Here is a 60,334-nt window from a genome sequence, read left to right on the forward strand (position 1 = left end):
TTCGGGTGGCAGCATGACCAGAACCTCCAGGCATTTGCAGAGACCATGACAATAAGGTAAGAGTAGAACTGTTAATCATTTTTGTTTTGTTTTACAGATATATATTCAGTTCCGCAAGTATTTGGACAGCATCCATCTACCTTTGTCTCAATAATTTGCTGTCCTGAAAAGTCAGAAAATGAAAAACGTGGCCATTGTTTAGTTATCGTCTTAAATAAAGTAAAAAAAAAAAGTCATTTTTATATTTCAAAAAAGAAAAGTGCTGTTTCCTTTACTACCAAATGCAAAACTGGGCTCATTTAAAAAAAAAAAAAAAATTAGGTGGACATGTGTATCAAACCTAGACGTACAAAAAAGTTCCAATGCACCATGACGTCAACTCGACAGGAAGTCCGCCATTTCGAATTTAGTCGCCATTTTTGGCGATTCACACATGTTGTGCTTTAATGAACTCCTACTTGAAATTTAATCTGTGCACTCTTTAACATGTTTGGAATTAAAAGTCATCAAAAGAATTTGTTTTCGTCGGATCCCCGACGTGCAGCGTGCGAGGGCCCGCATGTCACTGCTTGCAGTTTTAATTTGAGCTATAATCTTTAGCCAGTGTAGCAGCAGTAGTCTACAAGTACTATTACAGCGTGGCACCGACACACAACAGTGCTGTCCATGGTTCTGAAACAACTGATATATAGTCACATGTAGACCTATATCTTTTTTTTCTATAGGTACGAGGGGAAACTTACAAAAATATGTTTTTATCCGTTTTTCGACGGATTTCTTTTACAGTGTAGAGCAGATTGTTAGCAGTAAATTTATAAAGATGTGACCTGAGTTTGCCCTTCAGGACTTTTGATTTTTTTTTTTTCTTCAGAAAACCCCTTTACCTGTAAAACCTGTCTTTTTATTTAATCCCGGACGGACTACAGGACTCCCGTCCTTATTGTCGCTGAAAATATATAATCTAAACATTCACACACATCAGGTGATGCGTGAGTGTGTGTACATAAAGCAGGACTCTGCAAAATTAGAAAGAACACGTCTATCAATTTCAAAAGGTGTTTTTTTTTATTTTCTTTCAGTACACTTGCAAGATGGCAGACTGAAGACACACTGTTAATAACTTTAGGACTACATAGGGAAATATTTATATCATCTGAGGTTATTTCCCCCGCAACCTTTGAAAAACATTCACTTATGGAGCGTTTGCAGTTGTACTTTTCACAAATACAGTTTCCACAAAACAGTAGAAACATCATGAAACATGTTCAGATCTGTAGTTTTACGTGCGGTTGCTAGAAGATTACAACTGTTTAAAATTCCCATAGAAATAAATACATTTAAACCAATCACAGGATACAGGTGCATTGTCACTCATGTCCATATCCCTGGATGAAGATGCAGAAACTCAAACCCCATGTGAAGAATGCCGCGTGAAGTTCAGAAAGACAACACGTGTGCAGCTTGACACAATTAAAACAAATATTTGTATAATTCAAAATGCAATTTTTGACCAGGAATCATCTTCCCACCTCAGTCTTAAAAGTTACTGTGTTTGACAGGCCGGCTCAGCAGAAAATAGGACACACCAACGGCAACTTTTCTAACCGAGATCGAAACAGACGAGCTTGGTTTCCAAAAAAAAAAAAGGTGCACAACAGCATAAGTGAAAAGTCGGAGACATCCTCCTGTGTACTCATAGCTTTCCCTCAACTCTCACATTCAAATCCACCTCCTCATTATTTCATTTTAAAAAGCCACGGACACTTTTTGAGAAAGTACACATTTTCCATAAGTACACTGCTCACAAAAGGATCAAATATTAGTCTTGTTTTCTATAAGCACAATATTTTAGTTTGCACTCTCCACTGAATGCAAAGATACTTACACCACAGGCAGCAAACCTAATGGCTTCATGTTACAGGGAATATTCAACATCGATTGAAAGGTTTAACGTCATATAAAAACCAAAAAGATCATCTTACTGCACATTAGCAAATCAAAATATGTACAAATCTACATTAAGTAATTGAATTTTTGAAGAGGCACTTTAATCAAAACAGTTCAGCCAGCCCTCAGTTATCTTTGATGATGCAACATCACAAAGACGCGGCAGTTAAGTTTTTTTTTTTTTTTTTTTTTTCCCAGGAAGGAGATTCAACCAAATGGTGGCAGAAAACCCAGAAACAAACATTAGCCCTAATAACCACATCAGTAGATTTGGCCGGATCAGCCACACACACACAGGTATAAAATATACACAGAGTGGGGGAAGCTCTAGTTTCAAAGTATAAAGTAGAAGCATCTGCTACAGTATGGGAAGGACTTTTTTTTTTTTTTTTTTTTTTTTCCGTTTTAACATGCAAACAACCTCCTGGAATGAATATCCACCTCCGTCGTGACTTCTTGACTGTACAGTGTACCTGGTAAGAAACGTAGTAGTGCTTTTTTGATGACAAAAACAGCCTCTCACTGCCGAGCTGTCATGCATGTCGCACCACAAAACAATAAATAAATAATAAATAAACCAGACAAATCATTACATAAATAAATTCAAAAAAAAATTTTTTTTGTTTTTTTTTTGTTAAATAAATAAATCAATGAGTAAAACGACAGATCAAGAGGAGGCAGGCAGTGGTCAGATCTAAGACCGTGGAGAGTCGCCTGCACACCGTCGTGGAAGTAGTTTCAGTATTTAGTGTGTCGTTATTTTTGATTAGTATGTACCTAGAATCTTTTGGTAGAAAATATCTGCGCTGCTTCCATTACAGATGGTCAGTGTCTTTGTCCTTTGATAATCACCACCCCCGTGTTCCTGCTCTTTGAACCTTTCCCACCAATCAGCTTTGAGAGGGAGGCAAACATATGGGATCCAGAGAGAGAGATAACATGAGGTAAAGTCAAACAATCTGTGGATACGTTAGTGAGATTAGTTACCGAACTGTAGTGTGTGAGCTCTTTTAACAGCACTGACGGGTATAATTGTCAGCAGAGCAAAGTTTCGGGGGTGATTGTGATCTTCAATCAAACACTAGAAGGAAGCTGGACAAATACAGACACCGTTATCAGTAGGAACGTCACCACTGAGTATGAGGTCAGCAGCACATACAACTATTTCAGGGGTCGACCCACACGGCCAGAGAGAGGAGGGCTTTTTAGAGAGGCCTGGCATATCACCGCAGTAGTCGAAGCACATGCAAGCCCCCGGCCCCATTTCTGGCCTCCTTCGTGGTGGCTAAATGTGCATCTAGTGTATTTTTAGGTAACCTATGAACTTGAAATGCTCTCAATTTAAAAGTACCTTAATTTATATATAGTGCATTCACATTCAAGATTACAATAATCCACCTGGATGGTGAGTTAAAGTGAAGCAGGGCTTACGTTAGTGAAAGCTGAAACGATTTTCAAACTGCATGTACGACCGAGAGGCGGTCCCGTCAACACGAGGCTTTTGCAAGACTCGTACCGTAAAAGCAGTTTGTCGTTTCGATCAAAAATCCAAATAAATGAACTGATAGATTCTTTTTTTTTTTTTTTTTTTTTTTTGGGGGGGGGGGGGGGGGGGGGGGGGGGGGAAATAATTTGTGATTTTCGAAGCTAAAAACAAACTGCGTCCTGACAGCCTTCTTACAGTCTGTGCCTGCGAGGTTCGGCGCGTGGCGGGGGAGGGCGGCGGGGGCAGGGTGACGGTGGTCGGGGGCTCCACGGGGTCATCCATGGGCAGGACCAGGCGCGTGCCCCGGATTGCCACCTCGTGCTCCGCCGTTGCGAGCTCGTGATCCAGGCCTTCATCGAAGGGGCCGCCCCCAGCACCGGCCGCGGAGGAGCGCTTGGGGTTGAAGCTGTGGGAGCCGGATGCGTCGGTGCTCACCGTGACGTCGGCGTACATGGAGCTCACGCTGGCGTCGTTCAGGATGAAGTCGGAGTCGTCGTCGTGGAGCTGACCTTCGTTCTAATGAGCGGAAAGGGGAAAGAAGAGGAGCGAGTGGATTAAAAAAAAAAAAAAAAAGAAGAAGAAGACAGCTGTGATAGGAATAGAGAACTGCTCCTTGAAAGAAAAGCACAATCCAGAAACAGAATTGGAAAGGGAGCCCGTTGAAGTTTGGTGGCCAATGAGCGATGTTTTATGTCCAAACCTCGTAGGCCTGCGGGCTGGTGAGGCAGCGCGCCAGCGGTCCACAGCAAGCAGGCATAGTAGCAGTGAGAGGAGGACCACTGTGGGTCAGGAGGGGTTTCAGGTAGCTGGGAACAAGCTGCAGTCAAGGATTCAACAATTCAAACATTTCCTTCATTTTAAATAATCTGATTAGTCAGCTGTCAAATCAGACTGTAACAAATCGAAAAGAAAGAAAACTAAAGAAATATTGCATTTGTAAATGTTTAGATTAAAAAAAAAAAAAAAAAAAAATCCTTTTTTTTTTTTCAAATATAAAGCAATAAAATAAGAGATAGGTGTTTCAAAAGAAAGCGTTTGTGGCTCCATCTGTAAACCTAGAAATACCTAGTTGTATAATTTGTCAAGAGCACCCTCTGGTGTTCACAGCTGATCCCGGCAGCTACAGTTCCAAAGACTTGATTTCAGACGGTGACTTAAGGCTCAAAGGATACTTGTGGTCGAAGTTATACCAGATCCTGAAGGGCCAGGCGCTCTCGTGTTTGGTGTTCCTTCGCTGTGACCCATCCAACGCCGCTGAGCTCTGTCAATCAGGAGATTGTCACTTGTTACTCTACAGTTTTTTTCTGATTTCAAATTAATAAGGTACTCAAAACCTAAATAAACCAAAAGTCATCCGTTTGTATGAATCACTTACGAAGTTTTCTTGATCAGAGTCCACACCCACCCTAAAAAAAAATTTAAAAAAATTTTAAAAAAAAGGCAGCCACGGTTACTTTGACAAGAAAAGAGAAAAGTTCAATAGAGGCGATGAGGTCCAAAGAGAAAGACGAACAAATAGATACGCGGTCTTACGGTATGCTCATGAAAGTCAGCATGGCCGTGGTGCCGCCTCCGCAGATCCACACGGTGAAGAAAACAATCAAGAGGGTGGTTGAAAACATCATCTGGCGGGCGTAAGTCGCCGTGTCTCGAATAGAAAGAGCAAAGGTCATCGCCCCACGCAGACCTGAAGGAAACAGAGAATGAAACCGTGTGAGAAAGCAGAAGTGTGTATGTGCTCGTACCGCTCATGATGTGGCAACAAAAATCTGCATACGTGGTCATGTTTTAGGGGCCTCCTTCCTTGGAATCGCCAAAAAAAGCCCCATAACATAAATAACTCATCATTTAAGGGTTTAAAGTTATCTTTTAAGTCTCCAGGAAATTAATGCAATTCAATGTAATGTCCTCTGACGCAATGGAAACACAACTGTGTGGTTTATAAAAAAGAAAAAAAGAAACGAGAGAAAGGCCGAGAGTGAGACAGCGCGTTGTTGTGTTTTTCATTTATCATTCAAGAAAATCCTCTAAATATGTTGAACTTGATTTAATTAAGTCGAGGGGGGCTTCTATTACGGGCCTGATTGAACAGTAAATGTCAGCTGACATAAGAATGCTGAATCTAAACAGCGTTATTGGTCTACAAGGAGACTGTCTGCATATTATCTCGGCTGTTATTTTTAACTCCAGGCTGGGATCTGCTCAATTCTCCCGACAGTGTACGGTAATGGAAGCAGGTCCCGGCTGAGCAGCAGTTCAACTCGATTTAGGCCTGAGAAACTCGAAGGACTCGTCATCGTTGCTGCGTACCTGCAAACATCATCACATGCTGGAAGTTGGATCTGATCTTGTTCTTGCGGCCGAGGTTGAGGAGGAAGGACAGGGGGTAGATGTTTGCAGCCCTGCCCAGAAACACCGCCACCTGTGCCGCACGGAACGGTCAAGGACACAACGCAGTGACATGATAATTCAGTGCAGGCGGACCGGAATTGAAAATGATCCTGGGTAGATGGGAGTTTAGAAACGTTCTATTTGCTTGTACCATTATTTTTGTTAGGGTCAAAGCAGTGAATGAAGTTACGGCGCTGGCGGTGTCGGTAGTAGCAGTATCTGGTCGTGAATGTGTTGTTGTTTTTTTTTTTAACTGATGCAGGCACCTCTCAAGTGGAAACACGTGAGTAAACTGAAGATGCAACAGCAGCACACAGCTTTGTGACTGAAAACTATTCTTCTTCGCGTACCCTCCGTCGCCCTGGACGTGTTTGTGTTAACGGAGAAGAGTAAAGGATACGAAGGCTCCAACAATGAACATTGGGTTGAAGATGTGGGACTGGAAGGAGAAGAGAGTCAGACCCATGTAGGAGAAGATGAAGTTCTCTGCCAGGAAGTTCAGCACCTCAAACAACTGACGAGGAAAAGACAAGCAAAGACATGAGTCAGTTTATACTTTGTCTTCCCCTATTTTCACAATTCCTGCTTCTATTTTTTTTTTTTAGATGTTAATTTAAAAATGTAAAGGTTCTACAATATTCTTCCAACCCATAAAATGTCGATGGCGGTACTAAACACAGAGGAGGAAGCAGAATTCAGATAAATATATGTATTTAACATAAGTAATCAATAGTGTTTTGGCTCCTTATCTATTTTTAGACAACAAAAGAAACTTAAATTGCAGTTTGTAATATTGAATTTTTTTAACTTCTTAGAAGTAAGAATTCTCTTTTTTTTTTTCTTTTTTTTTTATTGTGTCTTTTTTCACTTCCGCAACTCCAGTGCTTTGTAAGGTCGATTGTCGGTGGCGGTAGTACCCGCAGTAGCAGTGCTCGTGACAAAATGTACAAACCGGTACAGAGTAAAGCTGTTTAAAAAAAAAAAAAAGAAGTAGACACAGCAGGATGGAGTAGAGAAGATATGTGACTGTGTTTCACCTGTTTAGTCCTGTCCTGAGATTCAGGGGAGAGATTGTTGTAGGTGTAGTGAGCCTGAGTGATCCCACAGAACAGCACAGCTACGACACCTGAAAAAAAACACACACACAAAAAAAACACAGTTACAAACGTTCCTTTGTTTTTAATTCTGTCTTCAGTAAGAATGAATTATCTCGTGAGCTGCGTCCTCGGGTTAATCTCGCTGTTCAGGAGAATAACGCTTCTAACTTGAATGTATCAGTCGCCCTGTGATAACGCAGCGTTTGCTGTGTCCGTGTGCAACTGCGGGGTTTGCGTTGGACGATCTCATTTGCTCTGGTGCGAATGATTCATCCTTCCTTAGTGCGTTAAATACCGCGATAGTTCGTCTTAAAGTAGATGCCGTGGGCGCTGGACGAAAGATAATGTTTGCCGGGAGAAAAATCAAACGACTAAAATGTCGTTAAGTTAAGTAGATGTTTTACTGCAAGCTTAGATAGCAAGATAGAGGACAAAAATGAATGAAAAATGAATCAGACTTTACTTTGGATTCAAGTTTTGTCTACTACATCGACCAGGTTTTTAATTTTCTTTATTCTGGGGCTTGTATGCAATCTACCAATCATGGCTCAACATGTAATGTGTTGGCACTTGCTGTAACAGAACATTTTGGTTTGTTTGTGGAAAAAACATGGATCAGCCATGTCGCAAAAAGATAGTGGCTTCAAAAGAAAAAAAAGAAGAGTCTTTTAATATGGCCTCCTATTTTCCTGCCATGATTTGTATACTGTACATTTTGCACAGTTCGGACCAAAGATGTTCGATAAAAAAATAAACTGTTTAAGAGCGTTGCAGGGGAAAGTTACAGCGGGGTGAACCGGCCCGTCTCAGCTTCACTCAAACCAGGCGATAGCATCGTCTGCTATTTGGCCTGTCGAGGCACGAGTGGGCAGTTTTCGAAATTAGGGCACGACTCTGTCAACGTATTTGAGGAACAGCCGTGTCTGTAAGACAAAAGCCTGAAAAGTTACTCAAACAAGAGCAACAAACAAACTGTCCTTTGTCACCGTTCATATTTTATGTTTTCGCTGTTTAATAACAAACTAAAAAAAAAAAATGTAACTGTTGAAAGTAACTCTGTCGTTATCCTCATTCATGTCTGAAGACACTGCAAATTGTATCCAGCTGTGAAACAAACGGAAGCTCATTGCTGTAGAGATGTCACACCGTCTCGTCCCGTCGCTTCGGTGTAAACTGGCAGGTTTTGTGAGTAGTTGCAAGTTTCAAATCATCTCGTGAATCTTTGGTTTGAACTGAGCTTTAGACCAACACCAAACCAAAATCAAATTCCAAAATCTCTGCTGTTTAAACTGTATGCATGAGTCCCGCATGCAGGTGTACCTGTGAACCCGCACGCCTCAGCCAGCAGGAAGGTGCTCCAGGACATTAGGAAAAATAGAGCCGTCTCCAGCAGGGGGAAGTCTCTCAATTTAGTGAACTTGGTCACGTGAGAAATACCGAAGGTTAAGGTGCAAAACAAGAGGTGGCACACCCAGTCGGCCTGCGGGTCACGTGACGACAGAGTCACGTGGAAATACAAATGACTTATAAAGGACGTTGCTGTGGTAAAAGGAGACCAGTACTGTTTTATTATAGTTTCAAACAATGATTAAACAGCAGCAGCTTGAATAGATTTCAATAGATTGAATAGGTCAGATTTTTGGAAGTCTGTATTGTTAATCTTTTACGTCTTATGTACACCTGTAAATATGAATGTACATCATGTACAACTAGACAACAGGTGAAAGGATATGAGAGCGGTCATGACTCCGGTAGCCACCCCAAGAGCAAAAGATCCACTGAAGACACCCAGGAAGATGCCAAAGGATTTCAACATGGCCATGGCCTCAAAGCTGTGGCTGTTGTCGCCTGCAGGCTGGTACGCCACTATAGAGCTAAAGGGCAGATAGAGTACAAGCAAAGAAAAACATTTACAAGGAAACAGGAAATACACACCCTTAATGAGAATCCAGGAAATAAAACTGGTCATATGTCACATGCTCAAAAAAGGACAGAAACGGAAAGATAGAAGTCAAGCATCAAATCAAACCTGCAGCAACCCAAATCCAAGAACTGCAGAAATTAGCAGCATGATGCTTTCCTATTAATTTAGAGGGTTTCTCTTTCCCTTTAAAAACAGTCATGAAGACATAACACATTTGCACTGGAGTTGGGTTTTTACAGCCATAAAAAGGAAGGAAATCATGCATGCTTAACTCTAATTGTATCTCTTGGTTAATATTCTACAGTAATAAACCTTTTATACACCTAGACTAGCAAAGCCTTTATATATATATATTTATTTATTTATGTATATGTATATATATATATATATATATATATATATATATATATATATATATATATATATTTATTTATTATTATTTTTTTAAAAAGAAGCATTTTCTGGTCGTTTGCAAGGTCAACAGAACATAAAGAGAATTTAAAATGAACACAAGGGGTGGATATGAAAGGGCGGCAGTTCGAGGGAGGTGCAGGGGAGGGCAGTGGTGATCCTAACAGGTGGTGGTTCGAGCCTTTATTCTACGTAAAAGATCCGCTTCACATCAACTGAACGCTTCTAACACAAAAACGCCAGCAAAAACAACACAGTCCACCCAACCAGCCCACCCACCCACCGAGGAGTCAATGTCTGGTTTTCTCCCAGCCATTCCTCCGCCCCCTCGGCCAAGACAGGGCCACCATCTCCTGCGGAGCGCTCAGCTCCAGCCCCCTGCCTACCCTGCTTTTCCAAGCGGAGGAGGACACTACATACATACGTACAGGCAGGCGATGAGTGACACAGACGGGTGGACAAAGGCAAGCAGTGAAACGACAGGGATCAATGTTAGTACGATTAATGTCACGTTCATGTACAATGTAGTGTAACAACACACGACGCTGAAATTACCACAGTTGGTATTATAGTGGCGATCAAAAGCAGAGAACAAGACATTACGCTGATGTGTACATTTAAAGAGTTACTGGTTGCTGCAATTGTTCCTCCTGTCGGTACTGACCATGACAAGATCCCTTTCTGATGTGATTCTAATTTAGGGGTCAGAGGTGAAATCCATACGCTTTGCTCTATGTTAAAAAAAAAAAAATGATTTAGCTATTATTCAGCTAAAAATGAAGCTAAGGCGTCAGCAGTGTGAAGCAGACCGAAAAGTTCAAATTACAATTACTGCGAATCCCTTTTTTGATATTCCTCTCAAGGGAAACAAAAAGCCAAATTTCACACAAAAATACTGTCACTGACTTTGCAAAACACAAGAGTTGAATTGTTTAGCTCAAACTGTTGGAGCCTCCTGAACTGAAGAACGCATTTTTCCACACAGGGGAGGTGGTGCGCTTTGTCCCCTCTCCCGCTTGAGATGGAGGGAAGGAATCTCTTCACGGCTGGTATTAACAAGAGGGAAGGTTGCAGCTACGAAAAACTCTTGAAGAGAGGGCTACATGTTGTTTTGATAGATACTTGAAAAATTGTGATGTCATGCTTCAGTGTGGAAAGACTGTTGCTTTGCTGAAACAAGACATGGAACACCGTAGCTGCAAAAGGTGTCGCTGCGTGTCTGCAGTGTGTATTTGTTACTTACGAGGAGAGGACGATAGCCACAGCATCGTTGAGGACACTCTCCCCGAACAGTAAAGCGTACAGGTCCACGTCTACCTTGAGCTCATTGAAGATAGCCAGAACTGTCACTAAGAAAAAGAGGAGGGGGGGGGGGGGGGGGGGGGAAGCAACATTATATATTATTGTGTGATTACCTCTTGGGTGCTGAAAGCTAACGTGGCTCTACCTACCAGGGTCTGTTGCTGAAACAATGGCCCCAAAGAAGAGGCAGTCAGTGAAGAAAAAGTCTCCCCCGAGCTGGCCCACAACTTTCATGAAGGACACCAAGCCGTACATGATGAGCCTAGGAGGACAGAAGGACGTGGACACGTCACAAGAGACACCGGCACCACCTGTCCATTCAACAAACTGATCGGATGAAACCGGGCAAAATCTCGAATCTGTTCTGTACTTGAATCAGCGTCTAAGAAACGGTGCGACAATGAAGTGAGGTCATTTCAGAGATGACCAACTGACTTACCCGATAACAAAGCAGGATATAACTGTTCCCATGAAAGCGTAGGCAAGTATGGAGCCAATGTTTCTGAAAAAATGTCTCTGAGACAGACAAGAGCACAGGTTTATTAAAAAAAAAAAAAAAAGAGGCCAAAGACAAACATCATAAAAAAAAAAACAGAAAAAAGATTGTCAGTGCATGAAAAATCCCATATAAAAATAATTGAACCTCTTGTTGCTGTGAATGACTCTTCTTGAAAAAAAAAATAACCTCTACTTTTAAACAATGTCAAATACAATTTGTAAAAAAAAAAAAAAAATCCGAATCTATATTTGTCTGACAAATGAAGGTTATTAATCGGTTTGTCCCTCTTACCCTTTTCAGACTGTAACCCGCATGGAAGATGATGGGAGGCAGCAAAATGTTGAAAAACACTTCTGGGTCAAAGGTCACCTAGAGACAGCGGTAAGTTTTAAGTCAGTCAAACAAGTCGTGAATTCCCCACTTGTTGAACTTGACGCACCTTTTTCGACTTTCTCTGAGGCCCCAGGTTTTCTGTCTGTGTATCCGGACAGCATTTTTATATACAGAGATCGCGCTCAGATGTGTCATAGTCTGCGGAGGCTGTTAATCACCTTGCACAGTATAGTACGCAGACTTTGAAAGGAAAAGGTTTTATTATCAATTCGTAAGACGTACTCCCGACATTTTAAGGCCCAGTAAGTTAGTAGTGTCATGTGCAGGGTGAGGAGGGCACGCTTAAAAACAAACCGCCCGCACCCTCCCCCTCGGCCCCGTCCGTCCACTTGCCTTTCTCAGCATCTCGTCGTCCTGCATCTGGTTGCCTTTGCCCCGGCTGACCTCCCCCTTCAGCGTGTACTCGTAGAATCGCCCGCTGACGTTGACCAGCAGGGTAGCGGGGCTGGCGTTGACGGCGCAGCTGAGGATCACGTCACTCGTGCTTTGGGGCACGTGGACGCCAAACCGCAGGATGACACCCACCAACACGCCTTCGTGGAGGGACAGAGAGGAGAAGAGAGGGGGTGAGGAGGTAGCCGAGGATTTGAAGCAAGTCCCCTTGTGCGGGGACTTCGGGGTGAGATTCTATTTAAAACAACGTAAACTTGCGCGATGTAACTTTAATTAGATTTGGGCCTCGCCAGAGACAAATAGTAACAGGAGCAGGCGCCCGTCATTTTGAAGGAAAAGATGTTTCAGGCAGCTGATCATCAAAGCGTCTCACTGCACACTATCGAGCAAGTCATGTTTAATAGTATACATCACATTTAAATGCAACCCAGAGCTGCCCAAAGTATCAAACAAGGATGTGAAACATATAGGCCGTATCATTAAAGTGAATATAACCAACAAAACAAAAATGTATTCAAAAGAACACGGGGATATAACCTTTATCCTCCCCCCCCCCCCCCCCACCTCCCCTCTTTCCCCTCATGTCAGCTGTTATCAACATGACATTACACTTTATTATGTTGTCAAATTCACAGCTGACAGATTAACGTCATCTAATGACCTCAAAATGACAACCCTGCACAGATGCGATTGAATTTGGACAGTGCACGTGCATGTAATTGATATAATATTAATAATAACACTCCAATCAGCACCCTGCATGCTCTCCCCCCCCCGTCCCCCCTCTCCTCCCCCCCTGACACGTCAGAATAACCAGTCAAATTAGCTCGCCGGTTGAATTGAAAGGAGCTAACAGACGGCATCACGGCCGAGTCGAGTTCACAGCTAACATCGGTCGTCCCCTACCGTATATCATCGCGAGTCCCGTTTCGTGCAGGAACCTAAATCGCCGGTGTTTGAAGAGCCATATCGTTAAAATGGTGAGCGTCAACAGCATGATGAATATGAGTAGATTGGCGCTGTCCTGTCGGTGGCTCTCTTCGGCCAACCGCTCCGTCGCGACGTTGTCCATCGCGTTGCTGTCGCCTCGGCTCCCGACGAGCGAAAATGTCAGCAGAAAAGGCAGCAGCAGGGGTGCTTTCGACGGTTTAACGCCAAGAAAGCGTCTCAGCGTGAGTCCCATCGTGGCCGGGTCACATTTGTTGGTTAATTGGTGACGGCTTTTTTTTTTTTTTGCTTAAAAAAAACCCCCCAAAACAAACACAACCCGACTGCTTTGCAGGAGAAATCGGGGGCCAGACGAGCGCAAATGACTTATCGTTATCAAAACACTGGAACTTCCGGTTCTTCAAAATAAAATACAACCTCGTGACCAGTAGGACACCTGGGACGCAACAGCGACCCGTCATTGTGCTTTAAGAGTTGAATGTTGAAATTTGTTGCCGTTATACAATTTAAGATTACGCAGTGAAAGCCATTAGTAAAATGACTATAAATAAACATAAATTACATTTAAATAGAGTGGTATAACTGAGAGGAAACCCCAGCTTAAAAAAAAAACGTCAGGGATGTAGAGTTACGTAAGTCACTGGCCATTAAAAGACCGACATGGGTGTGGAAGTACAATTAAATTGAATTGTATTGAATTAAATCTGTTCTTTAACAGGTTTGATGATGTGGCTTCTGCCCACCTTTTCCCTCGTTTCTCCCATTACTCCTCCCTTGGTTTCATCATCTCATAATCTTTCCTGTCCTCCACGTCTCGTGAAACACAAGACACACGTGAAACAACCACCCGCAGCAGCGTAGAGTTTAGAGCATGTCTGGCTGATCCAATCTAGCACCAACCACTTACCCAAACACACTTGCCCCCCTCACCCTATGAGGGCTAATTAAAAGGTTTCCAGGGTCAATCACCACCACTGTGAAGGATGTGAGATGAGAGTTGGGTAGACTTAGCCCGAATAAGGCAGCAGTGACTGATGGCCTTGGATCCAGAGTGCTTGAAAGATTCACTATTCAACTGTGCGTGTTTTTTCTGCACATTTTAACCTAAGCCCAATAATCGTCCTTGTCTGCCAAAGAAGCACCCAAACACCAAAACAACCAAAAAGCACCCAAACAAACTATACAGACCAGTGGCTCTGACTTCACGTCATGAAGTCATTGTAGACTCTCAACTATACTACAGAAGTATAGGCACCATCATACATTAGATCAATCAGAGGGTAGTATTCATCATCAAAAGGAATTTCGTTACATGGAGAAAAATAATAAATGATTGTACCATGTCATTTCTGAATGATTTTAATTTTAAGTACGCCTCTTTCGTTTCACAACTGACAAATATTCAGCCGGAAGATTTGGAGGACTGTGTGTTGCTACACAGTGACATTTCTGAGACAGGCTGCAGTCATTATGTTAAAACAGGAAAACCAGCGATAAGACCTTTATCATTTGCGCACACGTACACACTAAACCCCTCCAATTCACTGGAAACTAACTGAGGTTAGCTGATTGTTGAATGAGGCGTCAGAGATCAAATGCAGAGTTAAAAGTTCTCACAGATGTGGGGCCTGACTGCTTTAGATTTTTTTGTGCAAAATGTTTGTTCATCAGTGTAATTTGGGAAAGGTACCTTGCAGATTCTTATTCAGGGGCATATTACAAGCTCGATTTTAAAATGCAATTCTGATTTGTGCAAGATTTTAGCATTGTTTATTTTTCCTTTGCATGCATCTTTTCAGGGAGGTTAAGAACTTTGGATTACATCCATAAAATGTGTAAGTTTAATCAACAAAACTGGAGGCTATCAGTTTCAGCTTACTTTATCACCCTATTATACTAGTTCTGTGTGTTGTAACCTACATAACACAGGCTTATAAAAGCCCCACTTCAGACCAAGATGGTTTCACAGTCTTTATTTTTGAAACCATTTCCTCTCACAGGAAATAAAAACCCACAAATGTTGGAATCGCAAACACAGAAAGTGAGCCATATCATTTATACCATGACACTTCTGTCACATACAAGCTGTCCTGTTCCATCATAAACAATGTACAAATAACTCACTTGTCCAAATATTCAAACAGAGCTTTAAAAGGCACAGGAGAAAGCAACTAATTACAAATTGAATTAAATGAAATTGAATCTATGCTTTTTCGGGGGATTCAATGTCATATGTCTGATAAGTGTCCATCATTCTCATGTGCAACACAAGAGTTTTCTTTCACATTTTTCATTTACGTGTTGGTGGAAACATCAGATGTTTTGAACTTGAAGTTGTTGCATTTAGATTCAATCAGCTCAAACCTGAAAAATAAAACACACCCGTGGAAAATATTAGAAATGCCGATGTGGCCTTCTCTCTGCTGTGTCTTTCAATCGTTAAAAAGTTAATAGATGCTCATAGCTTGTAGTAGCCAAGCACAGTGCAAACATTTGCTACTGGATGGCTCGCGAAAAGCTTTGATTTGAATGTCATCATTGCAATATTAAAAAAAAAATTGACATTTAATGCTGTTCAAATTTGAATAGTGCCTGATATTAAACAGATAAAATACTCGTCATTTAAAAAAGGCTTATAATAGATTTGCCTCAGATTTGAATTATCAGTGTTTTCCCTGCAGCTCTGAGCCTTTTTTTTTTTTTTTTTTTAACAAAGAACATCCCTCAGTTGTAAAATATTGAGTTCTCATTCAATTTGAAAATGTTTTACACATTATCTCTGAGTTATTTAACATTACAGATCCTAGTAAATCCTAGCAGTCATGTTGATCAAAAGTCGAATGTACTGCAGCCATAGCTGACAGGAAACGGAACTTGTGATCGTCAATTCGATCACTTCTGCAGCACAGCGATATTCGCGGCACAGCAAAACCTGCACCAACTGCTGAACACATCCTGTTTCTGTCTGCCACGATGCCGATGACACTACTTCTGCTTCTCTGTCTGATTGAACCTTTGTTTGCCAGAAAACCTCCAGGTAAGAGCATGTAAAGACGATATATTCATTTTCTTTTAATTATAGGCAACTTATTTTATTAATACGAACTGTTTTAGCCTGTTTTAATGTCAGCAGTCATTTAAATTGCTTTCAGGCTTTTGGCAGATATAATTATATAATTTCATATTAGGTTATCCTGATTTCAATAATAACAATAATAATAATCCATAATAAACAAAAAATAACTTTACAATGTGGATTAGGCCTGTACGTATGACTGATTTTACCTTTATATTTGGTAAATTTTCCCAAAATGAAGCCAACATTAGAAAGGGAGAGGGGGCACAACTGCCTTAACATATGATTAGACCTTAATATTTTCAATAATTACTATTATCAAATGGAATTAAATTGACTCTTTTTAAGGAAGAGCCCTTCTTTGTTGAAAATGCCAATTTCGCGTAAATTCCCCTTGACGTGACTACACTTCCTTATGTGTGTGCGTGCAGGCAAGTGGGTGTGTGCGTGTATGTATGTATGTATGTGTGTGTGTGTGCATGCGTGCATAATGTTGGTAAATCACGGTTTCACAACGTATTTTCATCGCGAAAATATTCTATTGGGTCTCACCGCTCCTGTTTCTGACAGATGTGGACTGTTTGGTGGTGCAGCTGGAATATGTTCACTGTATCTGGGATGCAAATGAGACACCAGAGGTCAATTACACCTTCTCCAGCCGGTTCGTAATTGTTAAAAAGAGCACTAGCAATCCTTGCCTCTTATACAGTGAAGTAAATAATGATTTGATCCCTTGCCGATTTTGTAAGTTTACCCACTGATAAAGAAATGAACGGTCTATAACTGTAATGGTAGGTTTATTTTAACAGTGAGAGACAGAATATAAAGAAAAAAAATCCAGAAAATCACATCATATAAAAGTAATAAATTGATTTGCATTTGATTGTGTGAAATAAGTATTTGATCCAGTGGCAAAACATGACTCAGTACTTGGTGGAGAATCCGTTGTTGGCAAGCACAGAGGTCAGACGTTTCTTGTCGTTGGTCACCTGGTTTGAACACATCTCAGGAGGGATTTTGGTCCTCTCCTCTTTGCAGATCCTCTCCAAATCCTTAAGGTTTGGAGGCTGTCGCTTGGCAACTTGAAGCTTCAGCTCCCTCCACAGATTTTCTACGGGATTAAGGTCCGGAGACTGGCTAGGCCACTCCATGACCTTATTGTGCTTCTTCTTGAGCCGCTCCTTTGTTGCCTTGGCCGTATGTTTTGTATGTGCAGGTCTACAATCTTGTCCCTGACGTCCTCAGACAGCTCTTTGGTCTGCCCATGGTAGAGAGGTTGGAATCTGATTGATTGATTCTGTGGACAGGTGTCTTTTATACAGGTAATGAGTTGAGATTCTGAGTACTTTCTTAAAGCGAGAGGACTAATCGAACCGGTCTGTGGGAGCCAGAATTATTGCTGGTTGGTAGGGGATCAAATACTTATTTCACACAATCAAATGCAAATCAATTTATAACTTTTACATGATGTGATTTTCTGGATTTTCTTTTTTTATATTCTGTCTCTCACTTGAAATGAACCTACCATTACAATTACAGACCGTACATTTTTTTGTCAGTGTGAAAACTTACAAAATCGGCAAGGGATCAAACAATGATTTTCTTCACTGTAGCTGTTACTGCTCTGTGCATACATGTGATTTATCATGTCATTACTGAGGATGACAATTATAGGTTTGTCTTGCATTTTCTGTAAATAGGAATAAGCCACTTGATCACTTTAACTAATTTTTTTTTTATGCTGAATATCAACTCATCAAGTCTTTGACCTTTTATGGGCCTTAAAACCATCACCAAGAAATGTAAAACTTGTGGCAACAGATTATGTTTATCTTAACTTTTACCAGGATGTGTCGTCTTTTATGTTACCCGTAAGCAACATGGTAACTAATATTGCCACTGCAGATTATCTGATTATCAAGTGATTCACTTTAGAATCCATGATAGCATAATTTTCTTCGTGCAAATTATGAAATTGTTATTTATGTACAGGTTCCACCATGACAAAGTGAAAACCAACTGCACCACCTATCTATCAAAGAACGGTGTGATTACTGGATGTAATCAGCCCTACAAGGAAACCAAAAGGTTCAGTACATTTTACGTCGATCTGGAATATGGCAACGAAACCTTTCGATCACAGCATGAACTTAAAAGCAAAGGTATGCACATTCACTGGGGTGGAACATAACATTGGACAATATTATTCAAACTAATGTCATTCTTAATTTTATTTGAGGGAGATATGTTTTACACCTACTGTTGCAACACAATTCCAACTCAAATCTATGATCTTTATATCAAGAAGGGAAAAACTATGCTAAAATGATCAGGCCATAAAATATAAACGTAAGCTCTGTTACCTTGCTGTCACATTCTCTATCACTGAATGTCTCTCATCTTCAGTCAAGTTATATCCACCAACCAACCTGACTATCAAGAATGAATCCGACTCCAACCTGTGGTTGTACTGGAACCAGACTGCTTCAGAATGTGTGGAGAGTGAAGTCCGCGTCACGACAAACACCAAGACAAGCAGAGTAGGCAATGCGAGTGAACACAAAAAAAGAGATGTTTTCATTTCTCATCATTGTTTTTCAATCTTTGCCTCTTGTTTGGTCTTTCATTCTTAACCTTTTGTCATCTCCACTCCGTTTTATTTGCCAGGTTCATGAAGTTAGTCGTGGGAGGCAGAATTACTGCATCAACTGGCCCTCCAGCACTTCTCGGTATGAGCTGCAAGTGCGCAGCAAAATGGGGACCACATGTGGGGAGTCTGAATCCTGGAGTGAGTGGAGTGACCCTGTGATTTGGGGATCCAACAACGGCACAGGTAAAATTAAAAAATGTCTGCTTTGCAAAAGAGCTCTACCAATCCCTGACTCCCATTTGCAACCAATAAAAACTGAAACATTTCCTATACAATCAATAATGAGGGCAATTTTTCCAAAATATTGTATTGTACTTTATTGTTATAAAGCAACTGGCATGACCACTAAACTGTTGCTAATCGGCTGTGCAATGCTGCAGATAGAATTTGGTTCGATGACTTAGTTTTCTACAGTCTAAGGGTTCAAATTTGCATCTATTGAGAATAAGGTCATTCACTTTTTCACAGAAGCATTGATGGTTACAAGTCAAAAGTGGGTCTAACTTTGCTGCCACTTTATCAAAGGTAAAAGATTAAAGAGCAATTACAATCCACATCTCTTTACCCCCCTACAGAAACGAATCAAATGAATGGTATCATGTCTGTGTGGATGCCTGTGCTGTGTGTGGTGGGTGCCTTCACCCTCCTCCTGCTGGTCTTGATGTTGTTGCACCATGAAAGGTGGGTTGACCGATATGTCATATAAATAGTGTCAGTTGTGTAAGAAGTAGTCCATTAAGTAAAGTTCCCATCCAAAAAAAATCTATTTGAGTAAAAGTACAGAAGTAACAGCAAAATATAGTTAGAGTATTAAAGTAAAAGTACAGTTTTGGTCCTGCTGACTGATATATTATTACACATGACATTATTGGATTATTAATAGGGAAGCATCAGTGTATGAGCAACATGTTAGGGAGCTTGGACAACTATATATCCAGTTTTATATCCAGGGACAGCAGATAAATGTATGGGTTCATCAGATGAAACAAAGTTCTGATTCACAAATTTGTTTTCAGTTTTTGGACTTTTCCTCTAATCATAGCACCTCAAATTGAACTAAATGCTTGTTATTTTCATCACTGAATGATGTTCACCATTATTTCACACTATTTTTAATAGTCTGTAATATGCTGTAGAATGTTAACTGTTTAAAGCAGCTGTAAATGTAAGTGATGATGGCAAAATATTCACATTTAGCCTCTTTCAATCATTTGACATTCAGTTTGCTGATGTTTTATGGCAAAAGCTAGGTCAACCACAGGCACATGCAGACGGCATTAAAAAAAAAATCATCAGTTTCATATCCTGACCTCACTCAACGATGGCACAGCAAATGAAAGTTAGATGGAGCTGTTCTTATTATTATCATCTGACAGTGAAAATGTCCCCAACTCCCACACAGGCTCCGAATCATCCTCATCCCCGTGGTTCCCAAGCCATCCCTCATCCCTCATGACATCGAGGTTAGTAGCATCCAGAGCGCTCCCTGAAATTCACAGTCACACAAAACATTGGTGTTCAGGTTGTCATTGAAGCGTTTGAAATAATTAAATGATAAGAGTTAGAGCTGCAGCTTGTGGATATTTCACTGGTCAAACTGGATTTATGAAAATTGGGATTTAAATTTTGACTTAATAATGATGCTTGAAAAGTCAGAGATCAGCAAAGTGATTACAATTCATGAGGAGAGAAGTATATGAATGTCTGTAACACATTTCATGGAGATCTATCACATAGTTGTCGACACATTTTATTCAAAACCACAAATGTGAACCTCATGATGGCACAAGAAGAATGGTCAAAGAATTGCCCAATCATTAGTTTACATCTTCTGGGAATGACAGATGTCTGAACAAAATGTCATGGAAACTGGTCCAGTAGTTGTTTAGATGACTCTGTTGACCGAAGAGGTTGGCCAATCATTTTGAACCGTGCTAACAGGATGGCTAAAAACAGAAATACTGTGATCTTAAAATGACTATTTATTATAAATAAACGAGTTTCAATGAATTTAGTGAGCAACTGGTATTGACAATCAAGTGAAGTGACAACAAAACAAGTCATCCCCCTCCCCCCTGACCCCCCTCCTATTTTTTTTTCAAGGATTGGTTCCAGTTCTCAAAAGGCCTGAAAGAGGGTTTTAAATCTGACTACAATGAACGTGCCTGCATTGTCCGCGAGTATTGCCACGTCTCCCAGTCTGACAACGAGAGCTCTGACGGCTCCACCTTCTCCGTCACCACCGATCAAACCGACTGCTGCACCTCTGTGGTTGTGAATGAAGCAGAAGACTTGTCTGCCCCCTTTTCCTCCTCCACCTCCTCAGTCTCGTCTGAGGAGAACCAGCAGGTTTCCGTTTAGTCAGGGTTGGGTTCAACGATTCAGGATTTCTTATACTGACTCATCTCCTGCTCAACTGTAAGGACGAGAAAATGGGTAAATGATGAATGGTCAAGAAACCAGATTTGCTTGAGGCCCTTAAAAGCAAACAATTACATTAAAGCTATTGATTAATTAAAACGAATCAAACCCCCAGATAGACATTTTATGGGTAAAGAAAACAAAATTCATCAGTTTAAAATCTCATTAATATGCCTGATCCTATTACGACAGGGTCTGAGAGCTCCTGGGATCTACCTGGTAGATCACAATCTCCTGGTTGGAGACTCCTGCATCAGAATATCTTACCACAAATATACTCAGAACCACATTTCTATATCTATTTGCACCTTTGTCCACAAAATGCAAAGTGCTGATAAAGTTACTAGATATTTTAGGTATTTGTTCATCACCATTTTGAAGCACCAGCATTTTCTCTACCTTACATTTTTCACTTTATCAGAAGTCTATTGATTTTGCTAAACAATTTAAAGTTTTTTTTTTGTTTTGTTTTTTTAACCCTTTAAAGAGAGAAGTTGCAAATGTATCACACGTCTAAGCTTCATCATTGGGTCTGTTTTTTACCAGCTGAAATCATGGAGTTAGTGTTCACTTCAGCTGCATTGGAGCTCTGACTTACTTATGCGATATTTACTTATAAGTGGTACAATATATTTTCCATTAATGTTACCATTTAAGGTCTGGACTTAAGAGGGCATGAGGAAAATACCATCTTAAAAACTGTCACTGATCTAAACCCCTCTCTTTTTGATAACAGGGAATGTAATTTGGACGAGGACGAGCCACACAAAAATAATTCTCGGAACACACGTATCAGCATAGCAGGACTTCATTCTTTAGAACATTTACATTATATTTTAAACCCTGACCTCTTATTTTTCTTTATCTGCCAATTTTTATTTGTATTCTTCTTCTTAAACTGAGCTTGGCAATATGATGATAATGATGATGTGTATGTAGTATATCTAGTTTTCATATATTTGAACCTTTTTGCAAGACATGTATACAAGCATAAATCACAAAATCTTAATCCAAATACTCAATTTATATTCTGCACTATAGGATATAGTCCGCTTTGCAGGCTATAGCACTGGAGATATGATTTTATAATTAAATAATACGTTTGGAGAACTTGACTTACTCAATAATTTTTTTTTATTTGTTTTGTGACATGTAAATGACCACTGGTATAGCTCTGTTAGTATTACATTAACCCATGTGTTGTTTCAGTCTTGGATGAGTATCTTTAACAATATGTATTACTCAGCTATTTGTGTTAATACTTTTTGCTAGGAGTTTGTAACATATGAGAAATAATTTGCCAATGCCTACCAAATCATGATCGACTAAAAAAATACACAAATTAACAAAAAATGCTGTTGGCCTATTTGTACCACTGGGATTGCCAAATCTACAAAATCCATCCATATCCCTTCAGAATTATTACGTAACAGCATTGTTCCCAAATTGAGGGTAAATGCCAGATAAAGTTATAATCTGGCAAACCAAAGTGTGCTGTTGTTAAGGACTTCCAATTGACCCCAAAACATTCATGAATGGTTTGTTTTGCATGAATAAAGCCAGTAGTGAACTACTTGCCCTATTAGAAAGTAACACAACATGATCAATACCCAGATGATACTGGACTCCTGAAATGATATCACTCATAATTTTTGTGTTGTTATCCACCTGAATATAAATATATTTTTTTTAATTATTATTATTAATGTCTCATTTCAATTTATTGGATGTTTTTGTAACCTGCTTTTTGTGTGTGTGTTTGTACCCTGTTTCATTTGCTGATCCAGCTTTATTTCCCCTCATCGTTTTTTTTTTTTTGTTTTTTTTTTTTTTTTTAAATAAATAGGCTACATCTATCATCTAAAAAAAACAACAACAACAAAAAAAAAGTTCAGTCCCGTGAATTGAACATCTCGCAACAGCTTTGACACGAAGGCCGACGACGCGGTGCTGCTCTCTCTTCTCCGCCTCGTCCAGTTATCTCGGTTGTCCATTAGAGGGAGCGCGGAGTGTCCCGCACAGTACGGAAACTGAGTCAACGCATTTTCCAGATTGAAGAAGGGCAGGGCGCAGGGCGGCTGGCCCCCGCAAGAAGAGAAAAGCGATACGAGTCAGCTGCCTTCTTCCCCCCCGTCTGAAACCGAAGCAGCTTTAAATCGCAAGTCAATCGATGCCTTTCAGATGAGATTTAAGACTTCGCCGTGTATTTAGTTGGTTTGACGCTGAATTCTCCGCTGGTCGTCTCTCCTCTTCCTTCCTTCCTTCCTTCCTCTCCCCCCCCAACCCTAACCCGCCACCCCCCCCACCCCAAAAAAAAAAAAAAAAAAAAAAAGAAAAACATTACATCCGACAAGATGTCAGATCCTGTGGTGGCCGACACTCGCCGGTTGAATTCCAAGCCTCAGGACCTGACGGACGCCTACGGGCCCCCCAGCAATTTTCTGGAAATAGACGTTTATGATCCGCAAATCGTCGGCGTTGGACGGAACCGTTACACAACTTACGAAGTTCGCATGAGGGTAGGTGTTTGTGGGGTTGTTGTTTTTTTTTTTGTTTTTTTTTTGGTATCTGCTAAGCTAACTAGTAATTACAGTGTTGTTGCTAGCCACTAGCACGCTTTTTTTTTTAGCCGCCGAAGTTACCACGGGAACCGGGCTGTGACGTTGACGTCACGCGCCCGGAGAAGCCCAAGGTAGCGCGGGAGTACAAATAAATCCAGGACCGGGGATCCGTCTGCGGCCTTGCGAGTCGAGGAGGAGGGGAGGTGGTGGTGGGGGGTGGGTTTGTCTGTGATTTGTTGACTTAGTGGCGCGTAGAAGTTTCATGAACGTACGCGGTTTAAAAAACACATTTAAAAAAAAAAAATCAAGTAAATTTTAAGTCTTTTATACTAACTCCTGTGCGGTTAGCTCGTCCGCGTTCAATTCAATGAAACGTAAAGCTAACCGCTAGCGTTACTGTCAACATAATAAAAAAGAAAAAAAGGACGAGCTAAATTAACATCGTCTTCGTATATAAACGTATATAAATGTGTCGATGCGTGTATCAAACGCAGCCAGACCGGGTAGTACTCTTTGAATGGCGTTAAACATGAAGAGAAGAATGACATTTTAAGCTGTGGAGCTAAAAAAAAAAAAAAAAAAAAAAAAATGAGCAACGCTTAACAATTTCGGTGTTTTTTATGGAAACGGGGAGAAAAAGACACTCTGGAAAAGTTTGGCACCTAATTTATGGAGCGATCGTTCAATAAGAGCGAGTGATATCGGTTCTGTTTGAAATAAATTCAGATGCATGTTTAACTTCCTCGTTTGGGAGAGAGGTCAGTTCAACTTAATAAACGTGCGAGATAGAAAATCACTTACACAGCTCGTTTTTTGTTTTTTTTTTGAAGGGAACGGGTTCAGAGATCTGATGCTGACACAGTAAGACACAGTCATTGCGTAATTGCTACTTACCAGGCCCCGTCTTGCCTACAAATCCTCATTTTGTAATGCAGCTGTCTCCCTGGAGAGTTTGCTCACCACAATATAAACAAGTTGCTGTTCCCCCCCCCACACTTGAATGTTTCTATTCAGAAACAACTCTCAGAGAGCCATTGTTTGGTGTTTTACCTTGTGAAGGGATCACGTAAGGGCGGTTTAGTAGTTTGAGATAATGGCCCTGTTTACAATTACATACAAATCTAGTTAACAGTCGAGTTAACAGACTTCAGAAAAGCTTTCTGTAAAAAAAAAAAAAAAAAAAAAATCCCGTCATGTGAGGACTGCCCACATCTCTTTTTAATTGTAAAATTGAATATGACATACCATGTGATGTGAAGATTATTGGCCTCTTTGAATTTTTAACCTTTCACCTCTTGCTGACGTTCAGTAAATCGTAAGCGTTGCATCAACGGCCCATACAGTAATAATGACGCAAATAGTCATTAGTCTTGCAGCAGTAGATGCAAAATATTCAGGGTTAGCGTGTCATCCTAATTGTGGACTTTTATGCCAACAGTTTAGTCAACTATCAGCAGTCAGTCACAATAGCTGCCAGTTGTTTATCACGCCTGAGTATTTACGCTAAACCTTTTTTTTTTCCTTCTCTTCATAGACAAACCTTCCCATTTTCAAATTGAAGGATTCCTGTGTGAGAAGAAGATACAGCGACTTCGAGTGGTTAAAGAACGAGCTGGAAAGAGACAGTAAGGTGAGTAAAGTCGAATGATTTGAGCAGCCCCGGTGCAAACGAGTAGTTGCGATGATCTGATGAGTGATGTTGTCATTGTTACAGGTGGAAAAATAGGATCCTGTTCATTATGTAAAATAGGAACTGCATTTTGCTGCAAGTTTTGTACTTGTGTGAATATAGCAAAAGAAATTAAATGTGTGGAATTATCATACACGTTTACATGCACAAAGCTTCTCAATAAGCTTATTATGCGAGCTCAAATTCACTGGTGAGAATGTCTGTCGTGTGGACTTTATAGAACAAAATAGTGTGGCTTTTTCCCCATTTATTTGTGTTGACCCCCGCCCCCTACAGATTGTAGTACCACCTCTGCCGGGCAAAGCCCTGAAGAGACAGTTGCCATTCCGCGGAGATGAGGGCCTTTTTGAGGAGTCCTTCATAGAGGAGCGGCGATCGGGCCTGGAGCAGTTCATCAACAGGTCAGCCAACTCATACCAGAGTGTACATACCAAAGTGGTTTTAGGTGATGAAAATATTTGACATAAGTAAAATGTGGTGAATGTGAATTGTGAATTGTCATGGTTATCTGATAACAGATCCACAAGACTGATGTGTATTATTCTGTCGCAGAGCTCTGTGGGTAAAGCATGTGTCAAAGCTGTTGTTGTGTTTGCAGCCTCAACATTTCTTGGCCTAAACAGAAATTTACTAGAGTTAGAAATTGCCAAAAAAAAAAAGTTGTTGAGCCCTGCACAACAAGCTAAATCTAATCTGGTTCCCGGAAAAAGGAACTCTTAACTATCTCAACCAGGTCAACCCAAAGGAGCACGCACCTACTATCGCTCATTTTAAATGCTTCATGCAGACTATTGAAAAGAAAGGATAGTTGAGTGAGTCTTGTCTATTGTGTGTCTGTGTGTATGTTCCTGTAGAATTGCAGGTCACCCCTTGGCCCAGAACGAGCGCTGTCTTCACATGTTTCTGCAGGAGGAAAGCATTGACCGCAACTACATTCCTGGAAAAGTACGACACTAGGGTTACTTAGGGAGATGGGCAGGTGGGGGTTAAACTATGGGGTTGTAGACGGGGCTGCATTTTGCCTTTCTCTTCCCTCACGACTTCTCTCAATCTCTCTTTCTGCCTCCTCTCCCCCCCCCCTCCTCTCTCTCTTTCTTTCTCTCTTTCTCTCACTCAGCATGTACCATTAAATACTCATATTCACTTTAGAAAATGTTCTTGTGCTCTACATGAGGACATGTTGATAAAGAACACTCTGTGACTCCTGTCTCCGGTGTGCATTTGTTTTACAACTACAGTAAGGAACACTCCCTCGGTAGTTGGCAGTGCATTGTGAATATTTGGTTCTTAGTCACAGTTTTCCGGAATGAAAATATTGTATAATACGTTCAGACTTTCCCCGATGAGTGTCATATATTCATGATTGTACTATAATGTGAATAAAGTAGAATAATGTCTAAATATGTGTGCCGACGCTAATGTGTACCATAGGGATGCATGCAATCTGTAAATGAGAGTTCTGACCCTGTTTTGTTCTCTTTTTTTTTTTTTTTTTTTTTTTTTTTTTAATGTTTTTTTTAGGTATGAATGAAGTAAGTTTGCTTTATTTGATCATGTCTCTTAAGAACTTTCTGGAAGTTGCTGCATGGGCACTGCAAAGACCAAAGGCGATAGTTCACAAGTACTTGAGTAAAACAATGCTAATACCATATATGAATGAACACTGAGATCTTTCGGCATTCTGCCATTTTACCTTGTAAATATGCCACACATAGTCCCCCTGGTTGTACAGAAAAACAACCGGTTATTCCCCCCAAAATGTTGGAGTGATCATGGTGTGTTGCAAAGGGGAAACATTTTGCAAGCCAGTTTTGCATTACTTTGTTTTCCAGCATGTGGATAAAGTTAATATAAATCAGTTTTGAATTGAGTGTATTAAAACTGATTAGCTGCTTCTCAGAAACTGGCTTGCAGAAGTTTTTCATTTCAGTGGAAAAGACAAACCACCTCTAGTGTTTTTGAGTTCTGTGAACTATTGTTTAAAAGGGAATAATTACCCATAATGAGCTCTTTTCTCTTCAAACTAATACTGATACTTTGCCATTATCAACTGCACTAATCATTGGCTGCATGGCACGCTTGCACGCTGTCTTGGCAACATTTTTGTGTTGGTCTCGCTGATCAATTATTTCACATGCCTCTAATCACCATTCATTTGCTTGATCTGTTGATTCAGATCTTTATTCCCCAAAATTCTGATTTTGTTTTCGACACAAAAATGTACGTCTGAAAAACAAAGCAGCTTATTCTACCGTCATGGAAATCTTGATATGTTCAAGTTAAACATTGCATTTCGAGTCTGCTAGTTAACATGAAACATCAACAGTTCATTAGACAAACTTCATGTCTAATGAATGAAATCAGTAGAATTGAAAGTCCATACATTTAGCAGTTTTGAAAAAAAAATACATTGTTTTCTGCTTAATTGGTCACAGGCAAGTCTTGAAACACAAATAGCGTCATGGAATTTTTGCAAAATTAAATATGTGCGTTGCACGATGCTTATTAGTGACGTCTGCTGCACAGGACACGGCTTTTCAGTTCTGACACCATGTTCCGAAAACTGCACGCAGTCCTGCGTAACGTACCTTTTTTGACTCCGAATTAGATCTGCTGTCACAATGTCTGTCACCTGCATGCCATGAGAGTCCAGACATTTAGGTCCAGAAAGTGTCAATCGAAACACAACGCATGAAGAAAATACTGTAATATTTCTTGCACCTCCTGACGCCAAGTAAAACGTAGAAGTAAACATGTCCAGTGGTGTTCCAGGACGTAATGACACTGAATTCTTTAAAAGAAAAGGAGCTGCTCTACTGTATGGACCCCCCCCCACCCCCATCCCCATCCCCCTCGTGCTCATCTTGTGATTTTATCTGTGAATAATTACGTTAGTCACTAGATTCTGCTTAAAAAGACTCAATTAAAGAGCGCTGAATGTATTGACCTGTAGCTCAAACATGTTTCTATATCATTTCTAATGTTCTTCTTTTTCTCTCTCTCTTTTATTTCAAAGACAGTACAGACTGCTGCACATGCCCCATGTACATTTATTTCTACATCACATCATTATAAAGCTGATGGGAATGTCAGAGCTGATAAGTATCAACGGAGCTAGGAAAAACACTGCTATTGCTCCCTGACAAGAGATCCAATGTATAAATTGTTTGATGTCTTCACTCAGTCATTCCACATACTGTATGTACATTATTTTGAATCGGTAATCAATGAAAAAGACATTTGTTCCATATATTTTCTAGCCATTTTATCATAGAATCTTTTTTTTTTTTTTTTTTTACAGTGATGATTATGTTTTCTGTCTTTAGAATTAATTTGATCAGTTTAAAAAAAAAAAAAAGAAAGAAAGTTACATCCTGCCTTGATTGGTGTTTTCTTTTGCTATAACGAAGATGCGATTTTTGATGATGACCTCCCAAAGTCGAGCAACATGTAGCATCATGAAAGAAAAAAAAAAAAGACAGTGACCAGTTATACCAGTCAGTATATTTTCCCCCTGAGTGTTATGCTCTGGACTCGCTCTTATATAGGAACTTTTCATGATGATTTGTTTGAACTCTGCCGTCTAAGTTGCGTCATCACGCCTACATTTTGGCTGTTTTCAAATCGGCTATTGGGAATGTTAAGTTAAGCAAATAACCATATCTAAGCACTGTGACAAGAGGTTCATTATATGAACAATATTTCATTGTTTAAAAGGCATAATCAGCATCTGGTTTATTGATCTACAAAATGAGGCTTTTTTTGTGCTTATTTTCAGCTGTTTTATTCTTTCTATCAATATTATTGTGAAGTGTATTAATACATGCTATCATTGCAGTTCCACTAAGGGTGACGAGGAACTTCCTTGTTAATTCTGTCCACCGATTAAATTTCCTGCTGCCTGCTGAGTCATGTCTCCGTTCAGTTTTGGGGAGGAGAGAAATGGATGCAAACATCACCGAGACTCACCGTTCAGTATGTGATTAGAGCGTCACGCTGAGGGGAAGTGAGGTGGATCAGAGGGAGAGTCAGAGGTGCTTGATGAAAGGCTTCAGACTGGCAGGTGACCTAATTTACTAATTACACGAAGAGAAGAAAAACATGGAAGAGGTTGAAAAGTTTCACTGCATTTAAAGCGGACAGTTGTTTTTGATTTGTTTCCTTTCTGAAAGATACTGGTGTGGTGAGAGGGGTTTAACACCGTTTCACTTTGTAAGAAGAAGAAAAGAAAAAAAAAATCCCTTCATTGATTTATTTTTGTTATTGTTTTTTTAAACGGTTAAACTAATGTCCTGATAAAACGCGAACACAATTTCAGCCCTCTTGTACTCTGCGTATAGTGAAGGGCTGTGGAGTTATTTTTATTTTTATTGTTGAACATTTTATCAAAAAAACATGGGACAAATTTTGAAAATTGATTTATCATAGACAACGGTATAAAGTCATTCAAACTAGCTCTGCCTTAACCAACACATTAAATAGCGTCTTGCACGTGGCGTCTATAATAATAATAATAATAATAATAACCATCATCCAATATTGTACAGAATGGGCCGTTCAGTATAATTTTGGATTATACTGAATAATTTTGATGATAATACACACTTACTTTTATTTCAGTAAATATTTGAATTCAGGGCTCTTAAGATAGATCGAGATATCTTTTGACGATAAAACCATTCATTTCTTATTTAAGAAAACAACAGATAAGTAACTGTTAGCTGCTGACTTGTGCTGCAAAGGACTTTGAAAATAGAATATAAATTCAGGATGAGGAAAAAATGGAGGTCAATCTCCTCTTTTCTGACCCCTCTTGAATATCGTGCAGAAATTGTCCCGCGCAGGTGCATTCATCGTCAGCAACAGTGTCCTAAAAACTTACTAGACTTTGCAACAAATGTAAACATATCGATAAGCAAGATTAATCGTAATAAAGCGCATTCAGTACTTATAAAGACAAATATATAATTAGAGTAGCTACGGTCCCAGTGGAGCAAGTAAAAAAATACCATTTGGGGTGCAGGAGGGAAGCATCTAAATGTGGCATTTCAGCAGCAAGACTCCCTCTTTGTGATTCACTTAACATGACTTTTAAACTCCTCTAATCTTTTTCTTGCCGTCGTTGGTGTTCAGGAAATGCAGGGATTAACTGGTGAAGGGAAATTCTGGCCACAGGTGGATTAAAGTTATCCCAGAATAGTGATCTTGTGATGCAGATCTTGAACTGTAGGTGATCCAAAGTAGGCACGGCTCTTAATTGGACACAACCGTGGTTTCCACATGAATAAAAAAAACCAAAATTAAGAACAGTAGATCCATACAGTGCACAACCTGTGTGCCACTGAACTAAGCAACATTCCCTTTAAAAACAAATAGGGAAAGTTCAGTTTATTCATACATTCCTAAATCACGGCTTTTAAGACGGGGTTGTTGTTTTTTTTGCTGACCATTTGTACAGCATGCAAAACTGTCTATTCAGCAGCAGCCAGCAACAGAACATGGAACCCTCATGCACATGGATGCGTACGTATCAGTCGACAGACGCAGAAGTAGAAATATGTATTTGATCTCTACTTTTGGAATTATCACAGGAAATTCTGCTGTTCTGCACATTTACTGCTACTTCAGCTACAGCATACCACTCATAAAGAGTATTAAATTAGTTGTGAGGAATTATTGTCTCGTAAACTTGATAATAATGATGCTTTCACGATACTGTTTGACTCATGAAATGAAAGAATGTGCAGGAACCCTGGGATACATACACCGACCGTGACCTTCCTCCCCTGTGAGCACCGTGACCTATAAAACTAGTGAGCTTTGATGTGTTGGCCCTTGTCCCGAGTAATGAAAGTGGGCAGACAGGATGGACATTAAGGGGCCAAGGCAGAGATTAGGTGGTGTTTTGTTAGCCGCTTTAACTGTGGAGCCCAGTGTGCAGCCGTGACGCTTGTTGTGCTTTCCGAGACACCCAGTTGGGTTAGCTTGATAAAGTGGAAGTAAATTGAAAGAGCAACCCAAAGCAGTGTGACTGGGCAAGCACAAAAGGTGAGACGAGTGGCTACTATAGTACCATCGGAAAAAGTGCAATGGATGGAAAGGGAGAAAATGTACAAACCCAAGTTATCTCTGGTTAGAGTCAAAGGCATGATAAAAAAAAAACAACCCGCATTGAGCATTTAATAGGAACAGAACCAATTAAAAAATAGAAAACCACTCCTTGACACATAAAAAGAACAAACAATTCACAACAACCAGCAACAATTAAAAAGTAAAGAAAAGCACCATTTCATTGGCTTGGCTTGCACATTTACTCACACAGAGAAACCCATTCCTTAGGCCAGTCTAATCCTTCATTTCTCTTTCTTTAGTCCCATCTTCAGTACAGATCTGTCAGATGGACACTTTAAAGAGCTATAAATAAATTCAGACAGTTCAAATTATGTTTTCTGTTTGCATGGCTGCACTAACTAGGCAAAGTGGGCAGGGGCTCCAAAGTCTCCTTTTTATTGTCACAATATTACCCAAAGTGAACGAGAACCTTAAGGTGGGTTAAGTTGTGTAACTGGTCCTGTCTATCTGAGTTGTAGAGGGGCCATGTCAAAATGTACACGGTGCAAATTCCTGAATATTTCTGCTGCCAAACACTTAAAAGAAGACCTGATGAAGGCAGGAACAGAAGTATCAGTACGAACTGTGCTACAAACATTAAACGAGGAGTTTCATGCCCAGAAATTCCATTCTTTGTCAAAAGAAAAAAAATCTGAAATGCCTAAAAAGTTCTGAGAGAGTTTCGTGGAGGGATGAACCTGAATTGGAACTTTTTGAAGTCACAGATCGGTGGTTTGTTTGGTGTAAGAAGGGCAAGGTGTACAGAACCATCCCGATAGTCGACTATGGACGGGGTCCATCCTGTCGTGGAGTTGTTTTTTGTTTTTTTTTTATCTGCAGGAGCTGGTGAACTTGACCTTGTTACGTTCATCTTGGATACCCAGGCCATTTTGAGGATAAATGTTATTCCTTCAGCATACGAATTAAAGCATTATGATCATTGGACGACAATCCTGAGCATCATGTCCAAGTCAGGAATAATTTCTGGAACGTCCTTGTGTGGCCGTCTTTACCACTAAAGATATTTGAAGGGAATTAAATAAAGCAGTGGCAGCTCCGAAACCAAAGACTATCAGTGAGCTTGTGAGAAACTTCTGGAAACCTTTACTGGAGATCATAAAGGTTAAGGGACATTATCATTAAATGTTGATGTGCCATTTTTAGGCTCATTTTGCATCAAACTGCAATGTTATAAAATAAGTTGCTTATTTTGGTCTTTATTATTTACATGCGCGATGTCAAAGAATTTCAGTAAACACGTACGCCACATTTTGAATGAGACTTTGCATGATAACGCTTTAAAGGAGCTGACATGAGCATTTTGGCAAACCTCTTGTCCGTTTATGCAGTTACCGACCCTCTCCTTTCAACCCACATTATTCTGACATCACCACATTACATAATTATATAATGTTTCATGCCTCTGTCATCCACTTGGCCGTAAAGTATACAGAGTTTGTAACTACGGCTAATACCAGCAAAAGAGCGAACAAGAAGCCTCTCTGCTATTGTTACCCAGCAAACCAAGCTGAACGTCGCCAAAAATGACAAGAGTCTAGGCAGTTATAAACTGACGTTATACCTCAGAGGATAAAAAAAAACTTCTAACAAACCTAACAAATACCTCTATAGCTAGCCGTGCAGGGCTTTTCAAACTGGATAAAAATGCAGGTGTTGAATGACTCCTTTCTCCTGTTTTTGCTCGGCGGCTTTCTTGTTTCTTTTCTTCGCTTGGTGTATTTAGTCGTGTAAGCAGTTCTGGGAGCGCTATAATTAATACAGCTTTTTCTGATCAGTACACACTTCGGCTTTCCCATGAACCGATAAAATTACTGTAATGTCACCAACTGATTCGTGAACAGTTATTTTTGAAGCCTTCAGTTTGGCGCTTTGGTTGTCGACATTGATGTCTTTGGAGCCAGCCCCTAGTGGCCGTCACTACAGCAATTTAAAGCACCTTTGCAAAGCTTTCGGACCCAGAAGCTGCAATACATTTTTATTTACAGTTTATGCCATGAGTGTGCACAAAAGACCCATCTTTCTCTTTACTGGATGAACGTGCAGGGCGGATTGTTCTCTCTAATGATTGGATGAGGTAGGACACAGATGCCAGAACATGTTTTCGTTGTTTACTGCGGAGCATGGAGACTGGGAGACCCATGTTACTGAGCAGACACTTTTTTTAATCAGGGATGTAAAGCTTTTTAACATTTAACACAATAATATCGCTTACAGACCCTTTAATTAGTAAGATCCTTTCATCAAGAATAAAATGCTGAAAATCCCACTGCTTGACACCAGCGTGCTCAGGTCACTGAGTACACGTACACATAAAACAAATTGTTTAGTTTCCTCTTCATCTTCTTTTAATCTGCGGAACAAAGCAGCAGCGGATATAGTGCGAAACCATGGCCTATACATAGCTTTTAGAATAAGGCGGAGGGAAGTTCTGTTTTCCATATATGGGCATAGCTACTAAAAGGAAACCACGCGCAGACATCGCAGGTTCTTCTTCGCTCCTCTGCCGTTTCGGTTTCTTAAAACACTCGCGTTGCGTATGTTTGTCTTTCGTCGTTCAATCTCTCCTCGTGAAATTAATTAATGCATCGCAGACGTTATTAGACGCGAACACTTCCTGCGTGCGTCTGTACTTCCATTCATGAGTGGAAATGGCCCCGCCTCCTTCTATGACGTCAGTTTGTTTGTACACATCCCGCCCCTCGCGGCAGATCAAAACCTCACACGCACAACCAAGCGGGATATTTCATCAGCAACAGCACTACAGTCCTCCCATCTGCGTCCTTTCACTACTTCCAACCCCGAAGACATTGAAGGTAACGGCATTTACGTTTTACTGGTAAAATAAAAACATTTTCTTTTAAATCTAAGTCTTGTTTTAATGACATCTTCCACCCCCCTCCCTGACTGTAAGCCTTTACTTACGCAGAAGTTGACTGACGCAATCGTCCTCGTCTGTTGCCGGCGCACAGTTCAGCAGATCATATCGTTTCTTTGTCTTCACTTGGTCGTTTATGTTTTAAGAATGAAAAAAAAAAATAATAATAATGTTCCCAGCCAAGGCGTGACGGAAATGTGGAGTTTTAATCGCAGTACTATACGTTTTATATCGCGGCTCAATTTTATCATTTGAGCGGGGACTCGGGTCTACATCGTAACCCTAACCCGGTAAACGGAGTAGAAACTGGAAACTTAATGACGGGACACCATTGTGGTAAACGGTGAAAATGGTTTTCGTTGTTTTTTTTTTTTTAAATGCAACGTTGGACACGTACCCGTGTAATAACTCGGAGTTTCATTCATTGTTTTGGTCTTAGCCGGGTAGCACACGATGCTAGCAGTGTTTCTTCCAAGGCGTGGGATTACCGTAATGTTGCTTTCAAAGACCCCCAAATAACGCCGAATTGTTAGGATGCCGGTGAATGATTCCCAAAGAAAAACGTATCCCGCTGCAAAACTTGCTTCGTCCCTTTACTTGTATGTTTATTTTTTTTTATTTTTTTTTTTAGCATGACCAGTACCTGCAAAGACTTATGCGATAAATTCCCCTGAAGGAAGTTTTACTCTTTTAGAAAACAGCCCGCAGATGCAAAAGCACTGAGTGTTAACGCCGAGTTTAATAAGTTTGTTCGGTGACTGAGACACACTCGGGTACTACCCCGGTGCATTGGACAGGCACCAGAAAATGTTGCTCTCCAAACTGTATTTTGCAGCTTTTTTTTTTTTTTTTTTTTTTTTTACGTCAGTTATGAATGTACAATATGGGATTACTACGTTTCCGAAATAAATGAAGGCATCAGCAGCACCACGCGAGAGCCGACTAGAGCCACGTAGTTTAGCGGGCGTTGCAGCCGCTGGCAGATGGACTCTTCCAGAGGGGACATCGCCCAACGTGGTCGGTAATGCTCGTCAGTAAGACATATTTTAACCCGATTCATTTGACTTTTTTTTTTCAGTAGCCCCGACATTCGTCATCAAAGTGAGTAATGCCAAACGGGGTTGTGTTTAAACGGCGAGCTGCGTTCAAAGGGTGTCACCATGCTTGTGTTGCATCAGCCGGTTGCCATCTACTCGACTATTACAAATGTAGTGAAATGACTTTGCTCGGCGGCGGGGTTCAGGTGGTTTGATTGAGGGGGGGGGGGGAGGGGGTGCAGCAGGCAGGTTTGTTGGCTGCTGCGTGCCACGTTACTTGGCAGAGAAAACCTCAGGACAGTAAAAAAAAAAAAAAATTCAATGGCATTATTTCCACTTGGCATTTCGATTTTTGCAGATTGTAGTACAATAAAATAAATTGTGTTTGTGTAGTCAGAGTGGATTGTAGTACACTTATAGCTGCCAGTCTCTTGGGTAAACATAGACAACAAAAAAAAAATGTAATTCAGTGCAAAAGCCATGCTTCACAGAGGGTTTTAATGGTATGTTTTTCAGAGGTGTTGGTGCAACTTTATTACCATTTCAGTGCTGTTCAGTTATATTGGGATGTACCTAAGCATTATTATCATTTTTTTTATCAATTCATTTGCTAAAAAAAAAAAGATTGATTAATTGTTTGGTCTAAAAATGTCCAGCAGTGCATCTTTAAATGTCTTGTTTTGTCCTGACTAACAATCCACTACCCAAAGATAATCAGTTTATTTCTATGGAGTGCTAAAGAAGCCAGGAAATATTCACAGTTACGAAGCTGGACTCAGAAGATTTGCTTCTTTAAAAAAAAAAATAAAAAAAAAAAAATGAAATACATCACGCAGTTATCAAAATAGTTTGTCAAATTTCCTTCTCTCAAAGAATTAATAGATTAATCGACTAATTGACATAACTTTGGTTACGCTAAATATTAGAAATGATTATCTGTCTTTTTTTAAACAGCGACCTTCATGGAGGTGACATTTACTGTAGGGCTGTAATGTCAGTTTGAGTCTATAACTAATAAACGATGCCGCTTCATGTTGTGAAGGTATGATAGTCGGTGTATTTTCTGTTCTCCGAGTGATTTGTTCTTTGAGGCATTATTGCATCACTACGTCGTAATCCTGGCGGAGATCCGTTGTGCTGCAATTGTTCCATTTTCTTTGTGCAAATGGTGAAATGGTCAAAAAGTGGAGTTAATTTGGCATGGCAGGAAGGGTGTGCACCACACCCTTATTGTCTACAGCGGAGGGTCGTCGTCTGGATATGTTCTTAGTACAGTTTGGTATCAGTCATGATCAAAACTGCAGATTTTTTAAAAAAAAAGTTTTTTTTAAATACCGTCAGAGAATGATTAAATACCAGAAACGCTACATCTTGGCATTGAAATGTGCCAAGCTGGCAGGTTGTCTGTTCTTATATTGCATAGACTAGTCCATCAGTTCTAATGTCTGTTCATGTTAATAGTGTTGGCATTGGTCATGGGAAAGTGAACAGGTTCTTAGATTGTCACATTCCATTTCACAGCGGGAGCAGTTTTTGGCAATGGTTGTGATGTCCAGCCAGGTGACTTAAAAGGTTATTCAGTTCACTCTCTGCGGTCGGTCTGTCCACACGCATTCACAAAAGCACATACATCCTTTATGTGAAACTGCTGTTTTCCCCCTTTATTCATACAAACATATATTTCTGGATCAAAACAACATACTGTTCGCAACTTCAAACACCTGGAAAACCATTGTGTGATGTCTGAAGAATGGTTCTCCGACTCCGTATGGCCAATCATGATACAGTGTGCCGTCCGGGGTTACGCAAGCTCACATTCTCCTCTTCCAGTGGGTGTTTAGCCCTGCCGGGTACCTCACATGGAGTTCCCTTTGTTCAGCTGCTGGGCCCCATGGATGACTGTACAGTTGTGTTATAATTAGAGATATATTATTATTGTTATTTACAATTTTTTTTTAACAAGAATTATTTTGGATTCTTGTCTTAATTTAGGAACATAAACACAGCATCTTTGTACAGGCAAACATTTGAATATCTGCACATTGGCACATTTTGGCAAAGTGATGTGGCAGATATAAACAACATCCTTTTAAAACTTACTTTCTTCCATTTCTCAATTTGACATTAATAACAGGGCTGCAAAATGGAGAATTCTTAGAATAATTCTGCCTCTTGTTTTGTTCTTACTAAGGGGTGTATTTATGGCTGAAAGCAAGTTTCCATTTAGCCTTGGATAATTGCATTTTTGACAGTTTTACAGCTAAAGTAATATCAGTTTAGTTCTATAACCAGAGTTGGAGCATTGTTATTGTCAACAGTGGCAGTCAAAACAAAGCCATGTGTTGCTTATGTGGATAGAACAAGGAGCAACAACAAGCTGTAATAAGTCTAGCAGGTTTGTTACTTCTCCAAATAATCCTCTTAGAGTCTGTGGCAGCAGTTGCAACAATGCTAAGTCAAGTAACGGGACCATTTATCCCTGAAACCTGTCGGGACCGGAGCACTGTTGACCCGAATCGTCGGTCATAGTCCTCCAGGATAAAGAGCCTTTTAGTCGGACCGATGTTAAAAAGAACAGATTTTTACTCCGGCTGCATCATAAAAATATAGAAAGACAAAACGGAAATCAACTTGCCTCCCATGTCCCCATTGAGTATTTGCTTCCCAGTGGAAGTCTTGCGTGTTCATTTGAATGACGGGAACGTAAAATGGCTGCAGGTGTCACACTGGGCTTTTCATATGGGCGTGCGTAGGCGAGTGGTGTCCTGCCGACGGCACATTCTGGGAGCCCCGCCTCCCAAGCAGCCCGGCACAAAACCTGCCCCACTTACACAAATGGTCACCCACGTGAAAACCACGAGGAAAAGATCAGCAACTCGCCGACGTGACGGAGGAAGCGGCGAGGGTGAAGGTGGCTCGCTTTAATGAGACCACCCTTTGCCGAGGTCATGAAGCAATCAGATGTACATTTCTTGTGACCTTACAGCGGGAGCCGTGCCACAGCTGAGGCGTTTCCCAACAAAGGATTCTTCTCCCGTTTTGCTTTGCCTCAGTTCGTCAACCCGTGGAGGTGTGTGTGTGTGTGTGTGTGTGTGTGTGTGTGTGTGTGTGTGTGTGCGTTGCTGGATGAAACCCCCTGAGGAGTTCACAGCCAGCTGGGCACAGTAGTTTGGTAATAAATGTTTATTGACACAACATCGACGCCCTTAGATCTCAGTTCCTGGTGTACAAGTGGAAAAGGCTACTGGAATGTCACACCAAGCGGGGAGAGGGAGTATTTTCCACCATGTACCAGTTTCCCATCAGTCTTCACAGGGCCGCATGTTTATTATCGCGCCTGTCGGTGCTCTCCGTGTTGTTTTTATTTCATTGTTTGACCGTGTTTGTCCTTTTTTCTCTCAACACTTAACTGTACTTGGCAGGATATTCTCTTTTGAAATGGTATGACAAGAAATACTTTGATCAATTGGTTGTGTTGTTTTTGTGGTATTAATAGAAGACTGTCATTGTACTGAAACATTGTGGGAGCTTGTTTCCTCCTGTTTGCTCAACAACAACAAAAAAAGAAGCCAAAATTAGACTACAACATAATCTACAGTGAAACATTTCTTTTTCTTTTTTTTTTTTAATGGCTCAACTTAAACTTGGCATAAACTAAACTTTTGAAGCTTTTTCAGGTTTTCATTGCATTATTATTTATTTTAGAGGCAGACAGCATCAGAGTCATGTCAGTTTGTAATCAAAAACCTCTCTTTGTTTTAAGTAGTGCTCCGCTGCACTTGTTGTGGTCCCGCGGTCTCCTTTTTCTTATAATCTCGTTTTTTCCACTGGCACTATTCTGCTCTGAGGTGTAACCAAATTTCTTTCTAAAGACGACAGCATTGTCTGTCTTTTCATGTCTTGCGCCCGATTCCATCTTTTACTTGCTGGTTGAAATACTTGGGAGCTTGAATTAGTGTCACCTCCTCGGCACAAATTCAATTTAACTCGGGGAAACTTCTCTTGAACGTTGGAAAAGCAATAGAAATGTTGTGTCATGTTTCATTGCATTGCTGAAGGGATACGCAGACAAGGAGAGTGAAAGGACAGTTTTGCCAAAACCTTTGATCCGGGTAGACGGCCAGACACAGACGTCCACGCTGCGCTGCACGGCCGGCCTGGTCTGTGCTGCTGGGTTAGTGTTTCACTTGGCCTGTTTGCTGGCTGAGCGGCGAAGTGACTGATGTGCCTGCAACGAGAAGGAATCAGGTGTCACTGCATTTAATAGCCTTAGACGTGGTGCAACGTCACCTTTGACGCTGCTTCGCCCCCCCTAAATCCTGACTTCCAGCTCCCTGTTGGAAAAAAACAAAAACAAAACTTAATGCGAATTGTATTAAGTCAAATCATGAAGCATAAGAATAGAGACAGAGAGGATACTTTTCATTATTTTCTAGCCTAATGTATGTTGATTGTTGTCTTTATTTATTTACTTTTTTTAATTAAATCTACCTGATCTCCTAACACTAGGATGTCCTCTATCCTCCACAGGTGAATTTAGTCTTTAGGTTACTGAAAAGCTGATTGTTATCTATTTTCTGTTCTTTCAGGACAATTGAGTTACATTATATTACAAACTCATCAGTAAATCATTGTCACAGTCCATTATCTGCATTGGAAATGGTTAATCACGACATTCGTAGCTGCAGTAGTCGTTGAATGGTGTAGCATTTGCAGATACGAATAAACTTGCCGCACCCTTTAAATAACAAGCATAGTTTTGCCTTGACTCTTCATGTCCCAACAGGACTATTATTGTGAATTGCAACATAAAATAACTAACAACTGATTAAAATGCAAACGCTCGTACGATTAATTCCAGTTATCTCGGTGAAGCTGCAGAAAGTAAAAGCAGTCGGATAACACAATGCTCTGAGCCATTTTAACCAAGACAGACATTCACACTCACTCATTCTTTCACACTTCTTGATGTGCAATGTTTCAGTGTTGCTCTCCGTGGACATCTGAAAGGCCAAAAGTTATAAAATCAACTTTGTTTAGTGTAATTTGTTTTAACCCCTCAAATGGACGCCTACCTTCAAAACTGAGTCTTTAGCGTGCCGTGGAGGGGAAGTAAACCCTCTGGCAGAACCTGTTTTAAGCATCAGAATTTCCTGCGCCGACAGCCAACTACTTATGTAACTATTACCTCCACAAATCCAAACTTTGAAAATCTTAATACGACTAAGCGACGCAGTTTAATGTTGTAGATCCTACTGCCCCCAAATAATATAAAAAGCCAATCAAACTGGCTGTGGTGTTAATCTGCACAGTAAAATGTTGTCTTTGTGTTGTGTTAACTTCTGCGCATATTGTGTCACGGCCAAAAAAAAAGGTCATTAACCTGCAGCACTAGGAAATAACCTTGAAGCAATGTTTGAAAAAGCCGCTAATGTCACTTGTTTTTGTCACGTTCAAGTAACTCTCGGTCCTTCTGAGAATTTGACTGCCTCAAACGGTGACGGACAGGAAAAACACTCTCTTCTAGTCAGATGTGCTGTGCAGAGAGTCCTTGGCCTGTTGTGAACTGTTCTTTTATGCGTCTGTGCGCATGTGATCTGCACACGTGGCGTAATCATTATCATTCAGCCTGTCCTAAGCATGACAAGCAAATTACTGCGGACGTAAAATGAGTTGCTGTTGGCCTTGAGGGTGGTTTTGTCTGTTTTGGTCTCCTATTTATAAAATTGATGAAGCATGTGACAGTGAATGGAACTGTGTGCTGCATTGAAGGAAACATTACTGTCTGTGACAAGTTTAATCTTACTTCACGTTGTAGTTTTTATGCCTTTTAATTCTGGCTCAAAATATTTTATTAAGTTATTGGAATAGATAAAGGGGTGGGCGGGGGATTTTCCCTATGTATATTTACAGTACAATGTGGCTTTTAAAGGCGGTTTTTATAGATATCGTGACATTGTCTGTATAGTAACCTTCTCCCAGTGCAGCTGGTTCACTTTATCAAAATGCTGGTTCACGCTGTCCTCTTTTCCTTTGTTGATATTGGCTTGAATTCAGCCAACCATCACAGCCTCTGGCTTTCTCAGGCTTCTCCCTATCTGCTGGGAAAATAAAACACCAGTAGTTGCGTGGCCTCTCTCGCAGTATGGGGGTGGTGTGGAATTAAGTTTGGTGCTCTTTTGTTTTCATAGGGGTGTGTGCTATGTCAGGTTTATTTGTGAAGGCAAAATTCAGATTATATTTAAGCCTGGCAGGATAGCATTTGGTTTTCTTCTGTCTCTCTGTGTCCCACTGCGTCTCGTGATGTGTTGCTGAGCTGTAAAAGGTGCAGGTATGAATTCCTGGAAGTTGCGTAATTTATATTTACACAGGTTCCCATGTAGTGAAGTGTCTTTAAAAAATACCTGCTGACTGTCTCATGATCTCTACCTCTTTGGAGAAGAGAGGAATGTTCACCTGAAACGTATCTAAACCCTGCGGAGACGCTGTGTGTGATGACAGTTTATTTGTGCTTCCCAGCCGTGTGAGAATACGTTCCAGAGTTGATATATTCTCTGAGCATTTCTGTGTTTTTTTGTTTGTTTTTGTTTTTGTTTGTTTGTTTGTTTTTAACCCTCCCATAGTTTCCATTCAGTTTGAACACTTTTCATGGGAAAAAAAAATAAAAATCACTCTCGGAAAGAAAGGATGTCTCTAATCCTACTGCATAATGCCCAACACAGAGCTGTGAGAAATGTAAGCTTTGGCAATCACTGAATAGTGCCCTGTTTTGAGATTAAGTTCTCTTGTTGTGTTTCTTCACAGGCACCTGCAAAATACTGTGACCACAGACCAGCCACTTCCTGTTCTGCGTATTCAACCGACTGCTGCCAGAGTGAACGTATTTATGTCAAAGGACCAGTAATATACAAGTACTTGGTTTACTTACCCCAGCTCCCCTAGACATTTTGCAGTGCAGTGCAGTCATACGTGATTAGTTTAAACAGTGTCAATAACACCCGCCCACACCATAAGGATTTAAAACACATAGCCTGGTTCTGCACCCACACACTGTCGCAGCAAACATGGCCAGCAAGCTGGCCAGCTTTGGCAAGAGCCTGCTGCGTCGCCGGCCACTAGACTGTTCTGGTGAAGAGACCCGGTTTGCCCGCTGCTTGTCCACCCTGGACCTCATCGCCTTGGGAGTGGGCTCCACATTGGGCGCCGGTGTCTACGTCCTCGCTGGCGAGGTCGCCAGAGAGAAGGCGGGACCCGCTATCGTCCTCTGCTTCCTCATCGCTGCTCTGTCCTCCATGTTGGCCGGCCTGTGTTACGCCGAATTTGGAGCCCGCGTCCCCAAGACGGGCTCTGCGTACCTTTACAGCTACGTGACGGTTGGAGAAATCTGGGCCTTCATCACAGGGTGGAACCTCATCCTCTCCTATGTGATAGGTAAGCTCCGGTTTTAAATGCACTTGTTGCCGATCGGTCAGAGCTAAAATCCCAAGAAAGATTACGGAAAACAACAGTATTCATTTCCAGTCACCACAGTGTCGACTTATCTCCGTCTCTGACCTGTTTAAAAAGAACGTTTTTTTTTTTTTTTTTTGTTTTTTTTTTTTTTTTAGGTACGGCCAGTGTTGCCAGGGCCTGGAGCTCAACCTTCGACAGCCTGGTTGAACAAAAGATTTCTGGCTTCTTTCAAGCCTCCATGGCGATGAAGGTGCCAGGCGGCGTGCTGGCAAAGTACCCTGACCTGTTTGCCCTCATCCTGGTCCTGCTGCTCACTGGTGAGTTTGCTCATTCTCTCTCATTATTCTCAGTTGTTTTCCAACCACGGGTCTTCTAGAGGGACTACTGGTTCAATATGAGAGACTGCAACTGAACAGTTTTACCTCAGCAAACCCATGAAACTGGCTTGTGGAATAGAGAGATTGCTTCACTTTAATGGGTCACTTTCCACAAAAGTGGAGAACCGCCGATTGTTAACGGCATTTTAATGTCTTCAAGAATGGAAATAGTTTTAAAACATAACCCCATTGAAACTTCCTACATTCTACACTATCTTGTTCAGAATTGGACCCGTCAGGTCGGTCGTTTGGGACCCACGCAATCGTAGTTGTCGTCAGCGTTGCATTCAGATTGTTGCATAAGAGACCGAACAGTTGTCGCACTAATACTGCAGCTCGTGTGTCATCCCAGTAGCGGTGTGAGAAAGAAAAAAAAAAGAATTGGTGGATCGGTATCTCTGGCTGATGGTCTGTTGGAAGTGATGAAGTGCGAACACATCCACCCACATAGAGGAACTTGTTGTTGTTGTTGTTGTTGCTGCTGTTTGCTGAATAAGAATTCTCACCTCTCTCCCTGTACTCTCTGCGCTCAGGACTTCTGGCCTTTGGCGTGAGCGAGTCTGCGCTGGTGAATAAGATCTTCACGGGCATCAATCTGGTGGTTCTGGGATTCGTTATCATCTCCGGCTTTGTGAAGGGGAACACGGCCAACTGGAACCTCACCCGGGACGACTACGTCCACTTCATAAACAGCACCAACATGTCTTTAAAGTCAGTATTTCCCAGCTGCGTTCTGTCGGCAAATGAGCCGATTTTCTGTTTCATTGGTGTTTGATTGTTAAAAAGGCATTTTCCTCCTTTTTTTCTGTCACCCAGAGTGGATGAAGAATTCGGCGTGGGGGGTTTTGCGCCGTTTGGCTTCGCTGGAGTCTTGTCTGGTGCAGCCACCTGCTTCTACGCCTTTGTGGGCTTTGACTGCATCGCCACAACCAGTGAGTCAGTCTTACTATTTCCACGATGAACAAGGTAGAGAGGGGGGGTTCACCGGCGCAAAAACGATCGAGTTACCTCGAACAGTCTTTCTTGGTGGGGGTGAACAAATAAACGGCACACAGGCCACGTATTGAATAGATCGTCAGGGCTGTACCCGGCTCAGAAATGTGTCAGTCGTATCGGTTTCAGACGTTAAGCAAAGAAAAGTAAAAAAAAAAAAAAAAAAAAGATCTCACGATTCAACCCTCATTTTTTTTCCGCATAGACTAGCTGGCCATCGGAAAATGCCTAGCGGGCTAATTTTTGTGTCTGGATTGCAGAGGATCTGTTGCCTGTTGTTGGCGGAGGTGTGAAATTACCCTAACGCTTTAAAAAAAAAAAAAAGAAGAAAAAAAAAAAATAGACTTATTTTATTAGGTTTGTGGTTTGACAAGTTCCTCTGATTGAGGGTGTTTCCACAGAGGCTTGTCTGTGCTAATCAGCAATTTAATGTTGCCTTCGTTGGCCTTCACGCGCGCACGTACACAAATAAGTCTACAGAAGTGGAAACTTTGTTTTCGACGACGTTGGTTTGTTTTTCTTGTGTTTTTTTTTTTTTGTTCCGTTCCCACGTGAGATATGACCCGTGTGCGGTCGGCCGGGCTGACGCGGCGTTGTTATGCAACTTTCAAAAGTGAAACGTGAGAAATGTCACTCGCCGCGTCGAGCGCTTCCAGGGTCACTCGGGTGCGGCGAAGATCCGCTCATTCTCCTCTCGTTTCAGGCGAAGAAGCAAAGAACCCCATGCGGTCCATTCCCGTCGGCATCGTGGCCTCGCTGCTCATCTGCTTCTTCGCCTACTTCGGCGTGTCCGCCGCTCTGACTCTGATGATGCCGTACTACCAGCTGGACAGGCAGAGCCCTCTGCCCGAGGCCTTCAACCACGTCGGCTGGGCTCCGGCCAGATACATCGTGGCCGTGGGTTCTCTTTGCGCTCTGTCCACCAGGTGAGGAAAGGGGGTGGGGGGTGGGGGGGGGGACCCCCAAAATTGTCGCCCTACCTCTTCATTGACGTTTCAACATCTTTTGAGTTTGACGCTAACGACCGACTCCCCTCAGCCTCCTGGGCTCCATGTTCCCCATGCCCCGCGTTATTTACGCCATGGCGGAGGACGGGCTGCTCTTCCGCGTCCTGTCCCGGATGAACACTCGCACGAAGACCCCTCTCCTTGCCACCATTGCTTCCGGTGTCGTTGCAGGTAAGACGGCCGCGTTTGGCTTTCGTCTGCGTGTCTCTTTTTTGTTGTTGTTGTTGTTGTTGTTGTAATGTTTACTCGTCGCTTCGGGGCCAGCCGGCTGTCTTTGCCGCGCGGATCCTCCGCTGTCAATAGTTCGCTGGGGTCGCAGCTCTGCCGAGCAGCGTATCTTGACAGGCTGTCGGTTCAGGGTCAATAAGACTGCCGGGGAAGCCTGCGGGGACGGACACTCAGTTTGTTTTATTGTCCGTGCATGCATTACGGCCTTTATTGCTTTCTGTAACTTTACAGTGTAAGTTTTCTAATAAAAAAAAAAAAAATGTTTTGGTTTAACTTGTCCTTGCAGCTCTGATGGCCTTTCTGTTCGACCTGGCTGCTCTGGTTGACCTCATGTCCATAGGAACTCTGCTGGCGTACTCTTTAGTGGCCATCTGCGTCCTCATTCTCAGGTAAAGCACCTTTTATTCTTCACCGGGCAGTTCGTCTGAAGTCGGCAATCACGTGTTCAACAGCCCCCAGCAGCTGATGTACTTAGGTTATTGGCCCATAAAGCCAGTTCGAAAGCGCAGTTATATCATAATCTGTGCGGAGCTAAAGCACAAGTGGGGCGGGGGGGGGCGGGGGGGGGGGGGGTCACAGAAGCTTCACACTCTCTGGCTCTCCCAACGCCCGGAATCTCATTCACACGTTTAAAACTGGGCAAAAGATTTCGAAGAATGTTCCCGTTTTCCCCCCGCGCACGCGCGCGCCGACAACATCGCAGGCGGAGGTCGGTAGGTGCGCGACCGATCCCTCTGCTCCGCCCCGCACAGGTACCAGCCGGGCACCCTGAGCTCGTCCAGCCAGATGGAGAAGCTGGTGGAGCTGGTGGAAGGGGAGAAGGTGGCCGTGAGCGGAGGGGACAGCGGCGACGAGTACGGCACGGAGACGGAAGAGAGGCCGCTCCGGGAGGCCTTCACCTACAAGCTGCTCTTCTTCCCGAGCGGAAAGAACCCGACGAAGACCTCCGGGAACATCGTCTACGTCACCACCGCCATCATTTGTAAGTGTTGCCGTGGGGACGGGCCGAAAAGAAGCGCTTATCATCGATAAGCGTCGACTGACGATTTCTTTTTTTTTCAATTTAATTTAATTTTATTTTATTTCTTTTTTTTTTAAATTTCTTTTTTTCTAACGGCGGGTAAAATAAGTCCAATAAAATAAGACTGTCCGTACTGTGGTCACAACCGGCGTAAACGAGCGTCTCCCCTCCCTCCGTTCGTCCGCAGCGGTTTTCATCACCGTGCTGTGCGTCGTCCTGGCCAACTGTCTGACCCAGCTGATCGCCGGCCACGCGGGCGTGGTGGTGCCCTGCGTCGTCCTGACTCTGCTCTGCTGCGTCTGCGTCGTCATCATCTTCAGGCAGCCGGAGAGCAAAGAAGCGCTCACCTTCAAGGTAACTCGGAAAAACGCCCCGAGATCACGGAGCAGCGTTACTTTACCAGACGTCTTTCCTAGAGACGGTTTTTTTTTGTTGTCGTTGTTGTTTTTCTTCCTTTCCCCGGATGTTACATGCCGGTGCGATGCTTCGTGGGTCCCCGTTTTTTTTTTTTTAAACTCTTGTCTCTTTCCCGTCAAGGTCCCTCTGCTCCCCTGGTTGCCCCTGTTCAGCGTTTTTGTCAACATCTACCTCATGATGCAGCTGGACTGGGCCACATGGTGCCGCTTCGCCGTCTGGATGGTCATCGGTGCGTTTTTTTTTTGTTGTTTTTTTTAATCCCGCCGCCTCCCGTTTCGATCCCCCTCTGCCGCGCGGCATCGCGACCGTTTCGTAACGTCCCGTTGCCTCTCTCTCCTCTCCCTTCCAGGTTTCGCCATCTACTTCTTGTACGGCATAAGGAACAGCAGCGAAGCCGCCGGCAGGCCGTCCCCGCGCAAATACGAGCCGGCGCTGCAGAACAAGAGCCCCATATACACGGGCGCTCCCGACGACAGCGAGGCGGAGGCGGGCGGCAGCCCCTGATGCGCGCCGCCGTGGGCCCCGGGGAGCGTTGCGCAGCATCTACACTCGTGTTTGGCCATTAGGGTTAAAGTGTCAGTCAAATGCTGCGGTGCAGGCGGCTTGGAACGCTGCTCCTGGGTCGGAAAGGAGGAGAGGCAAGAAAACGCCACGCACGTCTTACCTCTGACTTGGAGGCTGATCAACTCGATGGCTCGACACTGTGACAGAGCCTCTTATCTGGCCCGCCGTGTCTCTGTTTTGACTTGTTTCTACTTAGCCTTAGCCCTCTGGAGACATTTACCTGCCAATAACACATGCTTTGAATGGACCGAACTAACACAAGAGTGCTGCGGGGGCTCCTCGTGAAGTTTTCCGTTAACTGAAGCTGTAAACTGGAAGAATGTTACTGTTTAGCTGCTCTCGTAGTCACTGTTCCTCCGTTATTAGTGCGCTGTTGCTTCGTGTGGGGCCTCCCGGGGGCGGGCGGGGGGGTGGGGGGGGGGGGGTGGGGTGGGGGGGGGGGTGATTTTTAAGAACCACCGTGTATAAATGATGACTTGAGCCAGGGACCTTACGATTGTTGTGACAAACTTGGATCACTGACCTAGAGTTCAGATCGCGCAAGAGACGTAGTTTTTATAAGCAGAGGCCGGCAACAACAACAACAACAACAACAACAAAAATCCTCCTACGACTATCGTTCCGTAGAATTCACACGTCGAGTTTACCGGTGTGTGCGTTTTCTCGCACCAGCCTGTGTTAGCAGGGCAACACTGAAGTCGTGCCGGTTTACAGTGTCAGTCGAGGCCTCGGTGCCGGTCGCGCACGGGCGATGTCATCCGCTCTGTTCGCTTTCGGTGTCTGAAGCGGACGTACACCCTTCACAGACTGGATGAGGTGTGACACCCCCCCCCCACACACACACACACACACACACACACACACACACACACACTCACACAGATACGCACACACACACACACACACACGCGCGCGCATCTCGCAGAGAACAGCCATACGGTATGTGAGCACCACCTCATTAACACGGTTTGAAATGAGTTACTTACCGTGAATTATCCATGTTGTGCTTTTTAAATCGCATATAAAAGATATTTGTAGGCATTTTGTGGCCTTTCTTTGCAATGTAAACCAGGTCAAATCGTTTTTAAATGGCTTTTAACGTCAAAAAGAGGCAGCGAACTTGTTTTTAAGACGAAAAAAACCCAACAAAACAACAACAAAAAAAAGGGGGGCCTTGAAATCCAGAAATGGAGGTAAAGACAACAAAGAGTTACGACATCTTATCTCAGCTGTGTCTTCTGGTATTTACTGTAGTCTGAACACCATCCATTAGTGCAAACATTGCAACATTAGTGCAAATCACACTCTCGTACATGTATTTTTGCCCGTATTTGGTTGCATTTAAAAGTTATTTCCGAACAGGCACGGAGTGGTCTGTGTGAAATTTTTGTTTTTAAATCCATGAATCTGCGAGGTGCAGATTTCATCGACAAACCTGCACCCGCCTCGTAGTCTTTATCAGGCGGTGTGCAGATCCGAGGTTGATAGATTGCCTTGTAAAAAAAAAAAAAGCACATTAATCACATCCGCGTTACTAACAATGGGTTATGGAATATATTTACAAAATTGTGACATCTGTCCACATCTATCGGATACACTTTAGTGTTGGGTAGCTGGGGGTCTGATTCTGAAAAAAGGAGCCCGTCTTCTATCACTACTACAATATCTAATGCATTTTCCTTACTTGTGAAAAGAATTTTTTTTTTTTTTCACAAAGTTTGTTCTTTAGTTTCAATTGAAACTTGTTCTTGGCAGCTTTGTCTGTTGAGCTCCCATCACTTTTATTTATTTTATTTTTTTTTTTCAACTTTATTCCATTTGTACTACTTCTTTCAGATAGAGCTGTTGATATTTAAATGTTTAGAGAATTATTTTTGAGATGGCGTTCTTTTCTTCTTTTTTTTTCATGTTTGCCTTCTCATTTCAATTTCAATCAACATGCTTTTTAGATGTATTTTAATCATCACATGTACAGTTTTTAGGGAGTTCATCTTTTCTGTCTGTCTGACTTCTTTTTTTTTTCTTCTTTTTTTTCTTTGTCGCAGACGTCTTGCGTCGTCACATGATTTGTGATTATTTTTGATCCTTCCCAACCAAACAAACGTGTTTTTTTGGAAGCTTTCCGAAACTAAAACTGACCACTAAAATTTGGTCTCTGTATTGTCAAATTTTAAAATAAGATTTTTATTTCAATACTTTGGAGTCAATATGATAACTTCTTGTGAATAGCGTTTTTTTTTTTTGTCATCCTGGTAAAGTGCTTCACTGTAGAGTGTACAGTATTTGTCTAAAACTGTATCTTTATTTGTATAATGCTGTAAATTATACAAATATACTTTTCTTTAAAATATGACCAAGTATAATTTGATAAGAGATGCTTTTTTTTTTTTTATGAGTGACATTTTGAGGCATTTCATGTTACTCTTGATTCTGCTGAAATCCACGTTTATCAAAATCCCTTTTCTTCAGATTAAACGGTTCTGGTGCATTGAGGCGAAATTGAACAAAATGTGTCAGAAGTCGACATATCTCCCAGATAGTTTGTGGAGAAGGGAGTTGACGGTGGATTTTGATTCAGCCAGTATCCCCAGATGATGTTGAATACAAAACTGGTGCCTGAAGAAGCATCTGTCTGCCGGAGAAAGGCACCGGGGCTGGTACAAGACAGAGTCCGTCTATTTAGAATACTTACTGAGCATTATCGTTGGTCAAATGCGAAGTAATATCTGCTCTTAGACCTTCACCCAGAGTCTTTTGACGTTTCCTCGCTGGCTTGCCGGTAATTTTATCATCAGGAGGTTTTGTGTTGTGGCTGCGGACTCCTGTCACACCGAGCTCTCCAGCCTTTGTGCCTTTCAGTGATAAATCCGATCATCTGCCCTCTCGGTGCTGTCTCATCAACAGCAGCAATCTTATCCTTTGTTTTATATCCTGTACATATGGCTGTCATGTATAAAAGGAGCTGTATTTTCAATGGGTTATTTTTTTTTGTTTTTTTTTTTTTAATAAAAAAAAAAATCATAATTGATGCTTATGGCAGATTGGAAGTCTTTTGTGTTTTATCTACTTTGTTATTTTTGCGAAATAATTTTTTTTTTTTTTCAGATTAAGCTGTCTTTAAGAGGGCGTGCAGCTACCGGTCCAGTTTTTCCAGGAGTCACTAGCGACTCACTCAGCTATTTTAACAATGTCATCCGTGTAAATTACAAATCGTTTTTACCTTTGGGCTGTTTCACTATGAGGACATACGCACATTTAAAAAAAAAAAATTACATTCTTTCACTTTCTTTTTTTCCCTCCTCCCAATATTTGTCATCAGTATCAGTTGTTGTAAAGATTGTTGGTGGTATTCACACCATTTACCATGTAATTATACACACATTTTCTTTTCATTTGCTTAAATTCACTTGGGTCAATATCTGACATCAATTCATTTGTGCACCAAAAGGTCATCAGGTACTGAAAACATTTAACTGGTCTGTCGAGAGAAAGAAAACACTTCACGTGGGCCCCAAAGTGACACGTCTTGTATTTAACTAAGTCTCGACACCATTTCATAAATAACAATTCACTCACTTATGTCCACCGACGTGTTTTGCGAGTTCACAGTTATCCTTGACCGTCAAATTCAAATCGGTTCATCCTCGAGTCCAAGTGAACGTCGGCGCCAAATTTTAAGCAATTCTCTCGAGGAGTTCCTGAGGCGTCGCATTGAAGGAAAGGGGCCGACGAATAGGACTGACGAAGAGGATATACTGACCTTGACGTCACCGAGATCTACTCGCTCCGTCCTTTAATGCAACGTAATGTTTGTGCCAAATGTGAAGAAGGTCCTTCAAAGCGTTCCTAAGATAAGACAATCACAAGAATGGGAAAGATGTGAGGTCACGGTGACGTTGACAGCCGACCTTTTGATCGCCAAAATCGAATCGCTTCATTGGTGAGGCCAGGTGAATATTCGCGCCAAATTCAAAGACGATTGGCTTTTCTCAGAAATCGCGATTACGAGCGCGGGTCGATGTGTGGTGACGTTGACCTTGACCTTTGACCCTCGACCCCCCCCCAAAAAAAATCAAATCAAGAGATTTCCTGAAGGCGTTCCTGAAACATATTGCGCTCACAAGAACGGAATGGGCGGACGGGGTGGATGTGAGGTCGTGTTGACCTTGACCTTTTGACCACCAAAACGTAATCGGTTCACGTTCGAGGCGTCGTGAACATTTGTGACAAATTTGAAGAAATTCTTTCCGAGGGTTCTTCCAAGTATTGCTTCACAAGCGTGGTTTCGATTTGAGGTGACGGTGACCTTTGACCTTTGACCTTCAACCACCAAAATTCTTTTATCGTTGATCGCAAGCGAATCTTTTTGCCGAGTTTGAATAAATTCCCTCAAGGGGTTCTCGAGCTATTGCGTTCACGAGAACAGGACATAACGGACAAGACATACATACAACATAGAGAAAAGTAACTTTGGATTTGAGATTGGTTTTGTTTTGTTTCCTTTCTTTTTTCTTTTTTCTTTTTTTTTGCAGTAATAATACACAATTCAACACCGGAAAGCACAAACCACGTGTTGAAGAAGCTTCGCCTTCCTCCCTCCCTCCCTTCTCCGCACACTAAGGCTGCTCTCTAGTGGTCACACACAGCACAGCACCAAAGTATTTTAACAGTTGCACTACAGTATGTCTCTTCATGGTTTTGTCAGTCAAATGTAAACCAATCTTTGCACACGAATCATCTTTAGCGATCGTTCCAGGTGACCGATGCTGTCAGAACCCCAAAGTCACAACAAAGTCAAACAGTCGCGGTTTGGTTTGGTTTCAGATTAATTATTTACATGATGTGTAATGTGATATCAGTGACACCTTACAGTTTAGATGTCTCCAGTCCCAGGATTAACACAATTTAATCTATGAACAGCGAGTTGCCCGCACGTGCACGTGATGCCAACACTATTTTCTGCGCAAATTAAGTCAATTTACTTTCCATTAAGTCACGTCAGAAATACGTCTCACTGGAAACTGAATTTGAATCATGTATATTAAAAAAAATTAAATTGCTCAATTGAATACTTTCATTCAAAAATTGTATTTGAATCGCACCGTTTGAATTTTTGCTATTTAACGTGAATAATTGTGTTGCGGCACTGAATGCGAGGAGCATAATTTAAGATGACTTTGAAACAAAATTTCAATTCAAATCTTGATGGACACGTTTGTAAGAATAACTCAATAATTCTTGCATTAATTATGACTACATTTCACAAATATCTAACAGGATCAAATGATTATTTTTCTTTTCTATTGTTGAAATAACAAAACTGAAGAGCAGAAGGGGAAATTACGACTATATTTCAAATTAATGACAGACACAGAATTGGTGACATTACCCCAGGGTGTCTATCTCGAAATTGTGGTAACTGTATAGATCTTCTGTGCTGTCAAGTTGCACACGAAAAAATAAAATGATTTTTGAATGTATAGCTTCTTTGCAGAAATGTGACACATATGCATGTACACTAGAACTTGAATGGTTGGCTGAGGCTTACAACTGCTAGGCAGCAATTCAATTGAGAAACTTATTTTGTTTTTCAACTTGCGCCTTGTTAAAGTCAGTGGTTTCAACAGACAACCTTTTTGTTTTTACTCCATTAAAGTCTTAACAGACCTAAAACTTTCCTCTGAATTGATCTGCTTTATGATATTTGTCTGACAGCTTCTGTGGAAGCGTATCCAAATTCCTTCCAACATAATCTAATTGAATACACCCTAAATGTCAGAAAAGTATGTGGTCAAACTATTGTATGTTGTCCAAAATGTCAGAAAAATGTCATGCTTGAAAATGTCATCCAATATATCATAAGAATATCATACTATATAGTATGTCGTCCAAAATATCAAAAGAAATAACAGCAAATTATGAATTCAAAAATGTCACAAAAATATACTATGGTATCTGGTAGAAAATGTCGTAGAAATGTCATCCTATAGTATATTGTCTAAATTGTCTGAAAAACGTCATACTAAGTCTTCCAAAATGTCACAAAAATATCATAATATAGTATGTCATCCAAAATATCATAAACATTTTTTTTTTTTATACTATTGTAGGTCGTCCATAATGCGAAAAGAATGTCATACTGTGGTATGTTGTCAAAAATGTCGCAAAACGTCATGCTATATGTCATCTGAAATATGACCAAAAAGTCATACTGTAGCATGTCATCTGAAATATGACCAAAAAGTATGAATTTTTTGTGCTATTTCTGCTTCATGGTATAAGTATGACTTCCGTCTCACAGTCTAAAGGTCCTGGGATCGATACCCGCCTTGTACTTTCTATGTTGAAGATGTATGTTCCTATAGTATGACTTATTTATGATATTTCAGACGAAATGCTATAGTATGACTTTTTTTTTTATCATATTTTGGACGACACGCTAGAGTATGACTTTTTTTTTTTAAATCATATTTCGGACGACATGCTAATATGATACTATATATACTACAGTCTTAAGCTTTTAAAAAAATTTTGGATGAAAAAAAAGTCAAACTATAGTATGACGTTTTGGACGACATACTATGGTGTGACTTTTTCTTCATATTTTAGACGACATACTACAGTCTTAAGCTTTTTAAATTTTTGGACAAAAAAAAAAGTCATACTATGGCATGAAGTTTTGGACGACATACTATGGTATCACTTTTTCTTCATATTTTGGACGACATACTATAGTCTTTAGCTTTTTAAAGTTTTTTAAAGTTTTCCAAATCCTCATACTATGGTATCACTTTTTTTTTGTCCAAAAAAATCACAAAAAAGTCATATTTTATGTATGACATTTTTTTTTCATCTAAGAAAATTTAAAAAGCTTAAGACTACAATATGTTGTCTAAAATATGAAGAAAAACTCATACCATAGTATGTCATCCAAAATGTGAAAAACGGTCACTGACCCTAACCACTAACCCTAACCCTGCAGATCTTGGCGGTAGTAGCAAATATTAAAACGAGAACTTTGAAGGGCGAAGTGGAGAAGGGTTCCACGTGAACAGCAGTTGAACTTGTCGTCCAAAATGTGAAAAAAAAAGTCATGCTATAGCATGTCGTCCGAAATATGATAAAATATTCTCTGTGGGCTTACAGTTTTAATGTCCTTGTTCTTATTCCTTATTTTTCTTTCCAAAAAGAAAGTAGAACACCAACTTTCAGATCACATGTCTACCTAACTTCAAGAAAAAAGGTGTCAGCGATTTGAAAGTTGGTGTGTGTGAATGTCTTTTGGCCCCACTTATGCCTGTAAAGTTTCTCGTCTCCAGCTCCCTCACTTGCCGTAACCCTAAATCTAACCCTAACCCTAATCCTAACCGGGTCAGGGCCGCTGGCTCCCCAACGTGTAGCATGAGAGGTCCCGCATAGCCCTGCTGGCAGTTTTAATTTTTTTTGTCCTCGTTTCCAGTCGCCAGCAGGGGGCGCTATGACTATGAGCAAATATGACCAAACAGGTGTCTTCACTTTCGCACCATTAGGTGCTCGGGCCCAAATGAACAGCAAATAACAAGAGACAGAAGCGTTGACGGTGTTCATAAAAGGAGAATATATTTCACATATTTTCTACTCTATATTGGGGCGACAGATTGGAATTTTCTCAGTATTGGGGGGGGATACGACCCCCTCAAAAAGGCAATGGTTACTCTCATGATGGAAGTTGATAAAAACGTTATTTATCATTCTGTAACATTCATTTGTAAGTGCAGTTGAAGAGGTGGTTGGTTGTCGTCTGCCGTCTCTGAATCAATGTCTGAATCCGGCACTAGAAACGTTACAATATGGGACCTTTAAGTTTGTGTCTTATCTGCTCTCGCCAGTAAACCCACACAGAGTAGTAAACATGAACTGGGCACTTACCATATTGATAAAAATCCTTGCTTTGATCGTCATAAAGGCTATCTGTAAGCAGCTACAGTAGCTTCTCCTACCAGCAAACAGCAAATTGAACATTTTCACAGTGCAAACTCATCCCTCAGCAGTCAGATTAACCAACACGACAGTGTCTCAAACTTTGGTTCATTATCCTCCACCTTCTTTATGCACTAAGCCACTCGGATTCGTTGTGCCGCAGTACAATCAATCAGGGAGGTTGTGGCCTCCTCTTTCTCACTGGATACAGTCCACACACGGTTGTAGTATATTCAGAGTATTATGCATGAAAAGGAGGAGGCATGGCTCAGTCTTGGCATCACCAATTCAGATGTAAATTAAGTTCATGTTGACACATGAGTATAGATACATTACACTGACAGTATCTGTCTGTCAAAAATGTGCAGCAACAACATAACCGGCTACTGGAGTATAACTGTACACATCAGGAAAGGCCAAAAGTGGAGTAAAGCTGAAGGATCGGTAACAACTGCAAAGACAGCAGGGTTATTACAGTTACACACACACACATGCACACAGAAAAGTGAGGAGTTGGGATGCTTCTTGTGCTTCTACGCCTGTTAGGAACACCAACAAAGTGTCTGAACGTTCGGACAGAGCCATAAACAGGCACCCGAATGTTACAATAATGTCTTATATAAAGAAGTAAAGTGTGCAACTGAGCAGGGAAACATTAGGAGTTCCAAAAACTGGCCTGAAAGCAGCCACGGCAAGATAGATCTTCTACAAATACAGTCCACTTGGTTGCGTTACTACCTGTCACCCCAAACGCTGCGGCCAAGTAAATCAGCAGAAGCACTGCCGGCTGCCCTTGGTCACCTCTTCAGAGGAATGGACGGTGTTGGGAACAAATCCACTCTTGACACCCTCCCAGCCATCCTGGATCTTGATGTCCCCGCTGCGCACCAGCTCGAAGATGTCCCTCGTCAGATCCACAAATGCCTGAAGTAAAAATCAAAGGGAAAATCCCAACAGGAGATTGTGAAGTCAGTTTAAAATAACTGACAAGCACAAAAACACGCAGCAGAAATAATTAGCCAACAACAACAACAACAACAACAACAACAAAAATCGCTTTGTGATATATCTGGTAAACGATTAATCTTTAATAAATCCAAAACCTTTCTGATTCCTGCTTGTCAAACGTCAAAATTAGCTATATTTGTAATTAAAAATGGAATTTGTTCAGGTTTCGACCTGTATTTTTGACAATACCAGCTCATACCAGTTTTGATTGGCATTTTCCTTCAATTACTCCAAAAAAATTGTTGATTACTTTACATAATTTTCTCAAAATTTAAGTTAAGAATCATCAGTATTGTCTGTTGGTGCTGCTTCCTTTTGCCAAAGACGGCGTCTGATTTTCTGTCACTTATGTCACCATCATGCAATTCTCAGAAACTCAAAGGGTTTTCTGTGTGCTCTAAAAGAAAAGCACCTCTTCTTGTTTCATGCCACGAAGCAATTGTGCACATGAAGTCAAATCTGACTCACTAGTGCAAACCATAGAGGGCAGAGGATGACGCCTGTTTAGTGACAGTGAAGTTAATTTATATAAATGATGTCTAAAACGCAATAATTAAACTATTAGCAACTTTTCTCTCGAATTGCACTGCTTTTATGAAGGATTTAGGTACACTAATAAATACGCACAATGTTTCTCTTGTTCGGAAATTTGAGTTAGGAGATTTTGGAATGACGCTAAAATGCAGTGAGAGTCACGGCTGATCATTTATCTGCGAAGAAAAAAATAAAATAACATCCACACCTTCTCCACGTTGATGGAGTCTCGCGCCGACGTCTCCACGTAGCGCATCCTGAAGGCCCCCGCCAGCTTCTCCGCCTCCTGCTGGGTCACCTGACGCTGGGCGTCCAGGTCACACTTGTGACCGACCAGCAGGAAGACGATGCTGTGCGGCTGCACGTGGCTCTGGGCCTCCTCCAGCCAGTTGTGGACGTTTTGGAAGGAGCGACGGTTTGTGATGTCGAAGAGCAGGAGGCCACCCACTGAGTTACGGTAGTAGGCTCTGGTGATTGACCTGGACAGAGAGACGGATGCGGGATTGCTGCTGTAAATAACCGGTTGCCAAGCACACCTGCAGCGGAAAATAGTCCCCAAAGAATGCCCCTTTTTACTCCCATTTGAGTGATGTTTAAAAACCACAGTGCTCGGCTATTTTTTTTTTTTTTTTTAAATGACTGAGAATGTTTTGATATCTGATACCTGTCTTTAAAGAGTTACATCCTCCGAAATGAGCTTCAGATACAGTGGAGAAGTCATAAAGTATTGTACGTTCATGGAATTTCATGACGACAACAACTATTTAGCATAGTTACTCCATAAACTGTAAGTTCACGGAAAATCCCTAAATAGCATCTTCTACCATGTAAAACACAGTAAAGGATTACACTTGTGATCTCGTGAAAAAAAAAAAATCCCATTAAAAAGGCAGAAACCATCTATGAGTTATTCAGGAGTTCCCTACTATGCTTAAGTTGTAAACTTTTAAAAACAAGTCACAAATAGGGACTTTCATTTTAAATAAGGTGAAATTATTTAAATGATCTCACACAGCTATAGTTTGTACTTTAACAAACATTTGGTCTTATGTTGAGTGTTTACAGCTGATGGATGGTGTATTCATGTGCTCATGGTACAGCGTCCACGAGCCACGGACGGTGACCTTAAGTGCCCGTTTGAGGGAATGATGGGAGGGTACTAACAAATAAATATGCACAATATTTCTCTCTGTGTGTGTGTGTTTTGTTTGTGGGTCATGGTTTTGTAATATATAAAAAGAAGGATGGAGAGGCAGAGAAAGAGTCTCAATGTCTTTACCTGAACCTCTCCTGCCCAGCAGTGTCCCAGATCTGAAGTTTGATCCTCTTCCCCGGCTCGATCTCCACCAGGCGGGAGAAAAAGTCCACCCCCACGGTCGGGTCTGACACCTGGGCGAAGCGGCCCTCGGTGAACCTGCGGATCAGACACGACTTGCCAACTGTGGAGTCTCCGATGACAATCAGGCGAAACTGATAAAGCCATATCGTCTCCATGTCTCATGAAAAGGAAATCTGTAAGAAAATTTAAAAAAAATCACTCACATTCATCGTCATACGCATGAGGTCGAAACCGGAAGATACTCTGCTTACTGACATGAATCACAAAGAAAAGATCACATTAATGAAGCAAACAACCTTTTGTTCAAATAGTTGCAAATGAACATTTTGGCAGATCAACTGATCAATTAATCATTTGAGCTTTAATTCACACTACAACATATCAGACTGTTTTAACCAGTTCTTATGTCATTCTTTTACTTTGAAGAGACAACTAGAGAAATTAACATTTTTGAAAAGCTCATAATATTAACATGTTAATATTAAAATGTAATATTAATATTAAAATGTTGATAAATTGCTGTACATATTGAGACTCTCAAAGCCACATACTTGTATCTTATAGTATCGAATCGCAAAATAAAACAGGGTTTAAACTTTTGCTTGCAGTTTTCTTTAGAGAAGAGTGCTCTGTAACAAGAAGAATCCTCTGACATGTAGTTTGAGTTGAAAAAAAAAAAATGTATGTAAAAAAAGAAAAGATTGATAGTTGCCACACACAAACCGGCAGAAGACCACGTCTATTTTAAATAAAATCCTAATGTTTGTGTCTTTTTTCACACATTCAAATAAAAAAATTAAAAACTTCTATTAGACAAAAATGATGATAAATGAAACATGTCAGACTGAATACACAAAGCTTCTACAAATAATACAATACCCTCCTCTTTAAAAATTGAGGGTTTGTTTAAGTAGACTTATAGCTTCATATTCATAATAAACACCACATTTAATCCCGAGGCTGTGTTGATCATGTGGATAGTGGCTCTGGATTACCACTTCCATAATGTCAAAGGAATAATAGCCTTCAATCAGCTCAGCAGCGTTCATGTGATTTACAGTTGGGTGATCTAATTTGAGGGGAAGGAGGGAGGGGGAGGCCACTCCTCTTCAAGTCAATAAACAGTGGCGTAGTCAGCCCCCATGTGGATGTTAGAGTGGTTGTTACACACCAAATGAGGCCTTGAATCTTAAACCAAAAAATAGAGCTAACATGACTGCTAATGCATATATGAGGGAGCGTGATAGAAGGCCTCAAATGGCACTCATGAAAAGAGATTCCACAATAAACAATGAGTAAACTGTTTTTAATCACAAGGCCCTGCCCTCTTAGCCTAATGAGCATAGTTTACTTTAGTGGCTGGCATGCAGGACGAGACTAAAATTGAAAACCAGTAAATGATGACCTACCTCAAGTTCAATACCTGTAAAAACCAAACCCCATATCAATGATTGTCTCTTCTAAAAAAATGACCCTCCAGACAAGCAGTGGCTGTGATCTTGCCTACAGAAATAACAGGCCAATAACATGCAGCATGTGAACTGGGCCTCCTGTCCAGCATCACTATTTGACCCGTTTTAAAAGGGTAAATTCAGCCTGTTGAGTGTGTGAACCGACAGATGATCCGAGCTGTGGCTTCATTTGAGCAGGACTGTTAATATTTCCGCGAAGATCCGCTGATGAAATGGCAGCAGGACACAACAGCAGCATCACGCACGCATTTCTTCCTCGCCCTCATCAGCACCATTACCGTAACTGCAAACGGAGCAGCGCAGCAAAAAAAAAAAAAAAAAAAAAAAGATTCACCAGCTGCTGCATTCAAGGGCTGCAGGAAAGAAACAAAGCAACTATGACGTGAGCTTACATGAATACATTTCCCCCACATTCTGCTTTCATTACTTGAATTCTCTAACTTTAGCATATATGTCTTTCAACACGGTTTACTTAAAAAAATATAACTGTATAGATCTGTATTCATTACTCAACAATTTATAATAAAGTAAATTAAAAAGTAGGCTATATTAAGTTAAGTCAAATTCATTGTGGATTATTGATTAATAGTCTCTTTTATAGTGTGTGTGTGGGCGTTTCCCTGTAGTAGGCTTCATGTGCTGTCCTTCACAGGTGTTTCCCAGGGATTTCAGTTCAATTCAGCTCCATCTTCTGCATCTTTGCTGTCATGCACCTCAATGTGCCTCTACT

General features: G+C 41.2%; 5 protein-coding genes and 1 long non-coding RNA gene across 10 annotated transcripts; 3 read left to right on the plus strand and 3 right to left on the minus strand.

The window, feature by feature from the left end:
* Positions 1-3,560: 3,560 nt before the first annotated feature.
* On the minus strand, positions 3,561-13,163 carry LOC138196225 (sodium/hydrogen exchanger 6-like). Its single transcript, XM_069146064.1, is given in 17 exon segments — positions 3,561-3,660; positions 3,662-3,949; positions 4,134-4,239; positions 4,606-4,694; positions 4,809-4,839; positions 4,967-5,120; positions 5,744-5,855; positions 6,225-6,338; positions 6,862-6,950; positions 8,242-8,347; positions 8,654-8,795; positions 10,500-10,605; positions 10,708-10,820; positions 10,998-11,074; positions 11,349-11,426; positions 11,784-11,983; positions 12,750-13,163. Coding segments are annotated over 17 exon segments (2,118 nt in total). The 5' UTR covers positions 13,027-13,163; the 3' UTR covers positions 3,561-3,624.
* A 2,474-nt stretch (positions 13,164-15,637) lies between these two features.
* Positions 15,638-22,637, plus strand: LOC138196227 (cytokine receptor common subunit gamma-like). Of its 2 annotated transcripts, XM_069146066.1 has the most exons (8): positions 15,638-15,828; positions 16,438-16,528; positions 17,860-18,029; positions 18,274-18,407; positions 18,535-18,700; positions 19,093-19,198; positions 19,920-19,980; positions 20,621-22,637. In XM_069146066.1, exons 1-8 carry the CDS (start codon positions 15,765-15,767, stop codon positions 20,876-20,878), a joined length of 1,050 nt encoding a protein of 349 aa, XP_069002167.1. In that variant the 5' UTR covers positions 15,638-15,764; the 3' UTR covers positions 20,879-22,637. The 2 variants fall into 2 exon arrangements, with proteins under 2 accessions (XP_069002167.1, XP_069002168.1); XM_069146067.1 differs by lacking the exon at positions 15,638-15,828 and having other exon boundaries at positions 16,461-16,505.
* LOC138196230 (uncharacterized) lies at positions 18,809-34,630 on the minus strand. Its single transcript, XR_011178118.1, has 4 exons — positions 34,244-34,630; positions 29,159-29,265; positions 20,683-20,933; positions 18,809-20,003 (listed from the first exon to the last, which is right to left on the minus strand). It is a non-coding gene; the product is annotated as an uncharacterized lncRNA (long non-coding RNA).
* snx12 (sorting nexin 12) lies at positions 22,962-29,097 on the plus strand. Of its 2 annotated transcripts, XM_069146073.1 has the most exons (5): positions 22,962-23,457; positions 25,034-25,129; positions 25,466-25,590; positions 26,044-26,134; positions 28,206-29,097. In XM_069146073.1, the coding sequence occupies exons 1-5, from the start codon at positions 23,293-23,295 to the stop codon at positions 28,305-28,307; spliced, it is 579 nt and encodes a 192-aa protein (XP_069002174.1). In that variant the 5' UTR covers positions 22,962-23,292; the 3' UTR covers positions 28,308-29,097. The 2 variants fall into 2 exon arrangements, with proteins under 2 accessions (XP_069002174.1, XP_069002173.1); XM_069146072.1 differs by lacking the exon at positions 28,206-29,097 and having other exon boundaries at positions 22,963-23,457; positions 26,044-26,390.
* On the plus strand, positions 34,045-47,694 carry slc7a3a (solute carrier family 7 member 3a). Its single transcript, XM_069146065.1, has 12 exons — positions 34,045-34,134; positions 42,038-42,664; positions 42,841-43,002; positions 43,596-43,773; positions 43,879-43,994; positions 44,759-44,981; positions 45,094-45,233; positions 45,577-45,679; positions 46,043-46,272; positions 46,499-46,665; positions 46,849-46,957; positions 47,078-47,694. Exons 2-12 carry the CDS (start codon positions 42,298-42,300, stop codon positions 47,230-47,232), a joined length of 1,950 nt encoding a protein of 649 aa, XP_069002166.1. The 5' UTR covers positions 34,045-34,134; positions 42,038-42,297; the 3' UTR covers positions 47,233-47,694.
* On the minus strand, positions 37,351-59,889 carry LOC138196228 (ras-related protein Rab-39B-like). 3 transcript variants are annotated; one of them, XM_069146068.1, is made up of 6 exons: positions 59,542-59,889; positions 58,073-58,305; positions 57,002-57,272; positions 56,053-56,175; positions 51,053-51,138; positions 37,351-39,461 (listed from the first exon to the last, which is right to left on the minus strand). In XM_069146068.1, exons 2-5 carry the CDS (start codon positions 58,285-58,287, stop codon positions 51,070-51,072), a joined length of 678 nt encoding a protein of 225 aa, XP_069002169.1. In that variant the 5' UTR covers positions 58,288-58,305; positions 59,542-59,889; the 3' UTR covers positions 37,351-39,461; positions 51,053-51,069. The 3 variants fall into 3 exon arrangements, with proteins under 3 accessions (XP_069002169.1, XP_069002170.1, XP_069002171.1); XM_069146069.1 differs by lacking the exon at positions 51,053-51,138; XM_069146070.1 differs by lacking the exons at positions 37,351-39,461; positions 51,053-51,138 and having other exon boundaries at positions 54,870-56,175; positions 59,542-59,888.
* Positions 59,890-60,334: the final 445 nt, after the last annotated feature.

This window comes from Embiotoca jacksoni, unplaced genomic scaffold (assembly GCF_022577435.1).
Source record: "Embiotoca jacksoni isolate LCO1_2020_lvr unplaced genomic scaffold, fEmbJac1.0.p SCAF_13, whole genome shotgun sequence".
Lineage (NCBI taxonomy): Eukaryota > Metazoa > Chordata > Actinopteri > Embiotocidae > Embiotoca > Embiotoca jacksoni.

Coding starts and splice junctions, on each gene's coding strand:
- LOC138196227 (XM_069146066.1), top strand. CDS start 15,765: ATGCCGATGACACTACTTCTGCTTCTCTGTCTGATTGAACCTTTGTTT. Junction 18,701..19,092: donor GGGATCCAACAACGGCACAG/GTAAAATTAAAA, acceptor ACCCCCCTACAG/AAACGAATCAAATGAATGGT. Junction 19,199..19,919: donor ATGTTGTTGCACCATGAAAG/GTGGGTTGACCG, acceptor ACTCCCACACAG/GCTCCGAATCATCCTCATCC.
- snx12 (XM_069146073.1), top strand. CDS start 23,293: ATGTCAGATCCTGTGGTGGCCGACACTCGCCGGTTGAATTCCAAGCCT. Junction 25,130..25,465: donor AGCTGGAAAGAGACAGTAAG/GTGAGTAAAGTC, acceptor CGCCCCCTACAG/ATTGTAGTACCACCTCTGCC. Junction 25,591..26,043: donor CTGGAGCAGTTCATCAACAG/GTCAGCCAACTC, acceptor ATGTTCCTGTAG/AATTGCAGGTCACCCCTTGG.
- slc7a3a (XM_069146065.1), top strand. CDS start 42,298: ATGGCCAGCAAGCTGGCCAGCTTTGGCAAGAGCCTGCTGCGTCGCCGG. Junction 44,982..45,093: donor CTTTGCGCTCTGTCCACCAG/GTGAGGAAAGGG, acceptor GACTCCCCTCAG/CCTCCTGGGCTCCATGTTCC. Junction 46,666..46,848: donor AAGAAGCGCTCACCTTCAAG/GTAACTCGGAAA, acceptor TTTCCCGTCAAG/GTCCCTCTGCTCCCCTGGTT.
- LOC138196228 (XM_069146068.1), bottom strand. CDS start 58,287: ATGGAGACGATATGGCTTTATCAGTTTCGCCTGATTGTCATCGGAGAC. Junction 56,176..57,001: donor ACTCCATCAACGTGGAGAAG/GTGTGGATGTTA, acceptor TTTTTACTTCAG/GCATTTGTGGATCTGACGAG. Junction 51,139..56,052: donor CCGTCCATTCCTCTGAAGAG/GTGACCAAGGGC, acceptor GTCTTATCTTAG/GAACGCTTTGAAGGACCTTC.